The 72,089-nt window shown below is 33.4% G+C and overlaps 1 protein-coding gene and 1 pseudogene across 1 annotated transcript; both read right to left on the bottom strand.

The window, feature by feature from the left end:
• Positions 1–45,760: 45,760 nt before the first annotated feature.
• Positions 45,761–49,958, bottom strand: LOC149559529 (glutamate receptor 2.7-like; annotated as a pseudogene).
• An 827-nt stretch (positions 49,959–50,785) lies between these two features.
• Positions 50,786–55,669, bottom strand: LOC149559528 (glutamate receptor 2.1-like). Its single transcript, XM_089831485.1, has 6 exons — positions 55,420–55,669; positions 52,935–54,250; positions 52,329–52,612; positions 52,204–52,235; positions 51,418–51,806; positions 50,786–51,334 (listed from the first exon to the last, which is right to left on the bottom strand). Exons 1-6 carry the CDS (start codon positions 55,667–55,669, stop codon positions 50,786–50,788), a joined length of 2,820 nt encoding a protein of 939 aa, XP_089687611.1.
• Between the last annotated feature and the right edge of the window lie 16,420 nt (positions 55,670–72,089).

Raw genomic sequence — 72,089 nt, 5'->3', positions numbered from 1 at the left:
AAACCAACCTAAGTTCATAAAATTTTACCCTAACTGATACATTTTCTAGAGAGTAACAATAAGGTATTTTGACCTAACTACAGCTTACAACTTATCTTGCATATTTCAGATCACTTCTTTAGCTCATAACATTGCCTAGTTTTTAGTTTTTGCAACTCTTGACAACTTGCCCTCTTTTCAAGCTTGGTTTCCTTGAGTCTTCATGCTCAATGTACCAGTGCAATCTAACTTCTGACCACTTATCAAAGCAGAGTCTTTGTGCTCTGTACTTCCTTCTCCTTGATGTCTTCTCCTTGACACCCTTCAACCACTTCACAATTTTTTTGGCACTCCAACAACTCTTACTCTTACTTCTTGGTCTATGACTCCTTAAATATAAGTTTGGAATTCCTTTTCTTGCTCAATTCTTCCCAACTTTGATTTCTATTCAAATGGTTTAGGTAGGATTCATTGAATCTAACCCACATTTTGTTCCTTCTAGAAACATCATGAAGAATCCTCTTGAATTCGCTCAAAAATGGTTCACATAGAATTTTGTGCCACTAACTCATCATCCTTATCCTCCAACTGGTTCACAAAATTCAAAGTAAAAAACTAGTTGGCTCAAATTATGAAAATCTTTGACTTTTCAATAATGTAGTAGCTCGGCAATTGAAATTCTAGAGCTCAGCACATACTGTGTTACTTTGCATCAACTATGTTTTACTAATGCTCAGCACCTACTATGGATTCACTTAGAATTCGCTAAGTTTTTATGATGCTCAGCACCTGTTACTTTGCTTGGCATCTAAACATGCTTGACTCCTTTTATATCACTTAGCACACACTAGATTTTTTATTTTCTCAACACTAACTAAAAAATTTTCTTAGCTTGAACTAACTTTCTTGGCACTTACTAATGAACTTAGTTTAAGCTTTGCAATTAATCTTATTCCAAATTATTTCTTCAATGTTTCTAGGTGTGGCCAACCTCTATATCTTCAAGTACATTATCAATACATAATTTAACCATTGTCTTAACTGATCCTTACACTTCATTACAAAACCATAACTCAACCTTTTCCTTAGGTGCATTTGTTACATCTTGTTCATTAAATCCTCTTCATCAATCAACTAAGTGATAGTACTTGGATCTTATAAGGAATTTTCATTCCAACTAATAGCAAGTTTGACATCAATGAAAAAATAATGATTCAAAACATTCTTTAACAACAATCTCCATCTTTCACAATAATCCTTTTCAATCAATTTTACAACAATCTCCCTCTTTGGCATTGATGACAAACCAAATTGATCAACAAGGTTAATAGTGTAGGAGTTGAAGAATTTTTGAAGCCACAATTAGAAGACACAAACCCTAGTTTGTTTGTTCATTTTTCTTCAATTCGAGGGAAGAGCATTTTTTCAGAGTACTTTGGGCCCAAACAGATGTTGCAATTGGATGCAGAAGGTTCTTTTCAGCTAGGATCCATATAAAATTTTCCAATTTTGGTGACAGGGCTCCGAAAGGAAAAAATTTTTTTAGCTCAAGGGGCTTTTGTATGATCATATAGATGATCTATGCATTAAAAATAATAATAATAATAATTTACAGGTGTACCACTATGGCACTGCCCAGCAAACACCACGAGGCTACTCGCACACCACTCCCCAGGTGGCTCTCCCCACTCTGCTTCACCGAGGTGGCTCTATCTCTAGCCGCATCTCCTATCATTGGTGGCGACCCTGCTGATCTCAACTCCACCAACTTTTTTAGCTCTAATACCATGTAGGAGTTGATGAAATCCAACTTTGAAGATGCCTAAGATCACCTGCATGCAAATAACCTATCAAAGGGAAGCCAAGGAAGGAAGACTGTGGAGCTAGGGAAAAACCCTAAACAAACATGAGAGAGAAAATATGCAAACACAAGAAAATATGTATTTACAATATGCCGAAAGTGTTGTGAAAATACAATGAGGGAGCCCGAATATAAAGAGCTTAAGGAATCTTCCAAAATAATCTAGAAGATGCTAGGACATAAGTGTCACAACTAATCATACATCCACATGAGGTGGAAAGTCCTTGAACAAGGTGAGAGGATAAGTATGACTTAGGAAAGAAAAAACTCCCGTATTGTCAACAACTTATAACAAACTCCTAGGCTACAACTAATTAATGAATGCATTTACCTAAGTAAGCTTAAGTAAATAGAATAAATAATTAATAATTAATTGTTTACTCTAACAAATAGAATGCTAACTAGGTTAAAATAGTTAATCAAATGCCAAAAAGAAAACTTTATTCAAAAAATTTATTATCATTATATCAACATCATAAGTTAACTCATGACTTCCTCTGAATTCTTTTGCTGATAAGCTATGTTCCTCTGATTGATTCTTGTGCTATTTCCTTTTTCATAACTAGACATTATTTTGCTTTAATGACTCCCTCTTACATGCTTTATTGATTCCATATTACATTCTCTCCCTTTGTATGTATTGCTCATCTTCTTCTATTCTGGTATCTAACTACTTCTCTCTCTGTTCATAAATCTGATCAGTTTCTTCATTATTCTCCCCTAACTGTTGATCAGTTTTCTTCATTCTTCTCCCTCTTTGACAACAATGTCAAAGATGTACTATTTTTAGTATCTTTAGCATGTTAGCATATCATTTTGTAGGTACTTCCAATTTCTCCCTCTATCACCTTGCTTGTGTTTGATTTAAAACTTTAGCACTTTAATTTCTTCAAGAAAAATCTTAAAGTATCCTTTGCATCAATGTAATATTTCAGCAATCAACTCATTTGATGTAGGGAAATCTTGTTTTATCTTAAGTAGCCCTGGCTAGGGGTATCACCTCTAACTTACCTCTAAGATACTCAAAAGCATCTTTAGGTAGTGCTTTTGTGAAGATGTCAACAATCTATTCCTTTGAGCTAACATATTCCATCTTTACTTGCTTGTCTTCCACCAATTCTCTTACATAGTGATACTTAATTGCAATATGCTTTTTTTTGGCATGCATTACACGATTTTTTGATATGTTCATGGTACTTGTATTATCACAATAAAGTATCACAAGCTCATTTATCTCTTCTTTCATACCTTGCAATAGATGTTTGATCCATAAAATATTTGTGCAATTGATAGCAGCTACAACATATTCAGCTTTTGATATTGACTGTGAGGTACAACTTTGTTTTTTTCTTGTCCAAGTAATCAATCTTTTTCCCAAGAAAAGTACTCCTCCACTGGTGGTTTTTCTATAATCAATATTGCCTCCCTAATCTACATCAGTGTAGGCTCTCAACTCAAACTTTTCACACTTCTTATAGTATAAGCCAAAGTCCTTAGTTCCTTTTAGGTATCTCAGTATTCTCTTTACTACCATCAGATGATTTTCCCTTGGATTTGTAGAAAATTTTGCCATTATTCCAATAGCTAATGTAATGTTTGGTCTACTATGTATAACATACTACAATTTTTCAATCATTGATCTATAAATTGTCTGATTCACTTCAGCTAACTCATCATTTTTTGATAACTTATGTCCTATTACCATTGGTGTGCTGACTAGTTTTAAGTCTTCTAATCCAAATGTCTTGAGTATTTCCTTAGTGTATTTTGATTGGGTCACAAATAGTCCATGCTTCAATTGATATACTTTCAATCCAACAAAGAATTTGATTTCTCCAAACATTGACATTCAAACTCATGTTTCATTTGATTAGCAAACACTTTGCATATAATATCTTCTCCTCCAAATATTATATCATCAACAAAAAATTTAGATTTCAAAATGTCTTTACCTTTTTCTACTTTGATATACAAGTTGATGTTGTTATCTATTCTCTCAAATCCTATCCTCACAAGATATTTGTGCAATCTCTCATACCATGCTCTAGGTGTTTGCTTTAGACCATAGAGTGCTTTATGTAGTTTGCAAGCCATATCCTTATTTTTGTCATCAAAAAATCCCTCTAGTTGTTCTATGTAGACTTCCTCGTCCAATATATAATTCAAAAAAGTAGACTTTACATCCATTTGGTAGACCTTGAAACTTTTGTAAGCAGCATATGCAAATAGTGTTCTTACTCCTTCCATTCTTGCAATAGAGGAAAATGTTTTCCCATAGTCCAATCCTTCTTCTTGTGCATAACCTTTGTAGACTAGTCTAGTCTTGTTTCTTGTTATTTCACCATTCTCATAAAGTTTATTCTTGAATACCCATTTGGTACTAATTACATTTTTATCAGCTGGTCTAGGAACCAGGGTGTAGGTTTTGTTATTCTCAATTTGATCTATCTCTTCTTCAATAGCTTTATACTAGTTATCATCTTGTAGTACATCTTTCACTATTTTGGGCTCAACCTTACTTAGCAGACATGATTCATTCCTTAGTCTATTCTTTGTCATTGGTCTTGCATCTTTGTCACCAATGATTTTTTCTACAAGGTGATGTCTTCTCACATACTTAGCTAGTCTTGGTTTTGTCCTTCTTTCTATATTTGGTTCTTCAGCTTTAGAGTCATTTTGCTCTTCTCCATCTAGTATTTCATCATCTCTTTCATGTATACTATTTTTAGAGTTAGAATGTGTATTATCTTCATTCTGTAACCCAGCTTCTGAATGCAGCTCAACATTCACTAGTTGTGACTCGGCTAATACTAAAATTTGTTGATGATTTCCAACTTGATTGGCAGCATCATCTTCAATTGGTATTCCTTCATAGAAGTATAAAAAGGATCTATAATCTTCTAGTTACTTAGATTCATCAAATTGGACCTTTGTATGCTCATTAAAATTTACATTTGCACTCTCCATAATCTTATTAGTGTTAGTATCCAAACACTTATATGTTTTGCTTCTAGTGAAGTATTCAAAGAATATGCCTTCATCACTTTTTGCATCAAAATTTCCATTTCTAGTATCTTTAAGAATATAGAATTTGCAACCAAATATTTTGAAATGTTTTACATTAGGTGAGGGTATGTGTAGGATCATGGTGTACGAAACTATGGCCTTAAGTGGCAGTGAAAAATCAACAAATCAGGTTTATGTCAAATTGACACATAATTTTGAAGTAGTTATGGACTTTATATTAAAAAGTTGTAAGAAAATAATATGTAGGAAATTGAATGTTGTTTCTAAACTACTAGGCCTTATCAGGAGAAAAAAATAATTAATTGGTCAAAAGTTTGAATTTTAATGCAATACAAAAAAAATTTCAGGGCAAAAATAAAAAGTAGGTGTATGTCTTACCACCTTAATCAAAATCAAATCATAATATTTTTTTAATATAATTAAAGATATGAAAAGTAGATTCATGCCTGGATGTGACACATATTTTTTGGTATTTTTATTCCAAATAAATAATTAAATATGAATTTTCTACCAAAACTTTTTCAGAAAAAATAAAGTCCCATGTCTGACCACCCTAACTAATAGAAAATTTTACAAAATCTCATTTTTTTTTTCTTATACTAGGTGAAGTATAGAATGTAATGCAATTTTTAGATTAAAAAAATGTTATACCATTTGAAAGTTATAGCTATTTTTCAATCAGTATGTCAATCAGCACTTTACAATAATCTTGATTGATAATTAACTAATAAATACTTATCGAACTCAAAATTTGACAAAAAATATATTGATGGAATCTAGAGAGTGATATTAAACAACCTTTTTCATTTTATTCAATTTTGATCAAAATAACATTGTCAGATGGCTACCCAAAGTCTGACTATCACTAAAACCTTCTTCAAACATGTCTTTTGGGTTGACTGGGTAGGCTTGGTAAATACCAAGCCTAATCGAATATCTCATTTCAAATCGAATATCCGATTCCAAATCAGATATCTGATTTGAAATCGGATATCCAATATGCTGCAATTGAAAAATTTCAAATCCCAATCCATTTTGGAGAGAAAATTGGGTTTAAACATTATAGCTTATGATTTATAAATTATTTCACTTATATTACTATGTAAAGATGTATATATATATATAATAACATAATGTAAAGATATAAGATATAATCTAGTAATATATAATAATATATTATGTTAATCTTATTACAATCTATAAATATAATTTATATTATTATTATTTTTACTAAATATAATAACGTAATTTTTATATATATATATATATATATATATAATACGTATTATATATTATTATATTAATATGTATGTTATTAATATATATATAATAACAAAATATTTTCATTAAATATAATATGTATTATATATTATTATATTAATATATATAATAATATTATATATATACATATATATAATAACATAATAATTTCATTAAATATAATATGTATGTTATTAATATATATATATATAATAAAGTAATATTTTCATTAAATATAATAACGTAATACATATATATATACATATATATATGTATATATACATATATAAATATATATATATGTTATTAATATATATGTATATTATTAATATATATGAGTCAAAGGAGGTCATAGGTCAACCATTGACCTCCTTTGACGCATTAAATGATGACATATGTCCTTAGGGGTCCTAGGACCCTTAAGGACATATTACAATGGTTAATATGGGTCAAAAGGGGTCATAGGGTAACCTATGACCCTTTTTGAACTATTAAATGACGACATATGTCCCTACGGGTTCTAGGACCTCAAGGGACATATTTGAATCGTTCATATGGAACGACGACATATTTCTCTAGGGGTCTTAGGACCCCTAGGGACATATTCGAATAGGTAATATGGGTCAAAGGAAGTCATAGGTCCCTTTGACCAATTAAATGATGACATGTCCCTAGGGGTCCTAGGACCCCTAAGGACATATTCGAATGGGTAATATGGGTCAAAGGGGGTCATAGGTTGACCTATGACTCTCTTTGACCCATTAAACGATGAAATATGTCTCTAGGAATCCTAGAACCCCTAGTGACATATTCGAATGGGTAATATGGGTCAAAGGGGCTCATAGGGTGACCTATGACCCTCTTTGACCCATTAAATGACAACATATGTCCTTAAGGGTCCTAGGACCCCTAGGGACATATTCGAATGGGTCATATGGGTCAAAGGGGGTCATAGGGTGACCTACGACCCCCTTTGACCCATTAAACGACGACATCTCTCTCTAGGGGTCTTAGGACCCCTAGAGACATATTTGAATCGTTCATATGGGTCAAAGGGGGTCATAGCTGACCTATGACCCCCTTTGACCCATTAAATAATGACATATGTCTCTAAGGGTCTTAGAACCCCTAGGGACATATTTGAATCATTCATATGCGTCAAAGAGGGTCATAGTGTGACCTATGACTCCCTTTGACCCATTAAACGACGACATATGTCTCTAGGGGTCTTAGAACCCCTAGAGATATATTCGAATCGTTCATATGTGTCAGAAGGGATAATAGGGTGACCTATGACCCCCTTTGACCCATTAAATGATGGCATATGTCCCTAAGGGTCCTAGGACCCCTAGGAACATATTCAAATCATTCATATGGGTCAACTGGGGTCATAGATTGACCCATTAAATGATGACATATGTCTCTACGGGTCCTCGGACCCCTAGAGACATATTTGAATGGGTAATATGGGTCAAAACGGGTCATAAGGTGACTTATGATCCCCTTTGACCCATTAAATGGTGACATATGTACCTAGGGGTCCTAGGACCCCTAAGGACATTCGAATAGTTCATATGTGTCAAAGGGGGTCATAGGGTGACCTATGATCCCCTTTGACCCATTAAATGATGACATATGTCTCTACGGGTCCTAGGACCCTTAAGGACATATTCGAATGGGTAATATGGGTCAAAGGGGGTCATAGGGTGACCTATGACTCCCTTTAACCCATTAATTAACAACATATGTCCTTAGGGGTCCTAGGACCCCTAGGGACATATTAGAATCGTTCATATGGGTCAAAGGGGTTCATAGGTCACCCTATGACCCCATTTGACCTATTAAAAGATGTCATATGTCTCAAGGGGTCCTAGGACCCCTAGGGACATATTTGAATCATTCATATGGGTCAAAGGGGGTCATAGGTCACCCTATGACTCCCTTTGACCCATTAAACAATGATATATGTCCTTTGGGGTCCTACGACCCCTAAGGACATATTCGAATCATTCATATTGGTCAAAGGGTGTCATAGGGTGACTTATGACCTCCTTTGCCCCATTAAACGATGACATATGTCCCTAGGGGTCTTATAACCCCTAGAGACATATTCGAATCATTCATATGGTCAAAGGGGCTCATAGGGTGACCTATGACCCCCTTTGACCCATTAAATGACGACATATGTCTCTAGGGGTCTTAGGACCCTTAAGGACATATTTGAATGGGTAATATGGGTCAAAGGTGGTCATAGGTCACCCTATGACCCCCTTTGACCCATTAAATGATGACATATGTCCCTAGGGGTCCTAGGACCCTTAGGGACATATTCGAATCATTCATATGGCTCAAAGGGGGTCATAGGGTGACCTATGACACCCTTTGACCCATTAAATAGGATATATTCAAATCGTTCATATGGGTCAAAAGGGGTCATAGAGTGACTTATGACCCCTTTTGACCCATTAAACTACGACATATGTCCCCAAGGGTCTTAGGACCCCTAGAGATGTATTCAAATCGTTCATATGGGTCAAAGGGGGTCATAGGGTGACTTATAACCCCCTTTGACCCATTAAACGATGATATATGTCCCTAAGGGTCCTAGGACACTTAGAGACATATTCGAATGGGTAATATGGGTCAAAGGGCCCTATGACCCTCTTTGACCCATTAAACAATGACATATGTTCCTAGGGGTCCTAGGACCTCTAGGGATATATTTGAATAATTCATATGGATGAAAGGGGGTCATAGGGTGACCTATGACCCTCTTTGATCCATTAAATGCTGACATATGTTTCTAGGGGTCCTAAGACCCCTAGGGACATATTTGAATAAGTAATATGGGTCAAAGGGGGTCATAGCGTGACCTATGACCCCCTTTGACCCATTAAATGATGACATATATCCCTAGGGGTCCTAGGACCCCTAAGGACATATTTGAATCGTTCATATGGGTCAAAGGGGGTCATAGTGTGACCTATGACCCCCTTTGACCCATTAAATGATGACATATGTCCCTAGGGGTCCTAGGACCCCTAGGGACAAATTCGAATGGGCCATATGGGTCAAAGGGGGTCCCTTTGACCCATTAAATGATGACATATGTCCCTAGGGATACTAGGACCCCTAGGGACATATTCGAATCGTTCATATGGGTCAAAAGGGGTCATAGGGTGACTTATGACCCTCTTTGACCTATTAAATGATGACATATATCCCTATGGGTCCTATGACCCTTAGGGACATATTCAAATCGTTCATATGGGTCAAAGGGGGTCATAGGGTGACCTATGACCCCTTTTGACCCATTAAACAACGACATATTTTTCTAGGGGTCTTAGGACACCTAAGGATATATTCGAATGGGTGATATGGGTCAAAGGGCCCTATGACCCTCTTTGACCCATTAAATGATGACATATGTCCCTAGGGGTCCTAAGACCCCTAGGGACATATTCGAATTATTCATATGGGTCAAAGGGGGTCATCGAGTGACCTATGACCGTCTTTGACCCATAAAACGATGACATATGTCGCTAGGGGTCTTAGGACCCCTAGGGACATATTTAAATAGGTAATATGGGTCAAAGGGGGTCATAGGGTGACCTATGACCCTCTTTGACCTATTAAATGATGATATATGTCCCTAGGGGTCCTAGGACCCCTAAGGACATATTTGTATCTTTCATATGGGTCAAAGGGGGTCATAGGGTGACCCATGACCCCCTTTGACCCATTAAATGATAACATATGTCCCTAGGGGTCCTAGGACCCCTAAGGACATATTCGAATGGTTTATATGGGTCAAAGGGGTTCATAGGTCCCTTTCACCCATTAAATGATGACATATGTCCCTAGGGGTCCTAGGACCCCTAGGGACATATTTGAATGGGTAATATGGGTCAAAAGGGGTCATAGCGTGACCTATGACCCTCTTTGACCCATTAAACAACAACATATGTACCTAGGGGTCATAGGACCCTTCGGGACATATTCAAATCATTCATATGGGTCAAAGGGGGTCATAGGGTGACCTATGACACCTTTTGACCCATTAAATGATGACATATGTCTCTAGGGGTCTTAGGACCCCTAGGGACATATTTGAATGGGTAATATGGGTCAAACGGGGTCATAGGTCACCCTATGACCCCTTTTGACCTATTAAATGATGACATATGTCCCTAGGGGTCCTAGGACCCCTAGGGACATATTCAAATCGTTCATATGGTTAAAGGGGGTCATAGGGTGACCTATGACTCTATTTGACCCATTAAACGATGACATATGTCTCTAGGGGTCCTAAAACCCCTAGGGACATATTCAAATCATTCATATGGGTCAAAGAGAGTCATAGGGTGACCTATGACCCCCTTTAACTCATTAAACGAAGACATATGTCGCGAGGGGTCCTAATACCCCTAAGGACATATTCGAATCGTTCATATGTATATGGGTTAAAAAATGAAAGGATATACATATATATACTATTTATACTATTTTATGATAATAATAATAATAATACTATTATAGCTATAATAATAATATATATTAATACTATATTGTAGCATAATAATAATAATATTATAAATAAACACTAAATATTTACACTATTATATCTATAGTAATAATATTAATACTATTATGGGTATAATAATACTATTGATACTATAGCTGTATTAATACTATTATATATTAATACTATTATACTATTAGCTTAGTAATAAACCAAAGTCGGTTTCCCTCCAATGATTTTCATAATATTAGTATAGTTATGGCAAAGGAGGGAAATTATAGCAAGTTTCCCACCCAAAAATTCACTTTGCAAAATCAGATATCGGATTTTACTGGCACCAATTCCCAATATTTCCTTGTCCCTATAGACCCAACAACATCACTTTTTCACTTCTTTTTTCATGGGTTTTGCAAAAAGTCACGTTTTGGGGCCCAACCAATAGAATTTTTTTTGAAAATATAACGTTAGGTGTTCGAATTTGTCATCTAAATGGGGAGCAGCAGTCGTCGAAAGGATAAACACAAAAGGAAGATATTCGATGAAGACATTGTGGCATATAGGGAGAGGGACAAAATGGAACACTGAAAAAAAAGATGAGGTATGCTAAATATCAGTCAAGTTGACGATGAATTAATCGAAGGTGAAATCATAGAGTCAGATAATGAATATATACAGTTGGGGAATGAAAATGTACCTATTGAAAATGATAATGTCGAAACTAAAAATTTGGAGAATGAAAACTTTGAAGGAAAAATGACGCCAAGTCATAATCCAAATTGCATAATTGACCATGTCGAAGATGACAATGCACAGGAACCTAATGCACAAGAACCTTACATATCTCCTAATTATAATCGACATGAAGGTTCTAAAACACCAAAATGGATAATTGAAATTGTTGAAACAATTATTACTAGTTTGGAAGGAAAAAAATTAGAAAGAACCATTCTATTATGGGCTTCAAGACTATATCAGATGTTTTTCGGCAACAACACAGTGGTAGAGCAATGCCAGCTTTTCATGCACTTATTAAAGATGTAAAAGATGAGACCTATGATTTCCAAATTGAAGATTCATGTCAATAAAAAGTTGGAAAGAAATACCATTATTGTGAAAAATCTTTTCAGTGCTCTCAATAGCATTGGAAAAAATAGTAGAGAGAAGGATAATAGAGCTGCTTGAAGAGTTATTACAACCTCTTTGGTAAGTCATCATTTGAGAAAGGATAGATATATGAGACAAACTTTTATTGATTTGAATCTAAATCATACTACTTTGAGAAGAGCACTTAGTCGATAAGAGAAAATTGATGATCCTCTTCAAAATGAAACATGGGCATTTGGTGGGAGACTTCCACATTTTGATAAGAAGCTATCCAACGATGTGAAAGAAGAAATTACACAATTTTGGCACTCTAACTCATGAGTATCACCCAATGCTAAAGATGTCTTAAAGTTGAGAATTGGTATTAGAGACCGCACGCCACATCCTAAACACCATTTGGAGGTAAGTCAAACTATGTTGTTCAAACAATTTAGAGAGAGTCATCCAAGTCTTCATAAATCACAAAGGGCTTTCGAATCTTTGAACCCATTTTATTGTGTGCCACTCAAAATTCAAAATACATGTTGTTGCAAATATCATGTTGATTTTTCTATGCACCATGAACTATTATGCTCCATCCATTCTACTTTGAATATTAAAGAAATGTTGGAGGATTGTGGGGCTAGTGGGCTTCCAAAATCATCAAGAGACTTGCTAGATCAACTCTTATGTCATAGAGTTGATGGTTGCTCCTTTTATAGAAATGCTTGCTTAAATGAAAAGTGTTCAGAATGTGGTGGCTTATCCAAGTTTGACACATGTTTCCATGAGGGGTACGAACAAGATCTTGGAAAGAAAATACCGAAAAAAGGGTATATGAAACGGTGAAATATACATTTAAGAGTGGGAGTGAGAGCTCTAGATGTGAATTCGTTGGAAAAGATATCAGTGTGGCTAATTTTATTTCAAATTTCAAGGCAAATCTTTTTTACAAGTATGCAAGACATAGTCACAGGTCTCAGTGGTTGGATCACCAATTTAGAATGTGTAAGGAGACTTTTCCCATTGGCACTATTATATCAGTTGTTGATTTTGCTAAGAACTACACATTGCAACCTCAAAATGAGACATGATCTCAATATTACAACTCCATTCAGATTGCAATTTTTGTTCACATAACATATAGACATGCTCCTGATAGTGTGGAAGATAATCAAAAGATTATTAGAGAGTATCATTTTTTTATGAGTGATGATAGATCTCACTCTCACGAGTTTGTGCAACATTGTTTCAAGAATTTTTTTGATTTCTTACATGAGCATGCAATTTCTATGGATAGACATATCATTTGGTCAGATAATTGTATAGGTGAATTCAAGAATGCTCGCATGTTTTATTGGTTTTGTAGGATGCACATAGAGAGGGGTGCCATGGAAAAGGGGAACATGATGGAGCAGGTGCATGTGTCAACAGAGCTCTAGTTAAGGAGCAACTAAAGATTTCAACAACAGAGCTTCTTGATGCTCATAGCATTGTTGATTGGTGAAGTTTAGCATTATCATAGGGGGGTACTCTTGATTCAGTGGTACGCAGGTTCTTTTAGTTGGTTGAGGAAGGGTCCGGTCCATAGGTGATAGATTAGATTGTGCTACAGTGAGAGACTCATCAAAAATGCATTCATTTCAGAGCTCTGATTCTAGTACATGGACCATTTGGACATGAAAACTAGCTTGTTTTTGTCGTACGTGTTTTCAGTGTGATTGGGATCACTGTGAGTCAAGTGAGTGGGTGGACACATGGGCTTCACATTATATTACTCCATTTTCTATCATATCCTCTATAAAAAATGATGACATGGAAAGTTCACTTGAGCATAACCATCTATCAGATCTACTTCATTCAGAACATGTCTTTGCATTGGTTGCACCATAGGTGGATGATGAGAAATCTGATTATTGGTTAGCATGTTGTGTAAGAGGTAAACAAAAACTTGTACAACTAATTTTTTGATGATGATGGATTCACATATCCTACTAGTTCAATGGTTGTTGGTGGAACATGACTGTGGACATACACGCTTAGAAGGAATGAAATTCCTACATTTGAAGACTATCAGAAGCACAAAGTAATTCTCATATATTCGCATCTTATTATAGCAAAAAATGTAAAGTTATTGAAGCATCAAGGAAGACCAAAAGTAAAAGAACTTTTTACTATTGCTAATGCTGATCATGAAGCCCTATTGGAGACCCTAAAATAGAGAGAGGACCCTATTGGAATACTCGACTAGGTATATATACTTCTTATGTTATTTTCTTCATAATGATTTAATGAATTGATGATTATCTTGTTTAATACAATAAGTTACTAATTTTTTTATGATATTGGAATGTAGGTACATCATGAAGAGTTGGAGGGGGGTGGTATTGGGGAGAATTTCTAAAATTTATGATGTATTATGATGTAAAATGTGTACTTTTTTGTATATGGTTTTTGTATTTTTGTAGGTTCTTTGTAAGGAATTATAAGAGGAAGATATTGAATAAGTTCTTGCAAATCATATTTGCATGTGATACAAGACTGTAAGAACAATTTTAAGAGCATTTATAACTATATGAAAGATAATTGCTTGTGGATATCTGATTACAAATTTGGTTTTTTCCTTATTTGACATAAAGCTGACATTATGATTATTGAAACTATTTTATCAAACTAATCAAATAAGAAAAATCTAGAAAGTACAGATGAACAATTAGAATACTTGATTTCTTCCATTTTGCAACCAATCATGGCATTTGAAAGCATAAAGAGTCATAATATTGTATAATGTTTTGAAAGACTTTCATATTGAAAAGTTGTATGAAGCACATTTGGGATAAGCCATGAAATCCATGAAAGAAGATAGCATGTAGGATAAGCAATTAAAGCCAATAAGCAAGATAGCATATGCATAATGACATGATATGAAGTTGGATACGAAGGCTATGAGTGAATGAGAAAGTAAAATAGGGAATCTCATGGATAAGATAGCCAATACGTAAGGATAGCTCAAAATTGTCAAGATCAAAGAGGAAGAGGGAATAGATGGATGATGGAAGAATTACACATGATGCATGTTTACTAGGTTTTCGTCATGGTACTTATCCAAAGAGAAAAAAGAAGTAGTTTTCACCATAGAATGAATTTATTTCTCTTTACTTTTTCTACCAAGGTGCCACAAATAATGGTTTTCACCAAGGCACATTTTTTAATCTTATTTTCAATTTTTTTATTATTTTTTAGAAATACGTCAATTCTTTTCAAGTTAGATAGTGTTCCTATAGGAAGGATACGTTATGAGAAGCCAAGACCATAGATAAGTATGCTAAATTATGTTGATAGGGTGAAGGAAGTGAGATGATAGTAGGATAAGAGTTCATTCCTTGGAAGGATTGTATGAGTATGGATAGTAGGTAAGTGTAGCTTTGAAAACATTGCATAAGGGTAGGTGACAAAGTGGGGAAGATCAACATTTACACACACCTTGGAGGGTTTCCGAATGATGGAGGAATCATGGAGGAAATAGAGAAAGGTTTAGATGTATGAGCTGGTAGGACAATGTTAGAAGAAGATTGAGTGGAATATTTGTAGGCTTTTGAGAAAGATGTTTGGAAGAAAATGGAGTGGAAGCCTTTTGAATATTGAATGTCAACTTAGATTTATGTTCAATATTAAATTCTTTCAAGAGAGAATTTGGAATCCATATAGCTTTAGATTTTCCTTTGGATACTTTATAACACATTTCTTCAATAATGGGTTTAGGAACCCATATTTTCTTTGATTTCACTTTTTGAATAGTGAACCTTTGTGGTATCTTCAATATATTTTCATTATATCCATTCACATGTTGATTATATGAGACATAATGATCTCTATTTTTTAATGTATTATTTTATTTCTTGTGTTGAACATCCAAATTTCTTCCAAAAGATTTGGGACTTATGGATGAATAAGGCTGATATGACTAGTGTAGATGGTTGAGTGGACGGTTATTTTCTAGGATGAATGTCTTGTTGATCTTGAGGTACATTAGGAGAGCTAGAAGTAGAAATTGTAGGAGAAGGTCTGAAGACTTTAGATTAGATGGATAAGGACCAAGGATAGAATTAGGAAATGCAAATGGATGGTGACTAGGGATTTCAACATCTTTAGAGTGAGTAGCATGACCAAAGTCATCAATAGACTCATGAGTACCTTTTGTAGGAGAAAGACCTTTGATAGGTGTGTTTGAATCTTGAGCATAGTTTTGAAGTGGATATGGAGAAGTAGAACATGAGGGGACACTTTGATCTTGACATGTTTCTTTATATATCATAGAAAGATCACTTTTCCCATAAGTTTCACTAAGCTCAATGGAGGTAGTGGAAATGGTATCCTCATCATATGTAGAAGGTGGGTAACACACAGGATATAGAAAGGTGAAATTTTGGATGAGATGAAAAGGTGTTTGATCTTGATCTTTATTTATGTATTTTTCTTTTTAAGAGTCATCTTGATATGGAGCACCTTCTAAGGACAAGGGAAAATGTGAGGTGTGCATGATACAATCTTAAGGCAATAATGCAAGATTAGCTAAAGTGGGCATAGTAATCATAGTATTGCATGAATGTTGAGGATCTTTAGACTTAGTAGCATGGAAAAGGTTTGCAGACAAGTGAAGGTTGGCTTGATTTTCTTTTAGTTGTAGCCCTTAAGGGTACACATGGTCTATATGGAAAGAATTAGGTTCTTTGTTTAGTGGAGGAATTTTGGAAAGCTTTGACACTTTTGGAGGTTCATTAGTGTTATAAGAAGTGAAGGTGTCAAGGAAATCATCACTTGACATAGGTTCATCAGCATGATCTTGTGACGCATGAGTCATTAGAGGTATCAACAATCCCATTATAAATGAGATCTTGGATTTTATGTTTCAACACTATGGAATCTTTAGTTTTATGAAATTTTCTTCCATGGAAGTGGCAATAATGATAATTTCTCCACCATTGAGGTTTGATTTTGGGTTCATAAGGTCTAGAGTTGTCTAGTAATGTGATGGATTCATTATCAAGAAGTGTTTGCAAGATGTTATCATGAGAATCTTCCAATGGAGTAAAAGTTCTCTCAAAAATTTCTCCATCATAATTTTGTTTTTTCTTAAGTGAATAGAATGCATCCATGTCTTCATCACTATCTTGGTCAAAGATAGGTCCATAATGAAAGTTTGGTATAGGCTCAAAGGAGGTACCACTTTCTTGTTCTCTAAAGAGGTTTTTAGATCTAGAAGATGAAGATATTTGATGTCTTGGAGTAGAATATGTAGACCTTGAAGAAGATGACCCATGTGTATGTAAAGGTCTTAAGGGAGATTAATTTAAGAATGCAATATTCTCCTCTAACCTTTTCTCAAGTTTAAAATTGATTTCTATTATGTGCTTAGAGAGATGAAGGTAAGAAAAATTATTTGTCTCTTCTAGCTCTTTGTATTGAACATATATATCTTGAAACTCTTTAGTGGCATGGAGGATATCATGATCATCTAGATTTGGTTGAGGTTTGGAAGCACAAGGTTTGAATACCATAGTGCTAGATAGATAATAAAGCATGAAGGAGACTAGAGGAAGCTAATAAGGTGACACAAGATAACTTGATGTCCAAACTAGAGAGGTAGAGTGTTCACATGTCAAAGAGAGGTAGAAATCAATGAGTGACTTGCCAAACAAATTGTCCAAGTAGGTTACAACACTAGTGACTCAAGTCAAGAGCTACAAAAAAATCCCAAATAGCAATGTAGATAAATAAAGAGAGATGACAAGTGAACAAATTTAAGTGTAGTCAATAGATCAAGGAAACCATTTAGTGAAAGAAATTCTTAGTATGCATATCATAGACCATGAAGTTAGAAAATACCAATAGCTCTAAGACCAAAGAGCCATTTTAAGCATGTTCAAGCACTAGAGACATAGAAAATCAAAGTCAATTTATGAAACTCCCCTTAGCAAAAAATGCAAACAAATATTTGCACTTGATGTTTTGACTTGGTTGAAAAAGTTTGACAATAATTGATAATATTGCAAGCTTGATATTCAAAAGAAATTTTTTTTCCAAGAAATATAGTGACACATGGAGTAGTCTTCAAACAATCAAGCAAGGCACAGAGCAACCTTTCATGATACAAGTCAAAGGGGTCAACCTTTCTTGACAACTTTTCAAAATCTAACTCCTAACGACTACAAGTCAGTGCCATTAGCTCTGAGTAGGTGGGTGAACCCTAGTGACACCCTTGTTCCAACCACAATGACCCTCTATCGTCTATGGCCACCCTGTATCAAGGAGTCCCCAAGATTCTCTAAGTGCATTTTTAGGTTGATCTTCTGAGGGTCATAACTTGGAGCTCGTGAGGGCTATCGATAAACTATCAAATGCTACAGGATGCTGATATTGAGACCTAAAATAATCTATCTCATTTTTGAGAAATCACATTTTTTTTTGGATTCGGCACAACGATCTCGTTTGATGCCAAAACTCGCAGTGTGCCTCAGTTCATAGGTGTACCATAGTGTAACTATGAAATCGCTGATCTTGGCATCGAATAGTCAGTGCCATTAGCTCCAGATGGGTGGGTGAACCCTAGTCACACCCTTGTTCCAGCCACGAAGACCATCCATCATTTGCAGCCACCCTGTACCGAGGAGTCTCCAAGCTGTTCTAAGTGCATTTTGAGGTCAATATTTCAAGGGTCATAACTTAAAGCTCATGAGGTCTATTGATGAACTTTAAAATGTTACAGGATGGTGATACTAAGGCCTAAAATTACCTATCTCATTTTTGAGAGATCACATTCCATTTGGATTTAGCACAGCGATCTCACTCGATGCCAAAACTCATAGTGTGACTCAGTTCATAGGTGCACCACAGCATAACTTTGAAACCATTGATCTTGGCATCAAATCATCAGTGCCATTAGCTTTGGATGGGTGGGTGAACCCTAGTCACACCTTTTTTCTAGCCAGGGAGACCATCCATCATTTGCAGCCACCTTGTACCGAGGAGTCTCCAAGGTGCTCTAAGTGCATTTTGAGGTCGATCTTTTGAGGGTCATAACTCAGAGCTCGTGAGGGCTATCGATGAACTATCAAATGCTATAGGACAGTGATATTGAGGCCTAAAATAACCTATCTCATTTTTGAGAGATCATATTTTGTTTGGATTCGGCACAGTGATCTCGCTCAATGCCAAAACTCGCAGTGTGTCTTAGTTCATATGTGCACCATAGCGTAACTTTGAAACCACTGATCTTGGCATCGAATCATTAGTGCCATTAGCTCTAGATGGTTGGGTTAACCCTAGTCACACCCTTGTTCCAGCCATGGAGACCATCCATCATTTGCGACGACCCCATACTAAGGAGTCTCCAAGGTGCTCTAAGTGCATTTTAAGGTTGATCTTTTGAGGGTCATAACTCAGAGCTCGTGAGGAATATCGATGAACTATCAAATGCTACAGGATGGTGATGCTAAGCTCTAAAATAACCTATCTCATTTTTGAGATATCACATTCTTTTTGGATTCAACACAGTGATCTCGCTCAATGCCAAAACTCGCAGTGTGCCTCAGTTCATAGGTGCACCACAACGTAACTTTGAAACCGCTGGTCTCGACATTGAATCATCAGTGCCATTAGCTCTAGATGGGTGGTTGAACCCTAGTCACACCCTTGTTCTAGCCATGAAGACTATCCATCATTTGCAGCCACCCTGTACCGAGGAGTCTCCGAGGTGCTCTAAGTTCATTTTGAGGTCGATCTTTCATAGGTCATAACTTAGAGCTCATGAGGTCTATCAATGAACCACTAGAGGAGAAAAGTTTGTAAGAAGTAGTGGCTTAGTTTTTTTTCTAAAATAAGTTAATAGGAAGGCTTTATTAGAGGGTCTTGGCCAAACTAGTGGGGTGTCTTCCCACTCCCTAATTTTAGAGACAGTTAGGTTTTGGAGGGAGATTAGGGGAGCTCTACTACAACTATCCTTACCCTAGCTTGGACCAAGGTTGGTATCTCAAACTTGCTTCTTTTCCATTTCTTTCTTTTAGCATGGTTAAGCAAATATGCAAGTGTGGAGTTTATCAATGGAGTATGCAATGCATTGCATTGTGGAGTAGCATTCATGTGAGTGCTTGAATGGTGTTCATTCCATGTAGATTAGTGTGACACCATTGTGCATCTTGTTGTATTGTGTGGAGTATTGTGAGCATGAGGTTTGGATTTCCTCTATTTCCTTGTTGTATTATGGGTGTTGATATTGTGTTGTGAAAATGTGATGTGATCTTGAAAATTTCTTGTTTTATTTCTACTTGGTTTTGTTTTCTTGTTTTGTGCTTGAGTGTTGTTATGGGCATGGGACTTACACTCACCCTTGTGGGAAGGGAAGAGAAGTCCAAGGTGAAGGGCTTAAGTTGGGTTCAAAAAATATATTGAGAACCTTGGAGTATGGGCTCCATTATATGCCATAACCATTCATATCTTGCTGGGGGTGATAAGGAAAGTATGGTGTAGAAAGGAAGTTTGAGGAGTTATAGCTGATGGTAGTGGGTTTGAAGGAGGAAAGGTGGAGGCCCCGAGAGGGCATTAACTTGTTGATTTATGATAGCCTCGAGAGGGCATGAAATTTGCTGAATTATGATAGCCCCGAGAGGGCAGGAAAATTATTTATTGAAGATATGGTTTGGTATGGCAAGTCTCCATTTTAGAACACACCTTCACCCTATGTTTATGGTTCCATCTGTGAAGCCATTGTGAAATAGCCTTGGGGGGAAATTATTCAAGTTTGAAATGTAATGTTTACGCATTGAAAGATTGTATGTGTATCCCAGTTAGAACCTTGTTCCCTAGCATGGGGGTGGTCTCTTTGAGGCCTATGGTTGGGTGGAAAGCAGCCATGGTCCTTGTTATTTTGTTGTGTTGCATATGCAGATTTGTGTCCAAGGGAGCAATGGAAATGGCTTGGAATGATCATCTTGCAAATTGATGTTGGATGAGAAAATTTGACATTGTGCCCTCATTTGTGAAGGAGGATTCACCAGCTTGTTCATGTTCTCAACAATCATGTTGGACAATGTTCATGCTACTCATTGTCCATATCTTTCAATGTTCATGTTCCTTATGATTTTGAAAAGTCCCTTATGTTGCCCCATTGTGATGGAAGGAGATTGTATCATTGTTACCTAATGTACGTGTAGAGGAAATAATTGATAAGGTTGTATATGCATGTTTCATTTGGAGTTTATATTGTTATGAAAGCATTGGTATGAGTCACAAATTTGCTTTGACATCATTGTTATCATTTGAAAATGTGAAAGAAAGTTTTCTCCTTGTGGTATTGTAAATGACTAGTTGATAATAACTATCCATAGATGTTATGTGATACCATTGATTGTATAAATTTAAAACTTAGTAGATTGCTTACAATCTTGTTGTGCACTCAATAATTTGGAAGGAAAATTTTCTGTTCATATCACATGCATGGATAACATTGATTTTAACTACCAAGCTTAATGCAATTCTAAGCAAGGAAATCATCAAATTAATTTCATGATATAACAAAATGAAGTTTGTTGTAAGAGAAGACATAATAAAATCTATGAGATACATTGTTGTAGGCATGCATTTTCCTCTCTGGAAAATGTATGGTAAAGGAAAATAAATCCCTTCCTTAATATAGAGCAATAAGATATTAAAGAATATTCCCAGATTCTAGACTGCTATCCAATAAAAATAAAAATAATAATAGCATATAGAGACTAATGAGTGTCCTAGACTAATATATTTCCTAAGTGATAGAATGGTACACATTACAATCTTGTGACCTCTAAGTCACATCCAACACTCAAATAATAAATTAGTAATTAAATAAATAAAGGCATATTAGTGTGCATGTTAGAGAATATGATAAATTTAAATATTTAACTCAAAAATAAAATAAAAGCCAAGATTGATCTTGACCGCCCTTCTATAGTAGCCCCCAACATTTCCTAAGCCATCATAATGCAAAAAGTTTTCTCCACTCCCCAAGGCGTATTGTTAAATCTGACATTCATTCTAACATGTCATGTCAAAACTTTTATCCTTGAGCTTGCCTCCTTGAAAAGGGGTTTCATCCCCATTAATATACTTGGGTGCATAGGAGAAAGGGTTTATGTCACATCCTTGTCTTATGCACTAGTCGTCCCCTCCTTGCAGTAGTGGTCACGTGTTCCCAAGCATAGGTAGTCGACTTGAAATTAAGGGGGAGTGGGATAGAAATCCCAAGGGATTTGTACTTAGGAGAATGTCAAGTTGACATTTAATATGACTTGTTTACATTAGGATTTTTGATTGGAGGGATGGAAAAAAGATGTCCTAAGGCTTAGATTATAAAAATTCTGCACATGACCCACGTGGGACCTTGTGGGGACCACGTGTAGGAAGAAATGTGGCCTTGGTAAGATTTAGGGAATGATGAGGATTTAAGATGGATAGGAGATTCACCCTTTATATTTATTTTTATTTTTATCAAATAATTATTTAATCATTTCAAGTCTTGAATAGAGGATAATGACACTTAGTGTATTTGAGCTTAGTTTAAGGGTAATGTTTATATCAAGGGGTTCATTTAGAAACATATAAAAATTAAACCATATGGTAATGGAAAAGCTCAATATAGGAAAATAAATTAAATTAAATAAATAAGTTTACGAGAATGCATATATAATTGAACATGATGTTAAGTACGGAGGGTTTAATTAAATTAGTGTTAAGACAGTAAATTAGGATAGTTGGATGTAAATATAATAGGGTTAATATGAAGTAAGTTGTCAGGATGATGGGATTGAAGAATCAAGGATAAGGATGGATGGTGGATTAAAATAATAACTCAAATCTATTTTTATCTAGTCAATAAAGCACATTGATAGATAAGAGTTACTAGATAGAATTGAATGCATGACGAACCTGTGTAGATGTTGGATTTAATGTCAAGTGAATTTTATATTTGGCTTGAGGGAATGTTAGTTAGATAATGAATGTTGTGGATTCGATTGAAGATATTAGTAGAATATCAAAGTCAATAGAATATATATACCAATTTGAAAATGTAGTGTAGGAATAAAGCATTAGTTAGCTAGTATGTAATAAGGGTCAATAGGCATGTCATTAGAGGTAGCTCGTCAGCTCATGTACCCTATGTATAATTAATGATAATATGATTCACGTACACCACATTTTACTATGTTAGTTGCATGAAATGATGAATACATATATGTCAGAACGACAAGGTATGTTATATACAAACCTTATTTATATGCTTGCACCTAATCCTTGCATAAACAATTCATCTAACAAATTTAAATTGACACACTCAATACGATGGTGTAGTAGGATGTGTTTAAATACTGATCGTGAATTATTATTGAGTTAAGTACTTTGAATTGGCCCTTAGACTTACTAAGAGTTCCTCATTTTATGTGCTTACTAATTTGTACTATGAAACTACTTTGAATCTTAACATGCTTTGATAATAATAATATTGATAGTGAGAAAGTGAGCTTATGATGAATAATTTAGATGTAATAATGTAAAAAGTAAATGTAATAGTATATTAATTATAGTAATTAAAATAGTAAATGTAAAAGCATGGCAATGTAGCTAGATTAGTTAGTAGTTGATGAGCTAGATGGTTAGTAATTGTCTTTTGTTACAGTGAGTTAATTAATGTATTGAAATAGTATTTTTTGTGTTTAGGAAACTGTAGTGAGTGCTAGTTTGGTTAGGAAGCAACATTGATAGAATGCATAAGGATGACTAAATAGTAAAGAGGGAGAAAATGACTCAGTATTGGTCCAATCTTCGAGAGGACCTGTAACCAGTAAGATATGGATGCAAGCACATGATACACATTTGGCACATAAAACAAATTGTTTATTCCATAAGTTGTGTATAGTATGTGTTGAATGATGGATACTATCAATACAAGTGGCCCCTTCTCCATCAAGTAGACTTCGAAGATACCTTTGGGGAATATCTTTTCTAATTTTCAATGGTTAGATCCAATATAGTGTGGTAGATAAGTGCACATTTTCTTATTTGACTAAGGGTGCTCATGTGATGAGTACTAAATCTAAATTCTCTAGATACGTGTGTTTAATCGATTAAGATATACTACACTTCCACACCATATAATAATTGTCACATTAATATATATTGTAATGATTAATGAATGTGTGTACATTGGTAATGAGGATAATAAGTAATTATGATCCCCTTCCCTTACATGCTAGAATCATGACCTAGTCCATATGATACAACCGACAAAGCCTAATAGAATATTAGTATCAAAGGCTTGTTAGGATATGAATTACCTCACTAATTTATGAGTGTTGTATCTCGAACTTTCTCTTTTGACTCGTGATGCTAATTTGAACTCGAGTGTCATCCAATCTATTTGAAAACCACCTATGACTAAAATGTTACAACTGGATGACTCTATCCATATGAGTCTTGAACTCCTATTCAATGATAACCTTGTTTTACAATATGTAATTTTTTATGCAACTTCATAAGCTACAAAAAAAAAAAATTAAATTAAAAATAGTTGTGTTTTTACTAGTAAAATTTAGGGCATGACACATGATCCACGATAAATTGAACAATACTAGATACTAAATTAATATGTATATCATTGTGCACATAAATGACAAAAATATATATCAAAATACATGTATCCATAGACAAAATTTTACACAAATATATATCAAAGATCGTGTATCCATAGACAAAGTACTCAAATATATATCAAAATACATAGATCCATATACAAAATGTGTTTGATCATGCCATCAGAATGTGTATAATATCAATGTTTCTATATACAATGTGGCATATGCCATCTCAAAATGTCTCATGATGCATCGTACAAAAACTATACTATCCTAGGGCACTGATGGATGATCAAAATGCAGCCTCTTCACTACACTAGGTGGATCGGATGCCTCCTACATAAACAAAAAAGGAAAACCCAAAGTTAGACTACTAAATTTATATGATTCTACGTATCTAAAATTGAATTACTCAAATGCATAATGATCTTTTTTGTAATGAAGATTAAAACTATCAAAATTTCATAATAAATACCTCTCTCGTCGACCTCCTACACCGGTCAGGAATCCTCTTGTATGCCCTTGGCAATGCTGGGACCTCTCTAATTGTGGGTTGTATATGTTCAAATACCTTTGTTAGATGAATATACAATTTAAACTATAAAATTATAATTCATACAATGCTTAATTTATAACATATTTAATCATGAATTCAAACTACAACTTACTATTGTAGGCTCCTCCTCGGGAGCGAGTGGCCGTGTCATCAAATCTACATAACTGTCCCGTTGGACCTCATGTGCACTAGGAGTCTCCTATGAGATATAAAATAGTAGTTGTTAATATCATGGAAATCAGTTTTGAATTTATTTATGAAGATAAGGATAATAAAAAATAAATGATACTTATACATACAGTGGGGCTCTCAGTGCAAATGGAAATCTCTGATGGTCTACAACGCAAAATTTGTACAAGCTCATCACCAGTAGCGATGCCCTATATACAATAAAGAATGTAATTAAATGGGATTACCACAAACATTTTACAAGAATGCATCGATATTTAATCAAATAGAAAGCACCTAATTACCTATTCTTTGTCAGTGCGTGCTGGCTCACCCTTCGCACTTTGTCCCTTTGGGACAGGTGCTACCTGCAAGATAAAAGAAAGATTAGCAACCATATATGCTACAATATCAAATAGAAAAAAAAATGCAAACACAACATAATGTACCATAGATGTCTCAAGGCCAAATGAAATGGCCAAGAGCATGGCATCATCAATCTGTCTGAGCTCCTCCTCAGTCATTAACTAAATGTGAATGAAGATCACATACATATAAAAGTCAATATGGCTTAAAAATTAAAATTACGCTATTATAAAAATTAACTTTAAATCACATATTTCATAACAAAAAATATATACACATACCGACATCGAAGGAGTTCATGCCTCTACATTCCCCTCCTCTCTCGCATCAGGGTCTGTAGCCTTTGTGCGTGTGTCTGGTCTATCCTCGTCTAATACAAAATGATACTCAGGAAGATCACCTATGGGACCTAGGAAGATATTCTTACACATAATTAAAGTGTGAGGCACACAAACATGTGATGAGCTAGCCAATGATGAACTGGCACCAGCATCATCAACATGAGGAGGCAAGATTGACCTAGCCTGAGATATCATTCGGCTACTCAGCCTATGAATGGTTGTGATAGTCTAAGAGCTAGCCTCTTTCATAATATCTAGATGCTACACTCGAGGAGGAGGGGAGATATCAGGAGGGGGGAAAAAAGTGCCAGCTTTATTCCGCTGGGAAAAGGGTCTATCCTGAGGAGCTCCTAGTCCTAAGCCCATGTTGGGCTTCATGCTCCAATAGTTCACTTTAAGTTTCAACATGAATTCAGCATATAATTTTCTAAAGAATTAAAATGGTATGTCTAAATTTCCATGTGGAGGGATATCAAAGACCATCCACCAACGATCCCAAAAGTTTGCACGTATGACATCATTTGTGCACCATTTAATCAATAGTTTGGATTTTTTTGGGTCAACTAGTAAACTCATTTTTCAAGTTCGCAAAAAGGCTAGCCAAATTGTCTTTTCTTATGTTGAGGGCCACAACCTCATCATAATCCCAACCATCATCAAAAAAATTGTGCATTTGATCATGCCAACAAAGAGTGACATTTTATTCGTTTGTAAGGGTTTCAATGTTATCCACTATGGTGTTTAACGTGGATAACATAGGAGCCAATGCAGGTACATTATTATATGTTCTATGCAAACCTCTCAACTCGATGAGATTTTCATTTATCAAATCCTCGATTCGATGAGGGTTTTGAGGGGGTTGAGGATCGTTTGGTGGACAGTTTTGTGGGGGTACTAGATTGTTTGGTGAGGGGTTAAGAGGAATATTATTTCCTACCTCAGTGTCATCATTCTGATCAACCATTCCTATTGAATTGCAAAATGTAATACGTATTAAAAAAAAAACCTTAGTTTTAACCTTTTTTTTTCAAAAAACCCTAGATTCAACTAAAACAAACAAAATCATGCTAAAATCTATCAAATTTAGATTAAAAACTAGTTTAAAAAACAAAAAAAACTTACCTTAATATTCGATATTCTATTTTGTATCTGATATCCGATCGTGTGATAATACTGGCCCTCAAAAAGTGAGAAATAAGGGCCTGCAAGTCTGTTCTTTTTTTTAATGTATGCTACATGTATCGGATATCCGATACTATATCGAATATCTGATCACGCCCATATCTTATATTTTATATATAAGATATATAACATATTTTAGATTTTATATATGTTAGAATCTGAAAAGATTAATAACCCAGAAAACTAGTGCAAAGAGTAAATATCTAAACTATGAATGCAAATGATACAAAATCAAAATAGCATCATAGAGTTAGTCTCCAAGAGAGTAATGCAAATGCTGGAAGCAAAATAGCATTAAGAGGATGCAAAAATAAGAGATGCAAATACAAGCTAGGTAGCATGCTTATATAGGCTAGGAAGAGGGAGGAGGTGGTAACACCAACCAATGAGAAGCAACCATCTATTGGACTAAAGATAGCAAAGTATCTTCCCAAGATAGCTAATGGATGCTCACATGTAGGAAGGTGACACCTCACAACCATTCACCTAATAAGACATGCTTTATTAACCTAAGCAAGATTATTAAAAGTGTAGGAAAAACCTAGCAAAATAGGAAAAATAAAAAACTACACTAACAATATATAGCTTTGAAATATTATATCTTATATATATTATAATATAAAATATTATATTATATTATTATATTGTTATAATATAATATTATTATTATTATTATATTATATTATATTATATTATTATAGTTTATAATATATTATACTTTATTATTATTATATTATATTATAATATTAAATATTATATTATATTATATATTTAATAACAATATTATATAATAATAATATATTTAATAATATTATATTATAATGTATTATACTATTATAATATAATGTTTTTATATTATTATAATATTATAATAATAATGTAATATAATTATCGAATATTCGATATATAATCGTGTATCCGATAATATTCGATATCCGATATTAGATCGGATATCCGATATGGCTTGGACTTTCCTTCCAAGCTTGGTACCTAGATAGGTGAAAAAAAGTCAGAGCATATTTTGAAGCACTTTTAGACGTGTTCAAACTCTATTTTTTTCACATCGCCACTTTTTGGCACACCATGATCCTGCACATACCCATGAGTGACCATACCATAGTTCAAAAGGTGTTGCATTTGTTCCTTTCTTGACCTAGACTTTATTTAGGGTTTAAATAGCAATACTTATAGCTTCTCTCCAATACTTTAGAGCAACATTTTTCTCCATCATCAATGTTCTGGTATAGTCTATCACTCATCTATTCCTTCTTTCTACAATGTCATTCTATGGGTAAGTTCTTGGTGTTGATGTTTATCTTTTGATACCTTTATCATTGCAAAATATCTCAAATTCTTTTGATGTAAACTCTCCTCCTCTGTCTGATCTTAGGCACTTCAGAATTTTACCTATTTCCTTCTCAACCTTGGCCAAGTACAACTTAAACATTTGAAATGCATCAAATTTTTTCTTTAAGAACATGGCAGTCATTATCCTAGAATAGTCATCTACAAATAGCATTATGTATCTATTTCTTAGGTAGCTCTATACTTCTATTGGTCCATATAAGTCAGTATGGACTAGTTCTAGTAATTCTTTGGAAGTGTAGGTCTTGCTTTTGAAGCTTGATTTGGTCATCTTTCCTAGTTGACATTGTTTGCACATTATGTTTCCAGGCTTCTTTAGTTTGGGAAAACCTCTAACTTTCTTCTTTTTGCTGATGCAAATCAGATTGTCAAAGTTAACATGACACAACCTTTTATGCCATAACCACACATCATCAAATTTAACAACAAGACAACTTGCATCTTCCATATCTAGGTAAAATAGATTACTTCTAGTTTGTTCACCTTTTCTTATTAGATTTCCATCAGTGTAATAGATTTTGGTAGTTTTGTTGCCAAATTCTACTTTGCAACCTACATTGCCTAACTGTGATACACTGAAAAAATTGCAATTTAATCCTTCAACATAGTATGCATTATCACATGAAATTTTCTCTATAAGTTTAATTAATCATTTTCTTTTGATTTGACATGGAGCATCATTTCCAAATCTAACACTATTTCCATCATACTAAGTGAAGGTAATAAACTTACTTTGGTCTCCTATCATGTGATGTGAGCATCCACTTTCTATGATCCACTTGTCATTATTGTTTACATAGGTTGCCAATGTTGTTGCCTCATTTTCATCTAATTCTTCCTTCATGGCTACATAGACTACTTCATCATCATTCTCATCAGAATCTTCTTCAACAACGTAGCATCTTTTTCCTTTGTCCTTGTAATCTCTACCATCATCTTCTCTTGTGTTCTTGTACTTATTTCCTTCTTTGTAGTTCTTCTTCTTCTGTGTACACCTTGTAGAAATATGTCCTACTTCATTGCAATTGAAAAAAATGATAGGTAGCTTACCTTTGAATTTTCCTTTGCCTCTGTGGAATCTTTTTGTCAGTAATGCTTCCAATTGTTCCACATCTTCTTCATTTATATTGTTGTCACTAGATGCATGTTTTCCTTTTCTACTCTTCTTCTTTGATTTCACCTCCTTGGTATCTTTCAATGTTAACTTGGCCTTGAAAGTAGATTCAAGATTCTTAGGTCTGTAGTTTTCAAAGTAGGACAACTCAAATGCAATAAATCTTCCAACTATTCCTTCAAAGGTTAGTGTGTTCCCTTTTACACACCTTAGCTCTTGTATGGCTAATACTCTAATAGAATAAATGGGAAGAAAAGTTCTTAAATAGTTTCTATTAATAGTATAATCATCCAAATGACCACCTAGACTTCTTATTACACTTCTTATTACACTTACCACTTCTTTCATTCTAGAGGCATATTGAGCAGCATTCTCACCTTCCTCCATTTTCACGTCATCAAACTTTCCTCTAAGGCTTTCTCTCTTTACTCTCTGAACATTCTAATCCTCTCCATAGATATTTGACAGGGCTTTCCACATCTTGAATGCACTATCACAACCTTTGATATCATCAAATTCAGCATAACTGAGTGCAAAAGAAATCTCCAGCATTTCCTAATTGTACTCCTTCCTTTTGTTCAAATCATTTTCAAAGAGGGGTCCAACTAGATCTACATGTTTTACTCCAATTGAGATTTTTTCATAATCACCTATTGATCCAAGGTACAATTTCATCAGACTCTACCATGCAATGAAGTTATCTTTTTTGAGCTTGGGAACTTCTCTCTTGGACATCTTGATCTTTCTGCTTCTAGTACCTTGAAACTAAATCAGCAGATGGCTCTGATACCAACTATTAAAAATTCTTTACAATAACTAAGAGGGGGGTGAATTAGTTATTCAAGGTCTAAATGTCCAATTCAATTTTTTCTTCAAGTAAAGTGAGCCTAATAAATTGTTCATTCATCCAAGCCTAAACATTCCTATTCAACAAGTTACTATAAATCAACATGCAAGCATAACACATGAAAAGATCAACACATGGCACAGTGATTTATGTGGAAACCCAATTTGGGAAAAACCACCAATAACATGCTACTCAATTCTCACTCTTCTAAAGTGATGCATTGTTAAAGGCTACAACACACTATTAAATGTGACCTAGTTAAAGGATTTAACCACCCTATTAGAAGTGGTCCTAGTTAAAGGACTTTATAACATTCACTTTGAATGCCACCCTATTAAAGGATTTACAAATGGCTATTAAACCAACCTAAGTTCATAGGATTTTTACCCTAACTAATACAATTTCTAGAGAGTAACAATAAGGGGTTTTGACCTAATTACAACATACAACTTATCTTGCAAATTTCAAATCACTTCTTCAACTCATAACATTGCCTAGTTTTTAGTCTCTACAACTCTTGATAGCTTGCCCTCTTTTCAAGCTTGGTCTCGTTGAGTCTTTATGCTCAATGTACCTGTGCAATCTAACTTCTAACCACTTATCGAAGTAGTCTCTGTACTCTGTTCTTCCTTCTCCTTGATGTCTTCTCCTTGACACCCTTCAACCATTTCACAATTTTTTTTGGCACTCCAGCAACTCTTTCTTCTTGGTCTATGACTCCTTAAATAGAAGTCTAGAATTTCTTTTCCCACTCCATTCTTCCCTCCTTTGATTTCTATTCAAATGGTTAGGTAGGATTCATTGAATCTAACCCACATTTTGTTCCTTCTAAAAATATCATGAAGAATCCTCTTGAATTCACTCAAAAATGGTTTACATAGAATTTTGTGCCACTAGCTCATCATCCTTATCCTCCAACTGATTCACAAAATTCAAGGTAACAAACTTGTCAGCTCAGATTTGGTGAATATTTGACTTTTCAATAATGCGGTAGCTTGGTACTATTGAAATTTTGGAGCTTGGCACATATTATGTTACTCAGCATTGTAGACACCTAAATTCGATTACACCGCTTTGGTAATCCTATTTAGCTATCTCTAAAAGGCATCATTAATTAAATTCCTATTTATTTAATCCTTTTACATCCCCTAGTTGATTAATTTAATTAATCATCTATAGTCCTAATTGATAAATCAAATAACCCATTATTTATCAATTAATCCTATTCTCCTATCTATTTCCAAATCCCAAATTTATTAAAATCACTTTAATAAATAAAACCCTCAAATCTAATAACCCATAAAGCCTATCTTAAATCCTCCATTTAGCCTAATCCACCCCATCCACCCATACTAACTAAGCTTAGCCACTAACTCACCCACCTTCATCAATGCCATCCACTTGCACATCTCTAACATCCCTAATCTAATCCTAACCCAAGCCTAACCCATCTCCTAATCATTTTCACATTCTTAAGCAAGCTTAAAACTTTCCTAAACCAAGCCAAAGTCTCCCCTCAAAATATCCCAACCACCAAGCTATGAATTCTCTTACAAAGCCATAAATGGCTCTTAAATCCTCACTCATGACTCTTACATACCCAACCACCCTCATTGAGCCTTTGACCAACCCTTATCCTATCCTCTCACACCCATACTCCTTGTGACAAGTGTCCACTCCCTATTGGTGCTAAAAAAGCACAATCCATGTGCTCCCCTTTAAGTGCATCCTAGCCCTCCCTCACCATCTTGCCATCCTTGCATCTTACCCCTCCATCCCTCAAGCCCTTAGCCTATAAGGTGGATCCCCTCCCAAGCCATTTTAATCACAATCTTTAAGCTAAAGTTACCATGTCAATTTGAGAAGCCAAGTCCATACTTTTACATAAACCCACACCAAAAATTCCAAATCCACCTCCATTGAAGCATTTTGAAGCTTGAGCATACATCCCAAATCCATATCAAAGGACACCTCTACAAATTAAGCGATCATCCTCATTGAGAGAGCCTATCCATGGCTCATATTCTCATTTGAGGACCTCACTTTGTCTCATCTAAAGTTTATATTAGTTTTGTTAGTAAATGCTTTATTTTTAAAAATAGATTAGTGTTTCTTGCTAACATATTAGTGTATACAGGAATCAACTACATTTTACTGATGCTCGGTGCCTATTGTGGATTCACGCGACATTCACTAAGTTTGTCGGATGCTCAGCACCTGTTACTTTTCTTGGCATCTAAAAATGATCGGCTCCTTCTATATCACTTGGCACACATTAGATTTTTCATTTGCTCAACACTAACTGAAAAATTTACTTGGCTTAAACTAACTTGCTTGGCACTTACTAATGAACTTAGTTTAAGCTTTACAATCAATCTTGTTCCAACTTATTACTTCAATGTTTCTAGGTGTGGCCAACCTCTATATCTTCAAGTATGTTATCAATACATCATTTAACCATTGTCTTAACGAATCCTTGCACTTCATTACAAAACCATAACTAAATGTTTTCCTTAGGTACTTTTGTTACATCTTGTTGATTAAATCCTCTTCATCAATCAACTAAGTGATATTACTTGGATCTTATAAGAAATTGTCATTCTAGCTAATAGCAAGTTTAAAATCAATGACAAAAAAATGATTGAAAACATTCTTTAACAACAATCTCCCTCTTTGATAGTAATCCTTTTCAATCAGTTTTCCAATAGGTTCCCTAATCAATAGCATCAAAAAATTCTTTAATCTTATTAATTCTTCACTAGCACTACTAAACTTATTAGGTTTAGTCCTTACACCTCCTTAAATAGGTAATTCTAATCTTTTGTTGCTTAAAAATCACCGTAAATCTTAGGGTTAGGTTATATTCATCGAATCCTTCCATCATTTCATCTCCTCTTTTTTCTTCTAGAAACTTCTCCAAAATTCTACATAAATCCTTTTATAGAAACATGCAAACATGGATTCCCTTAAATTAAATGTTCTAGGTCATTCATCATTATCTTCCACACATTTTATATATTCCAAGAAATGAACTATGCTGGTTGAAAATCATGATTTTCACATTATTAATCAAATGTTGTCCCTTGGCCAACACTTTTTTCTAATACTCGGTCATCAATGTGTTACTTGGTGGCTACTAACATTCTTGTTTGGCACATTTAATTAGACTCAATCAATATTGATGCTCCTTTGACACTATTTTGACTTGGAATATAGTGGTGCATGATCAACACTAGCATCACTCAACATTCTTTTCAAGTTCCTTAATCTTCTACTCTATTTCTTGATCAAGCCTATACTTTTGGTCAATCTTTGATCACTTCTTCAAGGCTTTAGTACAATGGTCATCTTCATTTATAGCATGATTTAAATAATCATTTTATCTTGTCAAACTCTAACTAATCAAGTGTCCATTATAGTTTCATCTCCATAACTCAACATTTCCTCTAGGTGCTCTTGTTATGACCAAATTCTCAAATCCTCTTTCTCAATAATCTAGATATGACACTTAAATTAGATAGAAAACTATCTTACCGGTGAGGTTTGACATTAATAGAAACATAAAAATTGTCCCAATTGTAGTTTCCAATAATCTCCTTCTTTAGCATTGATGACAACCCCTCTAGTTACCATGCAATTCAAAACATGTACTATATCAAGAAAAATACCTTTATGTTTATGATTAGATATTTATTAATATCCTTAGTTTCATTTTGATTCTCATCTATATGTCCAACAATATTTTTCTTTTAGTTTCACTCTAATTCTCATTCACGCAACTATGCTATACAACACATAAGCTCCCTTTATCATATCATATCATGAACTCCATCAAATTCTTTTGTATTATTGATAATACCTTGCATTCCTTCTCTTCAAATATCTCTTGTTGAATATCATGCATACTTCCTCTTTATCATTCTCTTATTACTTAATGGTAACTATCAATCTTTATATATCTCCCTCTTTGACAACAATGCTAAAGGCACTTCATTTGTTTCTTTTACTTTGATCATGTAGATGTCTCCATGTACATAATAAATTCTTCATCTATCATATGTGTATGATAGATATATCATTTTTTCCTTCTTAATTCATTACTTTAGGAAACTCCTAAAGTAGGACTATTTGCATCAACTTGTAAGATATTATGACCAACACATTTGATGGAAAGCTCCATCTTTGTTTAAGCACCCTTGTCTAGGGGAATCACCCCTAATTTACCTCTTAGATATGCATGAGAATCCTTAGGTAAAGCTTTAGTGAAAATATCAACTATTTTCTCCTTGGTGTGTACATATTCCAATCTTACTTCTTTGTCTTGAACTAGCTCTCTCAAGTAGTGATACTTGATAGTAATATTCTTAGTCTTTGGGTACATCATTGAATTCTTTGTTATGTTTATAGCACTAGTGTTATCACAATACATAACAACTAGACCAGTAATCACTTCATTTATTTCTTTCAATAAATTCTTGATCCATACAATGTTTGAATAATTCAGTGATGTTGCCACATATTCAGCTTCAGTTTTTTATTGAGAAATGCAGTTCTATTTCTTGCTTGTCCAAAAAACTAGTCTCTTTCCTAAAAAGAAATCTCCTCTACTTGTACTTTTTTTGTCATCAACATTTCCTATCCAATCTAATTTAGTGAATACTTTTAGTTCAAACTTGTCATTCTTCTTGTAATATAAGCCATGGTCTTCTATTCATTTCAAATATCTCAGTATTCTTTTTACTGCCATCATGTGATTCTCCTTAAACTTGTCAAAAATATTGTAACTATTCCAACTACTAATGCAATATCAAGCCTACTATGAACAACATATGATATTTTTCCAATCATTTATCTATATAATGTCTGGTTCACATTAGTAGAATCATCATTCTTGGATAACTTATGTCCTATGGCCATAGGTCTGTTACTAGTCTTGAATCTTCCATTCCAAAAAAAATTAGTATCTCCTTGATGTATTTTTATTGATTAATGAAAATATCTTGCTTCATTTGATATATTTGTAAACTGACAAAGAATTTGATATCACCAAACATTGACATTTCAAATTCCTTCTTTATCTCCTCTGCAAATGATTTGCATAATGCTTCCTTTCCTCCAAATATGATATCATCAAAAAAATATTTTAGATAACAATATCTCATTGTTACTATTAGTCTTCAAATATAATTGTATATTATCATTAGTTCTTACAAATCATATCTTCACCAAATAGTGATGCAAACTCTCATACCATGCTCTAGGGGCTTGTTTCAAACCATATATAGCCTTCTACGGCTTACATACCATGATATTTTTGCTAGGGTCAACAAATCCTTCTAGTTGCTCAATGTAAACTTCTTCAAGAATTCCATTTAAAAATATAGATTTGACATCCATTTGATAGACCTTAAATCATTTATAAGAAGAATAATCAAGTAGTTTTATGACTCCTACTCTTGCAACTGGGGAAAATGTTTCCCCATAATCAACACCTTCTTCTTATGCATAACCTTTGCAAACCAATCTTGCTTTATTCATTATGACTTCATCTTTTTCATTTAGCTTGTTCTTGAATAACCACTTTGTTCCAATAATATTTTTCTGTGTTGGTCTAGGTACCAATATCCATGTTTGATTCTTCTCTATCTTCTCAATTTCTTCATTCATTGCATGAATCCAATCCTCATTCTCCAAAGAATCTTTCATTGATTAAGGCTCAAATTCACAAATTAAACATGTTTCATTTTTTAGTTTCTTCCTTGACATAACTATAGATTCTTTACCTCCAATGGTTTCTTAGGTGCATGATGTATTCTCATATATTTTTCTAGTACAATCTCTTTCCTTATTTCTACTTCAACAGGTTCATCTTGAAAAATAATTTCTAGTATAGAAGCACCTAAGGATTGCCAAGGAAATTGGGGTTTCATCTTTTTTTCTTTAAGTATGAGCCTTAGGTAATTTTGGATGTGAAGGATAACATCATGTTGACCATGGATGAGGTACATTGGAGAGTGTTGTTCATCAGTTCTTAGGCCTTTTTACTAAGTGCAATTAGGGGCTAGAAAGTTGCAAAGACCTCTAATTAGCACAATGTACGATGATAAAATTATCATGAGGGAATTAGGGTCTAGGAATAGTTAGGGTATGGTTTTGACCACAATTAATCTTTATGGTGGAGTTTGGAAATGTAGAAAGATCATTTGACCAATTTCCCAAAAGGATGCAAAAAGTTAGAAAAGTTGCGTTGAGGAATTTTGCAATTTTTAAAAGTTACTTGAGCAAGTTGCAATTCATTGTGAAGGAGTTAAAAGGAATATATTTCTACCCCATATAAGGTTGGAAAAGACCTATAAGAAGGGTTGGAAGTCCATTGTATGAATGGTTTGTTTTTGCAATCAGCAATCTAAAGCATTTTGTGAGTGATTACCTTATTTTTAATGACAATAGGCAGTTAGGTGTGTAAGATCCATACTGTAGCTTGTTCATCTTTGGTCTGCATTTTTTCTTCAATATGTACATTGGCATATAGGATTTATGATCAATATTATTACCTTTTTAAAAATTCTTTATGTTTTATAATATCACTAATTTTGTCTAGATAAACCTTGAAGATGGAGCTCTAACTCACTTTCCCACCATTCAATCTATAAAGAATCTTGGGGATAGTGATTAGAATCAATGTAATTCATTTTTATAGAATTAGGAGCCTTCAAATGTAGAGAAGCCATTTTGAAGGTCGTGTCCTAGTCAAGCCTGTGGCAAGTTCGACTAGGGAAGACCACATTTAGAAGTGTGATGTTTGAAAGGGAACAAAGCTAGAGTCCTAATTTATTTTGATCATTGGAGAAGAAGGACTTACCATCATCCCATGAAGGAGATATTTTTATACCAATCACATAACTATCCTAAAACAAACTTTCTTGTTGGACTAGTCAGTTAAGCCTAAACAACCCTATCTTCACCTAATTTGGGTTAGGCTAATGGATGGGAGAGTATAACCCCAAGACCCCAAAAATATTTAAGGGTATTCCAAATAGACCAATAAACCTACAAAAATTTTCAAAGTTTCTTTGGAAATCATAGGAGAAGAATCCTATTTTATTGCTTTAAGAGGCCTAATTGGGGCTCTTGGCCTATTAGGCCTATTTGTGAAAGAAGTAAGAGATCGAATGGGAAGATAAACTTTGTGGGGTGCCAAACATACCTAATTGTTTGACTAGAAGTGTTTTTCAGTACCTCCATACCTTTTCAAGGCTTAGTCCAAGATTTGGGGGTTGTGACCCATTAAGCTTGTTTAAGAGCTAGGGTGAAGGAAATGTGAAGCCATAAATTTTTAGCTTGGTAGAGTGATCTTCATTGATATTTGGGTTGGCTAGTGAGACCAAGGGAACCTTAGGAAAACTATGGTCCTATAGGTGGAAAGTGGTGAGGAAGGATCACCCTAGAAGTCATGTAATAAGACTAAGAGCATGATTGAGTAAGTGACTCATCCAACCTCCCTATCATAGTGGTATCAAAGCCACAAAATATTTGGCTTGTGGATAGATGTTTTAGACTGAAGAAGAATTAGTAGGTGAAACCATAATGGTGACCAATTCAAAACTAGAAAAGAAGATGCACGAGCAAGAGAAAGAAAACAAATCTCTTAGGGAGAGATTATCCCAACTAGAGGATAAGTTCAATCATGTGGAAGAAAAGACTAATGAATTCAAGGAAAAGGTGGATGGAAAACAACTAGAAGCTTCTTTTGAGGATGAATTCCTAGACCAGACCCTTTTCTCATAGAGGAGCCTTTCTTGAAGTCATTGAAGGCTATGAGTAGAAAGGCACTTGAGGGCATTCCATTGTTTAGTGGAAATATGGAGGCATGTCTAGTCATAGACTGGATAGAAGGGATAGAAAACCATTTTGAGTGTGATTGAATCACTAAAGCTCAGAAAGTCAAGGTGGAAAAATCAAGATTGAGAGGCTTTAATTTGACATGGTGGAAATTCATTCAAGTGGAGAGGGAAAAAGAAGGAAAGAAAACTATCACCTCATGGAAAGGAATGGTTTTGAAGGTGATAGAAGCATATGTACCAAAGGATTATGAGATTAGTTGCATCAAAAAAGATAGAATATGAAGCAAAGGGATCGTGATGTCATTTCCTACACTAAGGAGTTCCAAAAGCTTTGTATGAGATCACATGATGTAGAGGATGAAAACCTTAAGGTGGCTAGATACCTTAGTAGCCTAAGGTGGAACATCCAAGAAGAGATGACTCTTCTTAGCCCTAAAATAGTAAATCAATACTATTGGTTGGCCATAAAGATTGAAGAAAAGAATACAAGGAAACATAATCATTCCTCCAAAGGTAGAGGTAGAGGAAGAAATAAGAGAGGGCATAGAGGTGGTTACCAAGGTAGAGGAACTAAATCAAGAAGCCAAGGGGAGTCCAAAACTCCTAAGCATGGGAGTGAAGCTACTCCAAGAGGAGGCCATGGATGAGGTAGGGGATGTCAAGGAGGTTCTAATAGAGGAAGGGGTTTAGGAAGAATAAATTTTTATTTTTCTAGCATGAAATTCTATAGTTATGGATAGTTGGGTCATCCTACTTATAGGTGTCTAGAGAAGGCATCCTCTTCTAGCAGTGAGAAAAGGATTGGTTATGCTCAAGAAGACACATCAAGTGTCAGGTCACCTGAGATCAATCACATTGAGCTAGAAATGGGGGAAAACTTGATGTTTAGAAGGGTTTTTGTTAGACAACCTTTGAAGGAGGAGCTAAAGAAAACAAGAGCCTTGTTTAGAATAAGGTGCAAGATACTTGGTAAAGTGTGCAAGGTTATTATGGATTCAATGTCCATAGATGCATCATCTCTAAAGAGTTAGCAAAGAAGCTCAAACTTGAGAAGATACCCCACACCAATCCTTACAAGGTGACATGGTTGAACAAAGGAAAGAGTGTCCTAGTGAATGAATATGCATGGGTATAGTTCTCTATTGGTGATACAAGGATAAGCTGATTTTTAATGTCTTTCCTATGGATGCTTGCCATCTTCTATTGGGAAGACCATGACAAGATGATAGAGGTGTCTTCCTACATTACTATTTCTAATCTTCACAATATTATAAAAAAATTTATGACAAAATATTTTATTCCACAACCAATTTTTATCAATCTTAGCAACCAAACAAGTCAACTTTATAGCATTGAATTGAAATACATTACCTTTGGTTCTTATGCATGTTCCAATTAGTTTAAAATTCTTTCCTTTTATAATACATGTCTTCTTAGTGAATTGTAAAAGATATCCCTTGTCTACAAGTTGTCCAACATTCAAAAGGTTATGTTTCAATCCATCAACAAAATAGACATCCTCACTGTTAGTTTTACCATCAAGTGTAATAAATCATTTTCCCTTAACAAGAAATGGAGAATTATTTCCAACTCTAACTACTACACCATCATAGCTTTTGAATTCAAAAAAAAATATCTCTATCACATGTCATGATGTGAAGATCCATTATCTATTATCCAATCACACATTTTTCTTTTCCACATGTGATACAAGTATTTTTCTTCTTTAATAGGACTCTCTTAATTTTAAGAAACAAATCCTATTTAATTTTCATTATCATTTTCTAGAAAGTTTATCAATCAAACTCATTATATTCATCAACAAAGAAGTAATCTTTTGTAATCTTTGATTTATAAGGCTTTTTGAGTTTTGCCTTATTTTCTCTCTTAAGACATTGATACGATAAAGGACAAAATTCTTTACAAGTTCAACAAGAAAAATATTTCTTACTTATTGGTTACCTCTTTTAAATTAGTGATAGATATTCATCAATCTTCTTATCTACTTCACTAATGTCTAACAATATTCTTGTAACATCTCCACTATTGCTTGCACTTTTGGTTAGTACTCTTTTATCCTTTTGTACAGTATCTCTAGTCTTGAATCTAGGTAAGTTATGTTTCAATCTTGATTCATATGCTTTTAATTTCCTAATCATTATTTCTCTATTAAAGTTTGGCATAACTGGTATAATCTCTTTAATAGCTACTACACTATTTTCATAAGCATGCGTTCAAGATCTCAAAATTTTGTAACATACCTTAGTTTTAGTTTGAGAACCTCCATGACCTTTAATGCCTATGAACATCTCATTGATCCTCTATGTAAATACTCTAATTGATCCCTCTTCTTGTATTCTTGTATTCTCAAATATAGCTTTCCAAATTTGCAATATAGAATTATTTACATGTTTATGCCCTACATAAAATGCTTCTAACCTTTTCCCAATATCATGAGAAATATGTAGACCTTTTACCTCAAAATTTCCCAAATTTGAAAGTGCAAAACTTAATACTTCCCTAGCATACAAATTGTACATGAATGATTCCCTCTATTTAGTAGTACATGAGTATAGGTCTTTTTCTTCCACCACACTCTTTTGTGCTTTTATGATCATCTAGTAACCAATTCCCATGCATAGAAAGTGAGATTTTATTTCTTCCTTCCAATTGCCATAGTTCTCTTCATCAAACTTCAAACTTTCATTCCTAAATGTCATGGATCTCCTTAAGATATTAGACTCCTTGATCAAGGATGTGATGCTTTGATGCCAATTGTTAGAAAGAGAAGTCCACTAATACAACTAAGAGGGTGGCATGAATAAGTTTTATGCTTAATTCAAGTTAAACTTAATTTATCAAATACAACCTCACTAACCAATAAAGTGAATAATTCCAAGAGATAGACTATACACAATTACACAATGATTTTTTAATAAACCTTTGATCATAGGGAAAACCTTGGTTGAGATGGTACACAATAAATTATGTACTAATATAAAAGTTCCTTGTAAGAGGACATGATCCTATTAGGATCCAATTACATACAAGCAATACATTTGATTTCCTATTAGAAGACTTTGAATCACTATCAAAAGATTCTGCCCCTACTAGGAGCAATAAGGAAGACAACTAAACTCACTATCCAAATTGTGTAATGCCTAGCCCTAGTTGACTTTTTTGATTGTAGTGTCAGATTCTTTTAGGCATGTTTTATGTTTATGTTTATTTTTATCAATACTTGGTTACCAGATTAGATTAAATATATTTCATATTCAGTTGATATATATGTTGAGTTACTAAGTTATTTCATATATTTAGGATTATTTTTATGATGATATAGGTATCCTCATACATCAATTCTAGTTATTGCATGATGTTATTTAGATGAATGATTTATATGTAGTTTTATGGATAGTTACCCCATACTTGCATGTGTATGGTGTGTGTGTATGTTTCACTTTATGATTGATGAACCTAATGTGGTTGAGGGAGGGAGTCGTAGTCACCTACTAGTTAGGATCTACATGATGTACCACTTCCTGTCATTGCATATTTAGTTTAGACAATATGAGCATGTACATGCTCAAATATTATGCAGATTGTAAGTACCAGGTATCGACTTCCCTGAATTGCTAGGATGAGCATACCCTATTCCAATATCTCAATGGTATAAGTGGGGAGATAATTCTTGAGTTTGAATCCTAACCTAAGCCAATTGTCCTAGAAATTAGGACAAGTATCTAAGTTGTTTACCATCTAAATTTGTCGAGTGACATAAATTTGTAGTTTTGACCCTCGAGTTTGATTATATTCTTTGTCTTCAATTGAGTTGTTGTATTTAGGCTTCTGGGTCTGTTGTGATTTTCTGTTATAGTTAAATCAAATCAAAAGATCATTTAATGATTTCATTTAATAATAAAAATTATAAAGAAAATTCAATATTTAATTATATTTAATTAATTGAGAAATTAATTAAATAAAAGAATAAAATTTAAAGATTTAATTAAAGTTCTATTTTTGGCATAAGTATATTTAGTTAATTTAATAATTATTATTTCAGAGTTTCATTTTAATAATAAACTTTAAATAATAATATTAGTTGAATTAATAAATATTTAACTAAAATGTCTTGTGCTTTAATAAGGGAGAGAAAGGAATTAATTTAATAGAGATGTTTTAATTAAATTGCATAATGTTGGTGCATGAAAATTAAAATATAATAAAGTGATTCAAGAAAAAGTGTTTTGCATGATTGCACAATTGAAGCCATAATTTGGGGGAAAGCACTTTATTAGGAAATTAGAGCTCATTTCTGCATAGATAGGTTTGGAGGAGCCAATTTCTAGGATGAGGGTTTTCAAAAGAGAAGGAAAACTCTTGCATGTTTTGTGCATTCATTGTTTAGCAATAGATCCAAGTAGGATCTCATGACTTTTGTGTAGTATTTCTTGCTTTGAAAATATACGTCTTCTTCGTGTCTAGATAAAATTGTTTTAAGATTTCAATTGGGTTGAAACCCTTGTCTATGAATTTATCATTCTACATTTGAGAAACATTTGTATATATGAATTACAAATTAGAAACTCTTATTTTGTAAATTTAGAGATCGTATTTTGTTTTGGGTAGGGTTTGGTAAATTTTAGAGGTCCACGGTTTGATTGAATAAAATCGGGATAAGGGTTTGGAAAGTTTATGTTTTTATCAAGTTTCTATTTTTAGCAGGTTTCTTTTTTTTGGAAAATTTCTATTTTTACCAAATTTCACTTTTGAAAAGTTTCCATTTTTAGCAAGTTTCCATTTTTGGAAAGTTCTCATTTTCTAATTGGTTTCCATTTTTGGAAAGCTTTGATTTCTTAGAAAGTTTCCTTTTTGAAAATTTTCCATTTTTAGTAGATTTTTATTTCAAGGATATTTCCATTTGTAGCATGTTTCTATTTTGGGAAAGTTTCCATTTTTAGTAGGTTTCCATTTTGAGAAAGTTTTTCCAAAGTTTAATAAATATAAAATTATTTTGATAATAATTGATAATTATTATTACTAATAATTTTAATAATTATTATTAAAAATTTTAATTTAATTATTTGAAAATTTGATTTATTATTTTATTATTTAAATATAATTTTAAAGTAAATTGAAAATCAAAAAAATAATTCAAAGAATTAATGTTTTCTTTTATAAGGTTGGATGTGTTTATATGGTTATGATATATGAAAATGATTTGTAATACTAGGGAAATTTTATTATTCAAAAAAGTTTGGTAATTATGATATTTTGAGAAGATGAAAATGCAAACCTTGATTGTAATCAAAAACTCTATAAACTGTAATACTTGGAAACAAGAATTGAACCTTGTTTGTCTACTGAACTCTTATGTTTGAAGAAAACCTAATGAACTATGAAAACAAGTGTTTAAAAGACTCTGATGAGATGTGTGTGGTTTTACATTTGGGGTTTTATGTTTAAACAACTTTTTTATGATTTGTTGAGTGTTGAGATTTGTAGACTCAAGAACTTTAGTGAATTTGTAATACTTGAAAACAAAAATGAAAACCGGAAACCATAGTGAAAATTAAAATTTTGTGTTCTCAAAACCTAATGAATTATGAAAATTACTTTTGTATATATTGTATGCAATGTGTCGTTGACTGATATTGGGTTTGGGTTGACTTAGTGTTTGACCAATCATGATGTTTACCAGAGGCTTGAGGGTTTTTTTTTGTGATGCTATCATGGCTTATTTTGGTTACAATCTTTTATACTTGACCATGGTGATGTGGTGTGTGTGTTCTATGATGATTTGATTAGATGTTGTGTTGTGCTTTCCAATTTCTTGTTTAGGATTGAGGTGGTTATTGTGATTTATTTTTTGTGATGTCCTGATTTGGTATGTGTACTTGATTTTAGATTAGTCCTATTAGGATGATTGTATTGGTGAAATCTGTGATTTTAATCAATAATGTTTCAGTACTTTCTCATTGCTTATTTAAGAATTGATGTGTGGTTTATGGACATATGAGACCTTCTTCTTTTGTTGAGCTTGGGGTATGTTATATGTATGACATGTTGGGTAGTGCCTTGCAATGGATGTCAAAGTCCTAAAGAGGCTACCTAGGCAACCCATTGTAGGTTATTTTAATAAGTGATAATATTTCATTAAGTTAATAAGATAAGGTGCCACATAAAGTCACTAGGTGTCTGAAGTTCTATGGGACTGCCATGGTAACCTTAGAATTTACTTGTTAGTATGCCTTGTATGTACAAAAGGATACTGATGTTCCATAGAGACACTAGGGGGTCGAAGTCCATAGTGGTTTCCAGGGTAACCTTAGAGTTGGCTCATACGATCACACTTGCCCACTTGCATAGTAGATTTCCTACATGTCTTTTTGCCTCTGGGTTTAGTTGATTCTTGTGTCTTGGCACACTTTGAGATAGTTTTCTTTTAGGTGATTCCTTGAATCTAGATGTTTCTTTTGACTTGTGTCTTGATTTCTATTTGGGACTTGAGTTTATCTCCTCAGCGTGGTGGGAGTGGGTCATTTAGGTTCCACAAGGTTGGGTGGTAGTGCCATTTTCTTATGCCATTGAGATCTAACTATTGGATGTCCTTGTTGGAGGTGCTTATGTCGTTATACCTTTCTTTCTAATCTTGTATTTTTGTTGGATGATTATTCTACATTGTATTGTACTTCAAAGATCTTATGAGATGTTGTATATTATTAATGATGTGTATTCTTTGGGCTTATCAACCTTGTGACTTGTACAATGGATGATCATGCATTTTGTTTATGCCAAGTGGTATTCTGTAATTGTATATTATTTAAATGAATTGTACTTGTAGTTATGCTTTGATGGTGGATTTGTTATGTATCAAATTTAGTTTTAATTAAACTTAAATGTGATTCCACGAAACCCTAAGAGATGTAATTTGTTTATGATGGTTGTATGTATGTGAGTTATTGCTTTTGCTATTTTATCTCTTGTTATTATTGCTTCCACTACATTATATCTATTTTTGTTGTTTATTATCCTTTAAAAAAATGTTTGGAAAACTTAGTGAAACTTTAGCTCAATTTCTTTTGGGTTCCCTGGTGGGGCATTACAAATTACTTTAGAACTATTGCACAAAACATATTTCTAAGAAAACATATCCCAAGTAGAAAAATAACCAATACAATAACTTCTTTGCCAATATTGTTCCTTTAAAGTGCTCAAAATATTCTCAACATCATCCTCTTCTTTACTCTGATCAAATTCACATCCTCAACATACAATAAAAAAAAAGTCTTAAAGCACTTACGATGAAGGAAATAACCTTTCATTTATACCTTAGTCTAATAACTAATTAAGTTGGGTTGTGAGGGATTTCTGAATATAAAATGAGTAATATAGGACCCCAATAAGATATTACAATTAAGTTCCACATGCTACAATACACTTTACTTCTTCCAAAATAAATCCCATCAGAAAAGTTGGTTTCTAATGGACATATTATGCATTGCACTTTAGCAACCTCCACAAAATGAACTTTGATATCTTCTACCACAACATAGCATCATGAACATATCTTCAAGCACAATCTAAGATTGATTTATTTTATGTTCTAGGAACCACACCACTAGTCCAGTATATGTAAGAAACACCATCATTGTTGCCCATAGTGCTAGAGTAACTGGTTGTAGGAATGTCCAAGCATTATTAGCTTCCTCCTTGATGGTAGTGGGTGCCACCATCACTAAACCTGTTCTGTATATGGTTGTGTGAAATCCACAATTTTACTTCGATTTGCAATAATAGTAACATCACCCACAACTGCATCATATTTCTATCGAACCCAAGGGAAGAAAAATTATGTTCAAATAGTGATTGCTAATTCTCTAATGCTCTTCAAAATAACATTTAAAAGAGGAAAAGAATGTTAGAAGCTCAATTCTCAATTTAGTCATGATGAATAGTATAGGATCAATTCTTTATTTAAACTATATGTTGTATAATATAAGATCCATTACATATTGCAAAAGGTGCTATTAAAATCTCACCATATAACTAAGAACTAGAGTCTAAATCATGATTGTAATAGGCTAAATAGGATTACGTTTTGAATTACTAGAATCTCTTGTATTTCTGAAATATTTAAGATTGAAAGAAAAACACACCTTGAGGTACACTTGCGTGATGAGTTCTTCATAGGAGTAATTGTCTGAATAAGTATTGCTCTCAGGGTACAAAATGAAATCAAACATCAATTGAGGGTCAAAAATTTGCACAATTTCCTAAAACACTTTAATGGAGAACCTGGTGATGATAGGTGTTTTACTTGTTAGATCCAATGACACACTAACAAATTCTTTCCAACCAGATTTTCTAGGAATTGCAATCCTTAGTCTAGTTGGTATTGCCCAACCACGAGGGACTATGAAATACCCACCTAGCCAAATCATAGCTTGAAGCCCCTCTATCATGTCCCCTTTTCAAATAATTAAAAATAATAAACTTTGCTAAGGCAGGCAGGCTCCAAAAAGGTGAAGTTTTGGCAAAAGGGGCTAATCTTTGGAAAACAATGGACTAATAAATAAAAATTATTATTAAATTATATTTTATTAACCCCTCTTAGACGTGAGTTAGGGTTATGCCCTCTTTTAAGGGGGTTTGGAGGCATTTTGGGGGATTCCAGAACTTAATTTTTGCTCATTTCTTTGTTATTCTTCAGAGGCTGCCAAACCTGTGGAGAAGGAGACCCAAGAATGGGAGTTTGCAGGTTTCTAGGAAGGCTAAGGATGGGAGTTTGAAGCCATTCCATGTGCATTCTCATGCGGATTTTTCCTTTGTACTGAACAGTGCAGATTTGTGTTTTTTCGGGTGTGTTTTTTGTAAGAGTTTGGTGTTTCCGGTTGAGTATTTCATATCAGTTTGGGTTGCTGCTGTATTTAAGACTTTTAGATGTTAAATAGAGCTGAATATATGTATTTGGTCATGATTATACTTCTGTGATAGATTATTAGTGTTTTTGTGGTGTTTTCGGGCTATTCTATGTTGTTTTCGGGAGCCAGATGAACATTGTTTTTATCCTCTATTTGGGAGCTGTTGTGTAAATTTTATACAGATCTAAAAATGTCATTTTTTAGTCTGTTATGCTGCTGAAATTTCTATAAAAATTTTCACTTTCAGATTTACTAATAATATGTGAAGCTATGAAGTTTTTGGCACTATTTTCGGTATACCCGATTTGGGGTTTATTGAGAAATTGGTGGATCTTTGAAAGATTGGTTGTTTGATCCTAAAGATCTTATTAGAGGCTTGAAATATCATATAAAATTAGAAAAGGGACATTTCACCCTCATTACCAAAAGATGGAGATTTGAACAACTTTGATGAATTAAATGGCCAATACCCAACTATTTGATAGCTTTTTCCCACAACATTCACTATCTCGTAACCACACCCATGCATTTCCCCATCATGGAACTTAACACGTCCACTTAAACCATCAAAATCTTTTAAGATGATTTCTCGTAAAAAAATTCTTCCTTCTTGAAATACCTTGATTGTAGCATTTGCAATTGTTCCAAGACTAGTTGAAGGTGTCACAAAACCTAAACTTGCATTCATTTCCATCTTTCCAATTGCTTGAGCTATTGTAATCACTGTATCATAAGCTAATAAACCATATGAATTCAACTCAATATTTGTTGTGATGGGGTTGTCAAGTCTAAATTGTCCTTCCCACCTTTGAGTAAAATCCTTCAACTTTTCAGAATATGGGATATGGGTTTTAATCCCAAGGAGGCCTTGCATAGATGAGATTGTAGAAGAATTGAGTTCATAATCCCAAAGACTAGTAAATCCTTGGGTTGTGATCCACACATAACTAGAATCCATCATTCCCATCTCTTGGGCCTCCATGAATAAATTCATGGCTAGAGAAAAAGGTGTGTGAACAACATAAACTCTTGGTTCTATTTCCTTGAGTTTATGAAGCTTTTCCCTTATTTTTGGTCTCTGGGCATTTGAAGGAATAATTGAGGTATATGCAATTTCAGAGTCAAGATCTTGAAGAGCATCATGCAACGAGGGCATGGCTACTAAACCAAAGTAATTATCTGAGAAAAGAACTGCAATGCTTCTCGAACCATAATGCTTAATCAAGGTTGCAATGGCTTTCATTTGAATGGTATGAGTGTGTGACATGTGAACAAAATATGAAATTTTTTTATGGGAATAGATAGGGCTTGTGATGGAGAGTGAGATAACTGGAATGTTGGTTGCCTCTCTGAGATCTGATAAAAAAGGTTGGGTTTTGGATGCTTTTGCTTCTACCAATGCCACTACTTCATTGTTGGTACTATTGGTTAGAAGATCAATAGTTGCATTCACCCATAAAAACATGTCACATTTAATAGAACTAGATGTGTTTGAATGGAAATAAAATCAAACATATTGAAAAAAATTAGGAGCATATGAAATCATAACTTTAAATTGCATATAGAATCAATGTCAACTTCAACAATATTAGAAATAAAAATCAATAGGTGGCAACAATAGTAGGAGAATGGGAAGGGGTGAAGGGGGACCTAAACCCTAGTTTACCTTACACACTAGAGTACTTATGAGGGGATCCCACATCATCAATATTTTTATGATCTTCTTCTTCATCAAAATAAGTTAAAAACATTACAAGAACAATTAAGAAAATTTCAAAGTTTTAGAATTTTACATGAAGAATTATTTTATTGATTATATATGTACATAAAATTATTTTTGAAATACGTTTTTTTTAAATAAGTACATTTTGGACATTTTATGACTAGTGAATTGAAATGACTCATAAAAGAACATATTATTGAATTCTATGACTAAAATTTAGATAAATTAGTATTAACCTATTAGTCTTAAAATCTATAATTGAAAGATTAATAAAAATCTAATGACATATATCAAATATGAGCTCTCTTAAAAAGATTGAAAGAGCTTATTCAATGAAAAATTGCCATGAAGATCAAAGAAAACTCTTTCAATGAAAGATTTACTATTTGACTATTAATAATTCAGAACATTATTTAAACTATAATTCAATTAAATATTTCATCATTTTTCCATTAGTAATTATAGACAATACTTAAACTTGGGAATTTATAGGAATTTATACAAGTATTCAAATTGTGATATTGTTATAGGTCAATGAGTTTGTCTCTAAAACTACACACTTAAATCTTGATAGCAATATCACAATACTTAAACTACTAATAAGATGAAACAAAACTCTTTCAATAAGAGATTTCAACATTTCCTTATTAGCAATTATAAACATTATTTAAAATACAAAGGAGATCAAATAAATAAATAAAAATCAATCAAAGGTTTCATAGTTTCACTATTAGTGGTTAGTCTATATCTAACTGTAAAAAGAAAAATCAATAACTTGAAAAATAAAATATTTATATGAATCAAAGAGAAACGAAGAAACTTCTAAGATGTCATATATAAATTCTGATGTCATATATAAAGTCTAAATAACCATTCTTAAATCAAAGTACCTGCAGAAGTGCTTTCAAGTGGTGTTTTTGCCTCTTTCAAGAGAAGACACAATTCAGTGCCATTGAGTATTTGAGATTCATTCACATCATCTACCACTAACTTCATGGCAGTTTTTGCTATCTTTCCTAGCCATGAAGTTGAATCCACTATCACCCCTACATTCACACTCTCTTTCTGAACTGCAACTTCTAAACTTGCAGCCATTAAAATGCCCATAACTTGAAATATGTGCACTCTTTTCATCATCTCCAATCCCTTCCTTCTAACTCTACTCTGCACCATGCTCTTGGTCATCTCTCTCTCTCTCTCTCTCTCTCTCTCTCTCTCTCTCTCTATATATATATATATATATATATATATATATATATATATATATATATATATATATATATATATTCATGATTGTATCTATATAGATATATTCAAACTTGTTGGAAGTCTTTCTATACCTACTTTACCAAAGGCAGTTTTTGCTATCTTTCCTGGCCATGAAGTTAAATCCACTATCTGCCCGTATCCAAAAGGTCTTTTTGATCAATTCAAAATTATCATAGTTTAGATTGAAAATTAGTGTTTTTGACATGCTTTCTTGTCTTTAGTTATAATTATTTAGGAATAATTTGATGAGTATCACAAAATATCTATGAATCTTAGGAAGAAAATTAATTCAACTTTCATTATTATGCATGTTTTGGATCCCTCTATGTTGATGTGGTGGATATCAATTAAATAGATTTGTACTTTATGGTTAAAGTTATACTATTTAAATTTAAATTCATTCATTCATTGAAAATCTATATTAGGGAGTTGTACCTATACAAAATTCAGAGGAGAATCCTTCATGGTTCACCAAGTTATTGCTAATAAAAAATTACTCATTGTGGAAAATAAGAGTCCAAGTAATAATTAAACTAAGGGGACAAACTTGTTAGCCAAAAATAGAGAAATAACTTTATTAGTCACTAGTTGATTACAATATTTTAAATGAAACTATGAAAGACCTATTAAAAGATATGCCAAATAATTACATCATATCTTATTATATACAAATACAACTTTATTTGTTTTCTTCACTTTGTAATGGCTATGTCTAGAGAGCAACTCATGGTAGCTTTTTCTCCTCCATGGATTTGTCTAGATGAGATCTCATCTATTATCTCATGATTTGCAAATGAGGATGTTTGAGTCATCACATTTTGTCTTGTATCATTTAAAACACTCACATCTAATTTATAATGTTCACCTGAACCCTCCTTTGTATTTGAAGAGCTATTCTTCTGTGGTAGAATTTCCAATGAGAAAATCTGGGGTGAAACTTGCTCTTGGTATATATACTTCATAAAATATTTGATAGATTTCAACATCCTAATATTTTTCCTTGAGTAATAAGCCTGCGAAAAGAAAAAAATTAAAGACATAGATGATATTGTTCCTGTAATGAGATACAATCCCCAAAAGCTTCCAACATCCAACCTTCTCAAATCTTGTGATGGATCGGGACACTTTTTGAGTGTATCATTGAAATATGTAGATTTAAGCTCTTCAAACTTATCACTTTCTGAAAGGTTTAAAATCGCCTTAGAAAATTCTTTCGCCAAAGAAGACCCTTTGCGAAAAACCTTTCAAAAAAATCACAATAGTTAAGCACTAATTATACATCCAAAATAGAGAAATGTGCACACATATATTAAAGTAAACTTACAAATCCAAAGCCACCACTTTGATATGTGTTGCCCACCATCGAATAGCCACATTCAATAGAAAGGAAGGCCCGAACAAATGGGATTTCATCTAAAATGGCATCCACTCCTCCGTTCTTTGCACCTTTTGATAGAGCCTCCTTATATGCCTTTCGTGATGAATATGCTTCTAGATTTATATTGGTCATTCCTGAATCATGAGTTAGAAAGCTCCCAACATATGAACTACGATAGCCCAATTTATAGTTACCAAATACATCTACAATTGGTGTTATTTGTTGAGCAGTCAGTCTTGAAGCAAGATTAGCTGTATAGCTTGACGTTAAAACAAATGCTACAAATAGCCAAGCTACGAGAACTAGTCGACTCAAACTATTATGGATACTCTCTCCTGCAAAATGTAATATGTACACATTAATAAAATATAGCAAATGAATATTATAAAAATAAAGATATATCCAAAATCATTTTAGTTTTTTTGATATGATACATTGATTGGTAGGCTTGAATTATTTATATAAAAGGAAACCAATGGATGATTAATTTGTTTGAAACTAACAAGTTGGAGCTTAATATTTACTAATTTAGCTTACATTAAATAGAAAAGGAATGCTTAGTATGTGTTATTTACATGTAAAAATCTAATGTTTTTTCTTTAAGCTTGTTCAATCTTCAATACTAAATAGAAAATAAATGCTTAATGTGTACCATTTACAAGTTTAAAAAATAGTGAATGTTATTTAAGCAAGTGTCTAAATGTAAAATTTGAGGAGAAAGGAAATTCTTACTATGGGCATAAAACATAGCCGAGAACGCAAACCTAAAAGAATTAAAATGAAATTTAGTTATACTGAAAATTAAATATAAATATAGAGAAATAAAAGACATAAGGAAAAAATGATAGATGTGATACCAAAATAGAGTGACCACTTGGGTTGGGGGACTTCCCCTAAAGTCGGGATTTATTTTATGTTCTAGGAACCACACCACTAGTCCAGTATATATAAGAAACACAATTGTTGTTGCCCATAGTGCTGGAGTAAATGGTTGTAGGAATGTCCAAGCATTGTTGGCTTCCTCCTTTATGGTAGTGGGAGCCACCATCACTAAACCCGTTTCTGTATATGGTTGTGTGAAATCCACAATTTTACTTCGATTTGTAGTAATAGTAACATCACCCACAACTGCATCATATTTCTATCAAAGCCAAGAAAAGAAAAATTGTGTTCAAATAGTGATTGGTAATTTTCTAATTCTCTTCAAAATGACATCTAAAAGAGGAAAAAAAGGTTAGAAGCTCAATTCTCAAGATGAATAGTATAGGATCAATTCTTAATTTAAACAATATGTTGTATACTATAAGATCCATTACATATTGCAAAAGATGCTATTAAAATCTCACCATATAACTAGGAACTAAACTCTAAATCATGATTTTAGTAGTCTAAATAGGATTAAGTTTTGAATTACTAGAATCTCTTGTATTTTTGAAATATTTAAGATTGAAAGAAAAACACACCTTGAGATACACTTGCCTGATGAGTTCTTCATAGGAGTAATTGTCTGAATAAGTATTGCTCTCAGGGTATGGAATAAAATCATACATCAATTGAGTGTCAACAATTTTTGCAACTGCTTGAAATACGCTAATGGAGAACCCAGTGATGATAGGTGCATGACTTGTTGGATCCAATGACACACTAACAAATTCCTCCCAACCAGCTTTTCTAGGAACTGCAATCTTTAGTCTATTTGGTATTGCCCAACCACGAGGGACTATGGAAGACCCACCTGGCCAAATCACATCTCGAAGCCCTTCATCACCAAAAGATGGAGTTTTGAACAACTTTGATGAATTAAATGGCCAATACCCAACTATTTGATAGCTTTTCCCCACAACATTCACTATCTCATAACCACATCCATGCATTTCTCCATCATGGAACTTAACACGTCCACTTAAACCATCAAAATCTGTTAAGATGATATCTTGTAAAAGTTTTCTTCCTTCTTGAAATACCTTGATTGTAGCATTTGCAATTGTTCCAAGACTAGTTGAAGGTGTCACAAAACTTAAACTTGCATTCATTTCCATCTTTCCAATTGCTTGAGCTATCATAAGCACTGTATCATAAGCCAATAAACCATATGAATTCAGCTCAATATTTGTTGTGTTGGGGTTGTCAAGTCTAAATTGTCGTTCCCACCTTTGAGTGAAATCCTTCAACTTTTTAGAATTTGGGATATGGGTTTTAATCCCAAGGAGGCCTTGCATAGATGATATTGTAGAAGAATTTAGTGCATAATCCCAAAGACTAGTAAACCCTTGGGTTGTGATCCACACATAACTAGAATCCATCATTCCCATCTCCTGGGCCTGCATGAATATATTCATGGCTAGAGAAAAAGGTGTGTGAACAACATAAACTCTTGGTTCTATTTCCTTGAGTTTATGAAGCTCTTCCCTTATTTTTGGTCTATGTGTAGTTGAAGGAATAATTGAGGTATATGCAATTTCAAAGTCAAGATCTCGAAGAGCATCAAGCAATGAGGGCATGGCTACTAAACCAAAGTAATCATCTGAGTAAAGAATTGCAATGTTTCTCCAACCATAATGTGTAATCAAGGTTGCAATGGCTTTCATTTGAACGGTATGAGTGTTTTCCATGTGAACAAAATATGGAAATTTATGATGGGAGTGGGTAGGGCCTGTGATGGAGAGTGAGAGAACTGGAATGTTGGTTGCCTCTCCGAGATCTGATAAAAAAGGTTGGGTTTTGGATGCTTCTGCTTCTATCAATGCCACTACTTCATTGTTGGTTAGAAGATCAATAGCTGCATTCAACCATAAAAATATGCAACATTTATAGAACTAGACATGTGTTTGAATGGAAATAAAATCAGACATATTGAAAAAAAAAAAAAAAACATATGAAATCATAACTTTAAATTTCATATATAATCAATGTCCACTTCAACAATATTAGAAATAAAAATCAATAGGTGGCAACAATAGTAGAAGAATGGGAAGGGGTGATTACACTAGAGTATGTATGAGAGGACCCTAACCCAAACCTGCATCATCAATATTTTTATGATTCACCAAAATAAGTTAAAAATATTACAAGAACAATTAAGAAAAATTCAGAGTTTTAAAATTTTACATGAAAATTTATTTTATTTATTATATATGTACATAAAATTATTTTTGTAATACATTTTTTCAAAATAACTATGTTTTGGACATTTTATGACTAAAGAATTGAAATGACTCATAAAATACATATCATTGAATTCTATGACTAAAATTTAGATAAAGAAGTATTAACCCACTAGTCTTAAAATCTATAATAGAAAGATTAATAAAAATCTAATGGCATATCAAATATGACCTCTCTTTAAAAATTTGCAAGGTCTTTTTTAGTGAAAAACTACCACAAAGTTCAAAGAAAACTCTCTCAATTAAAGATTTATTGTTTGACTATTAATAATTCTGAACATTATTTAAACTATAATTCAATTAAAGATTTTGTCATTTTGCCATTAGTAATTATATAGAATACTTAAACTAATGACTAGGAGATAATTAATTTCCACAACTCAAATTGTAATATCGCTATAGGTCAATGAGTTTGACTCTAAAACTACACTATTAAAGCATGATAGCAATATCACAATACTTAAACTACTAATAAGATGAAACAAAACTCTTTCAATAAAAGATTTTATCATTTTCTTATTAGCAATTATGAACATTATTTAAAATACAAAGGAGATCAAATTAAATAAAAATCAATCAAAAGGTTTCATTGTTTCACTGTTAGTGGTTAGTCTATATCTAACTGTAAAAAAGAAAAAGCAATAACTTAAAAAATAAAATATTTATATGAATCAAAGAGAAACGAAGAAACTTCTAAGATGTCATATATAAATTATGATGCATGAAAATAATTTATGCATTAATACATCCAAAGCTCTGAATAACCATTCTTAAATGAAAATACCTGCAGAAGTGCTTTCAAGTGGTGTTTTTGCTTCTTTCAAGGCAAGACGCAATTCAGTGCCATTGAGTATTTGAGATTCATTCACATCATCTACCGCTAACTTCATGGCAGTTTTTGCTATCTTTCCTGGCCATGAAGTTGAATCCACTATCACCCCTACATTCACAGTGCCCTTTTCAGCTGCAATCTCTAAACTTGCAGCCATGAGAAGGCAAGCAACTGCAACTGCAAATATTTGCACTCTTTTCATCTCCAATCCCTCCCTCTTTTTTAAGAGAATTCTATTGATTTGGATTGCACTCTTGTTGATCATATCCATCTATATATTTCCATTCAAACTCCTTGAGAATCTTATCTTTGGTGAAAGGAAATGGAAATATCTTGGAAATTACGTAAAGTTGACTCTAATGATAAAGAATTGGTATTATTTTCAGCAGCCAGAATAATTTATCTACAATGAAAACGAAGTAGAAATTGTGTGGAAGTAACCAAATGTTGCAGCCAATGGCTTTCCTTGTTTACTTTTCCTTTGGGACACGTAGTCGTAATGCACAATTTCTCTTTGCTTTCCTACTTCAGTTTAAAAATCTCTAAAGACACATCTGAAAGGGATTTTGAGAAAGTTTTACAATATGAGATGCTGCCATGGGTAACACAACAAAATGGGTTGCAGTAAAATAAGAAGAAAATAAGAAGAAGTAAACGGCTGATTGTTTTTCCTTTTGTTCCGTATGTGTGGCACTAGTAAAGTTTGCAAACTGCCCATACGCTTGGAGAAGTCCTACTGTATGCTGACATGACATATTTCTATTTTAAGACTTTTGTATATAAAATATTTGTTTCTCATGTTTGCTTGTAACTCCATGCTATTCCATTACTTTTAAATATGTTGACATTTAGAATTGATATATCTTGACTCGTATTAAACCCAATTTTTTTAACATTGTAATTTCAATTGGTCAATTATTCAAATATTAATTTAATTGATTGGTTAGTCCAAATATGAATTTAATTGTATGTCAATTTAATTTACTCAAATATTTGTAGTGTTATAGGATTTCCTTTTCTATTATAATATTTTGAGTTCATATATGAATCTACATTTACTATTCATTTTATTTTTATTAATTTCAATGGATACTTGTATGTAAGCTTTTTGAGTGTGTGTTGATGTTTGTATTTTTAAATTAATTTCTTGTTTAATTATGATATCAATCATTTACACAACTAACTTAAAATGTTTTTAAGAACATCATTCAAGTTTCAATTTGATTTTATTTTTCAACTTCTTTGTTTCTCAATAGCTATTTAAATATATAAAGATATTTGTTTAATTGCACATGCTTACGTTAGTGTAGACAATTTTATTTTTAGTCATATAATGGATCTTTGTCTTTTGAATGTTTATCCTTCTCGTTTACTTGATGCAAGGTTTTTGAAAACTATTAAAAAATATTTTGGTAGAGTTTGAAGAAAAGAATCCAAAGGCTACTATCCTATCACTTGGTTTCACAATTTTCATTTTTTATAGATGACTTATCCCTCTTTATCTAATACACTTGTATTTACTAATCCTTGTTTTGATGGTTAGTTCTAAGAGAGCAGTGTTAATTGAAAAATATAGTAGTGCTTCCCATTAATAGAAAGGTGAAGATAGGTCAAGATCACTCTCCTTTCTCATGAAAATCAATTAATAAAATACAAAAATTCAAACCTTTCTATAGTTTATGTTTCTAGGTTATGACTATACGAGATAACTCAATGATTTATACATAGTTCTTCATTTTTGGCCAATGGTTGTATATGCCATGGTTAGAAATTTCAAAACAAGATCTAATTTATGAAGAGACTTGTCAAACAAATATACTACATGCATAAAAATTAATTATTCTCAATCTAAATCTAAAATTGATTTTTTTCTCTTTTATCAAACCAAGATGATTTACGTAGTGCCTCCTGTGTTAGCATTTTATACTATGGATTATTCTGATTCAAGAGATATTTTGATATTCATGTATATGTGCATTTGAGATGCTTCGATGACTTTACACTATTTTGATTATTAGTATCATAGTCAATAGATGTTAGATGTTATACTATTTAGTTTGATCATATATGAATCATGTTGCTTGTGTTGTGGCATGATGCATTATGATGATATTTTGTTGTTTTGTATTCGAACATGGATCATATTTATAATTATATGATGGATAATCTTCGATCCATTGTTGATGTGCTTGTGTTGTGAATATTTATCTCACTCTTGCAATCGACTCATATTGTGATGCAAATGAATGATTTAAATGGATTATTCTAATGAAATTAATTAAATGTTATTTGCATGATTTCATGCACTTTTTACTTTAGATGTATACTAATATATTGTGCATCTACACCTGATCTGGTTTGTTTATTATACAGAACCTTTATCCCTGACATTGGCACATGGAGTTAGTGATTTGGTCATTCATATAAGCCAATGTAGTCCTTGTATGGATGAAGTATATGTTTTAATTAAATTAATCAACCCTCTTAATTGGTAAAATTTAAATTCATTATGAAAATGTATTTAGCCATGTGTGTGTGCCTATGCATTTAGGAATCTCCAGCTGTTGCTGAAAATATTAATGTAATATGATTTAATAGTTTTAAGGAAAAAATTATATTGATTTAAGATTATTTTAAATTACTATCTAATTTTTCATAATTGAATTCGAAGCAATTGGAATTGCTTGATTTATTTGGGAAAATGGGTAATTAAGTTATTAAGTCCTTTAATGTTTTATTTCATGAGCCACTTTCAAAAAAGTGCTTATAATGAAATGTTTGAACTTTAAAGTTCATTATTCACTTTGCCTTTTATGTTTTTCAAGAGAAATTTCTCAAACCCTCTTGTGATCATTTCTTGATTTGTTTGTTGTGGGAGCTTGGCTAGGTATTGATGTGAGAGTGGTCTTATTAGATCTGTAGCGAGAAGATCTTCACTTGTTGAATGTTTCAGTAGATTTGCCACTTGTTTATTTTATTGTGGCCTTTTACATTTTGTCTTCTTGGCTGTGAGGTATGGCTTTTCCATTTTGATTATTTTAGCTCAGTTTAAGTTCTATTTTTTGTTTCTAAATGCTGGGAGGATGAAAATTAGTGTTCCCCTCCATTTGCATGCTTTAATTTGACCCAGTTGGGTGAGTATGAGCATTCATAGGCTTTTAGAATTTAAATTATAAGTTTTTGTGGTTTTTTTTTGCTCAATTTTTTTGTACGAGCTTGTAGCTCAAATTTTATTGAAGGTTTAGGAGTTTGATTCCATTTGGAAAATAGATTTTCAATTTTGTCTTTTTTGATAACTTTTAATTTTGAGCACTTTTACATCGCCTCATTTTGCATACAACCTAATTTTTGCATGTGTTTCTAGGAACATATAGGATCTTTGTCATGGATTTGGAATGTATGCTAGATTTCCAATCTAACCATGGTTTTACTTTATTTTTATTGAGATTTGTGTCAAATCCATACTTCTAGCAATATGCTCAGTTGAGTGCTTTCATGTTTTTCCTTCTTTTCATTTCTCATCCAACCCTTGCATTAGTTTTATGGTTATATTTGTGTTATTAGATGTTCCCACACACAAGCATGTGTGTATGTGCATATGATGGGATCTTGTGAGACCTGAACTAGCAAAAATAGGTCAATTGAGGTATTGTTCATTTGGAGGTTGGGTTGGGAATTTGCATTCCCTATAGGAACTCATCATGTGATGAGCATGGATATGTAGGATAGACATGTGAAGTGGCTTCTCTCATGTAATTGGCCTAGAAGTGGCTGACAAGGTAGCGTGAAGAGGTTCTGATAAGTTATGATTTCATAATTAACTAATTGGTGATAAAACTTGTTGATAGGATGAGTAACCACCTATATGTCTTCAAGTGTCTTGAAAGAGTTAACACTACAAGGGTGAAGAGTATCATACATCTACAGTCTTTTGTGGAAGCTATAGCAAGGGCATGGTATGTGGCCTCCTAAGGGATTTGAGCCATACTATTGTTGGACACAATTGTTCAATTGTGTGTTTTCGTTTATGTTACACAAATGTCATATTAGTTATTAGACGGTTTCTACCAAGCTCACTTGGGCATTGAAGGTTTTTGTGGCAAAAGTCAGTTTCTACTAAGCTCACAAGGTCAGCAAAGGAAATTCAGTGTTTACCGAGTTCACTTAGTCTCCAAAGAATTTTGCAGAGTTTACAATGTTCACCAAGCTTAGTTGGTTAACATTGGAAAACATTTCTGGAGTAGTGTTTATCGAGCAAGGTCGGCCAATGAAGGATTTCATTTTTTTGGGAAATAAAGTTTAATTGTTTCATGTAATGAATGGAGCCAACTAATTTAATGATTATTGATAATTGTAACTTGTAAATGAGCCAACTTGACAATTTGTAATGTATAAATAAGAGGTCAAGTTGGGAATTCTAAAGTATGGAAAATGAATAAGCGAGCATGCAAATATGTTGATTGTGTGAAGAAGAAAGTGTGAGAAAATTTTGAAAGAGGATCAGATATCCTTGAGGAGCAGTAAAGATTTATTTGATTAGTGAGGATCCAATGAAGCAGAATAGAGATCTGTATCAACAAATTTGCTTGCATCTCATTTAGATCAACTCATTGTTACTTTCTCACAATTCTAGCAGTGATTTCCAAATCTCTTAATAGAGTTGGTTTAACAACCATTTTGTAAATCCTCTAATAAGGTGGACAGTTCTATTGAATTGTTCTAAAGTCCTCTAGCAAGCCACTCCTAGTAGGGTGATTAAATCCTTTAACAAGGTAACACCTAATAGTGTGTTTTGTAACCTTTAACAGGGTTGGCTCATAATAGGGCTCACTTTAGAAGAGTGAAAATTGGTAGCTAGTTACTTGGTGGTTTTTCCCATATTGGGTTTCCATGTTAAATCTAGTGTCTCTTGTGTTCATGTTATTTCTTTTATGCATGCATGTTAAATCTTTGTGAATGCTTAAAGATCAGTAATAAGTTTACTTACAGTACATCTACTGAGTTACAACATTTTTCTGTGTGGCTATCGAGTGACAGCAATGACTAGTTTTTAAGACATCTAAGGGATCTATGGATTTGATTTTGTGGTAACTGATTCACCCAGGGCCCTTCAATTACTCCATCTATATTTCCAAAAATTGGTATCAGAGTTTTTGGTGCTTGCAGGAAGGATTTCAAGGATCTAAGCTAAAGATCAGGATGTCTTACAAGAAAGAAATTCCAAGGCTTAACAAGGATAACTTTTCAGTATGGTAAGGTCTCATGAGACTGCATCTGGCTTCTATTAGAGATATAGGATTGAAATATCTTGATGAAGAATATATAACTCCTTCTAGTACACTATCTATCAATGACATTGCTGAGAAAAAGACTCATAACACCATGATGATAGACATTGCATCAACCCTAAGCTATGAAGAATTTGATGATATCAAGAACTACAAAACTACCTTTGCTATGTGGAACAAGCTGAAAGATATCTATGGAGGTGATGATAATGTGAGAAGAGCCAAAAAAAAATTTCTAAGAGGACAATTTGGTCAGATGAGAATGAGAGAAGATGAAAACATTGCCATGTATGTTGAAAGAGTCAAAGCAAGCATCAATGAAATCAAAGCTTCTAGAGGATATATCAAAGAAGAAACAGTTGTAAGTAAAGTTCTTAAAACATTACTTTCCATTTATTCAATTAGAGTTTTTACAATTTAAGAAAGAAGATGCAAAGAAAATCATAAGATAAATGTAGAGGCCATAGTAGGAAGATTGACTACATTTGAGCTACATAACTATACAACTTTGTTCTAGATTCCAAGAACATTGAATCAGCATTTGAAGCCAAGCTTTCACTCAAAGAAAAGGGCAAGGAGATAAAGGATTCTCAGTCAAAAAGTGAAGAAGAATCAAAACCAAGTTTTGACAATGATCTTGAGGTGGTTGAAGCTCTACTTGCAAGAAAATATTCTCGAGGCAAAGGAAAATACAAAGGTAAAGTTCCTCTAATCCATTTTTCATGTGAGGAAATTGGTCATATTGCTGCTAGGTGCCCAAAAAAGAAAAATAAGGATGAGAAGAAAGGTCACAAGTGCAATGGAAAAAAAATACTTCAAATCATTCAAGGACAAAGGTAAGAAAACATTTTTCATGGCTAAGGATTCTAAGGATTCTGACAATATTGAAGATGAGATTGTTTACATTGCTGTGAAAGATGAATCTAATAATGATGAGGAAGATAATATGGCACTTATCTCTCTTTCTCTCATCATATGATTGGTGACAAAACAAAGTTTGAAAATTTTGAAGACTATGATGGTGGTAGTGTGAGGTTTGGTAATAATGAACCTTGTTGTATAAAAGGAAGAGGAAGAATCTCACTAACCAAAAAGCTTGTATGTGATAATGCCTATTGGGTTGAAGGACTGAAACACAATTTGTTGAGTGTGGCACAACTAATCAATATTGGATTCTAAGTGAAATTCATGCATGGAAAAGCAAGACTATTGGATGACAAAGGAAAGTTGATTGGATCAGGCATACAAAAAAAAGATAAGTTGTTCTATCTTGAACTTGGTGAATGTTCATGTTTTATTGCTCAAATTGAAGAAATTTGGTTATGGCATAGAAGGTTATGTCATGTGAACTTTGATAACCTAGTGAAAATAAGAAAATTCAAAAAAGTAAGAGGCATTCCTAGTATAAAGAAACTTGATGCTAGTTTATGCAAGAATTGTCAGATTGGTAAGATGGGAAAGACTAGCTTTAAAAGTAAAAATTATCAGTCTAAAGAAATTTTGGAAATTGTGCATACTAATTTGTGTGGACCTATTGGAATTAAGAGCTATACTAGAGAAAAGTTCTTCATTATTTTTGTTGATGACTACTCTAGAATGACAACTATTATGTATTTGAGAGAGAAATTAGAAGCATTTGAGAAGTTCAAATGGTATTTGGCTAGAGTAGAAAAGGAAATAGGTAAAAGACTAAAATATTTGAGGTTAGACAGAGGTGGTGAATTCATTTTCCATGAATTCAATAACTTTTGCATTGAAAGAGGTACTCTCAAATAGAATGGAATTGCTAAAAGAAGGAATATATCTATCATGGATTGGGCAAGGACTCTAATGATTGAAAAGAACATTGCTATCAAACATTGGAAGGAAGCTATTAGCACTACAGTTCATACCTTGAATTGAGTACAATTGAAGAAGGACTCATTCAAAACCCCCTATGAGTTATGGTATGACTATGAACCCAATATAAGTTACCTAAAAGTATTTATAAGTAAATATTACATTTTTGAGAAAATCTAGAAAAGGAAAATTTGATGTGTAGGGTGATGAAGGTATATTTTTGAGATATTCTTGCAAGAGTAAGGCATATAGATGTTTGAATTTATCTACTCACAAAGTCATAGAAAGTGCACATGTGAAGGTTGATGAGTTTGCAGAAAGGACTAAAGAAGAAAGCAAAAAGCAACCGGAAGAATAGAGGAGATTTTTTTTCATTGGACCTGATACAGTGCTAGATACATCTGTCAATCAGGAAACTTCTAATCCCAAGTCTTTAGTCACCAAGTTGCAAGAAGTTCAAACTGAGTTGTAGGAACCTGAGTCACATTCAAATGCTACTGAGCCAATGTCTATAGGTATGAAGGACCCAAGTAGCAGTCAGATCAACCAAAACCTAAAATTGAAACTCAAAATGAATTCAGTGGAACTCAATCAAAAGGCAAGGAACTTGTATTAGCCAAGTATGTCAGGAGACATTATGCACAGATCAGATTATCGAAGACAAATTTGAAGGTACTATGACAATAAGTAAGCTAAAAGGTATTTGTTTACTTTCTAATTTTGAACCTAGAAATGTCAAAGATGCATTAGAAAATGAAAGTTGGATTGAGGCTATGAATGAAGAGATAGAGCAGATAAAGAAGAACAAAACTTGGACTCTTGTACCCAGGCCTAAAGATAAAAATGTGATTGGAACTAAGTGGGTATTCAGAAATAAGTTGAATGAAGATGGTAAAGTATAAAGAAATAAGGCTAGACTAGTATGTAAAGGCTACTCTCAAGAAGAAGGAATAGACTATGGAGAGACTTTTTCTCCTGTTGCAAGACTAGAAGGTGTCAAGACCTTACTTACATGTGCTGCGTACAAAGGATTTTAGGTATATCAGATGGATGTCAAATCTACATTTCTTAATGGTATTCTTGATGAAGAAGTCTACATTGAGAAGCCTGAAGGTTTTTTTGATCTAAACAAGGACATGGTCTACAAGTTACACAAAGCATTGTATGATCTGAAACAAGCCCCTAGAGCGTGGTACAAAATATTGCATAACTATCTTATTCAGATTGGTTTTTAGAGAACTAATGATAACAGTAGCTTGTATATCAAGGAAGGACCAGATAACAAGATTACTTTGGCATAAATATTTGTGCATGATACTTTGTTTATAGGAAATGATGATCTATGCAAAGAATTTTTAGAGAAAATGAACAAGGAATTTGAGATGTCTATGTTTGGTGAGATAAAATTCTTTGTTGGTTTTCAAATTCAAAAAAACAAGAATGGTATCTACATTACTCAATCTAAATACATCAAGGAGATACTCAAAAATTTTGGTATGGAAGATTGTAAACTAGTTGGGACTCCCATGTGTACTAGACTAAAGCTTACCAAGGATGATGAATCAAAAGAGGTAGCTCAGACCTTATATAGATCAATGATTGGAAAGTTGCAGTGTGTAATTCATACAAGGCATGATATTGCTCTTGTAGTTGGTATTGTAGCAAGATTTTCAGCAAAACCAAGAGAAAATCACATGATGGCAATCAAGAGGATCTTGAGATACTTGAAAGGCACTGAAGATTATCGATTGTGGTATAAATTTGGAGGTAATCTGGACTTGAAAGTGTTCACTAATGCTAATTGGGCAAGAAGCATTGATGAAAGAAAAAGCACAAGTGGAGGAGCATTCTTTCTTGGAAAGAGGTTGGTTTCTTGGACAAATAAAAAGAAAAATTTTACATCCCAATCTACAGAAAAAGTAGAGTATGTTGTAGCAGCAGTGAACTATTCTAGTATTGTTTGGTTTAAATAGTTATTGGAAGGCATGAAGGTTGAAATAAAGGAACCAGTTGTTATGTTTTGTGACAATACAAGTGCTATCAACATATCTAAAAAACTAATGATGCATTCAAAAACCAAGCACATTGCAATAAAGTGTCACTTTGTCAGAGAATTGGTACAAGACAAGGAGATAAGATTGGAATATGTCCATACAAAGGAACAAATTACTAACATATTCACCAAGCCATTACCTAAGGATGCATTCTTGTATCTAAGAGGTAAGTTAGGGGTCATTCACTTATCTAAAGTTCACTAAAATTAAGTTTTAGTGATACATCAATAGCAACCAAGTTGGAGATCTATCAGTTGATGTAGCATAGTCATGGAAACATTGCATATGAATCAGTACTTAAGGTACATTGTTACTCATTTGGTATGTGTTGTCTTTGGCATGTGTTGTCAAAGAGGGGGAGTATACTATCGTATCTTTCTGAAATTTGAATTTGATTATGGAGAATTTTCTATTTAGAAAAGAATCTATGTAATTCCTTTACAAAGGGAGATTACAGCATTAGAGAAGATTGTGGCATAAAACCTAAGAGGGAGAAATGTTCTATCAGAAAAAGACTTGTTTTCAAATTTAATCTTCTATGACATGTGTTTCCATCAATGCCAAAGAGGGAGATTGTGGGAAACAATTGTTCAATTGTGTGTTGTCTTTGATGTTACACAAATGTCATATCATTTATTAGATAGTTTCTACTAAGTTCACTCGAGTGTCGAAGGTTTCTGTGGAAGAAGTCAGTTTCTATTGAGCTCACAAGGTTAGAAAAGGAAAGTTAGTGTTTACCAAATTCATTCATTCTCCAAAGGATCTTGAAGAGTTTACAGTTTTCACCGAGCTTCAGTTGGTTAACACTAGAAATCATTCATTATTGATAATTGTAACCTGTAAATGAGATGACTTGACAATTTTTAAGGTATAAATAAGAGGTCAAGTTGTGAATTCTGAAGTATGAAAAATGAATGAGTGAGCATGCAAATATACTAATTGTGTGAAGAAGAAAGTGTGAGTGAATTTTGAAAGAGGATCAGATATCCTTGAGGAGCAGCAAAGATTTATTCAATTAGTGAGGATCTAGTGAAGAAAAATAGAGATATGTATCAGCAAATTTGGTTGCATCTCATTCAGGTTAACTCATTGTTACTTTCTTACAATTGAAGTAGTGATTTTCAAATCTCTTAACAGAGTTGGTTTAACAACCATTTTGTAAATCCTCTAACAAGGTGGACAGTTCTATTGATTTTTTCTAAAGTCCTCTAGCAAGGCTACTCCTAGCAGGGTGATTAAATCCTTTAACAAGATCACACCTAATAGTGTGTTTTGTAACCTTTAACAAGGTTAGCTCCTAACAAGGCTCACTTCAGAAGAGTGAAAATTGGTAGCTAGTTACTTGGTGGTTTTTCCCATATTGGGTTTCCACATTAAATCTGGTGTCTCTTGTGTTCGTGTTATTTCTTCTATGCATGCATGTTAAATCTTTGTGAATTCTTAAAGATCAATAATAATTTAACTTACAATACATCTACTAAGTTACAACATTTTTCTATGTGGTGACTGGGTGACAGCAGTAACTAGTTTTTAAGACATCTAAGGGATCTATGGATTTGTTCTTGTGGTAACTAATTCACCCCCCTTCTTAGTTACTCCATCTATATTTTCAAAAACTACATTATCAACTTAGGCTCCCTAATTCCAAGTGACTTATACTCCACTAGAGTCCCTACATAGTTATCTCGTAGAGTGCCTAACTAGGACCTGTTGTACTACATTGTTCTCATGATCATGGTGTTTGTTTCATGTCTTGATTGGCATGAGTGTTAGTCTTTGATTATTGTAAAAAAATTTAGTAGTTGGATCCCTGTCAAAATTAGTATGGGGGGAGTGCTAAGCCTATGGGTACCACATGGTTGGGATGTGTAGCTATCTATACCATTGTTAGGGACAAGTGTATAAAGTTGGTCTACTTCCAATTCAAGAACAAAGCTTGATGCTTCACTTGGATTCTCCAAGTTTTTAGATTATGTTTCCTTGTGATTTTCATTATTGTTTTATACTATGTTCTTATGATGTATCATTTGAATTTATGTCCCTCACTATGATGTTGCTTAAGTTTACTTTATTGCATTGATGGTTAGTGTAGTTTGGATCTTAATGGTCAATATGTTAGCTCTATTTAGGTCTTTTGATTCATTTCTCTTCTATTGACTAATCTCTCCTTAATTTAGATGGATATGGTACTCCCCAGTGTGGATATTTCACCTTTCAATTTTTCTTTTTATGCATTTTTGGAAATGTTGTTAGCTTGATGTTATTTGGTAGGGCTTTCTCTTGTATGACTCAAAAACGTGTTGTACAAGACATGCATTTTCTCACTCAAAAGTGAAAAGGCTCATATGAGACTTTTTTTTTCTCGTACAAGCCTGAAAGGGTAACTTGCCTGGTTTGTTGGGAAAGCTCACACAGAAGCTAAACCTGACTCTCCTAACCTTGGTGTTATTTTTTCATACAAAAAATAGAGTGCATCTACACCTTCTAGAGATTCAAATTAAAATGTTGAATACCCTTTTGGGCCCTGTATATTCCTAAATCAAAATAAATTGGTTTGGGTGCATATTGTGGGAATCTACCCCTATAGATTTATTATGATAAACAAAAATTAACCTATATGATTAATCATATAGGAACTTTCATTTGGGTTTAAAATGTACTCCATGATAATATTAACATATAACTTGGAATGAATATTGTATGCTTAATTCATGTAGTTGGTAAATGAATGCATTTTTAAGTAGTGATGCTTGGGGCTCTTTGGCTGTTGGTTTTGTGTAGTCTTCCATTGCAATTTTGTGTGGATGTTCCTTGTTGCACCTTATCACTTTAAAAAAATTATCTTTATTTATTCTAATTTCCAATGATCTCTAGGAAGGGCATTACATCTGGTATTAGAGCCCAAGTCTCAATGTGTGAATATTTGTGTTATGCTCAGACTATAATATTTCATATTGAGTTTCTTATGTATTGATAATTTACTTAATAGTTTGTAGATTGATATGTCTTGTATGCTCTTGTGTGATTTTAGCTCATGTCTTTTTGTCCCTCAAAGGATGCCTCTTGCATGTAGACCCAGTGGTTATGGTCAAAAGAATACCCAATAGAATAACCAAAGAGAAGAACACAATGAAGAGCACTACTAGGAGGAATGGCAAGAAGAAGGGGAGGGATAGGGAGAGAATCCTAGTGAATTTGAGGCATTGTCACCTTTTCCACATGATCTTATAGCTCCGTTGGGACCTCGAGTTGAGGGTTGTCAACATGGTGGGTCACGAGAAGAGGGATCACATTCTAGAGACTCCCACATGTCAAAGCATGGGGAAGAGAGGGAGGAATGTTTTTGTGAACATAAGCATTCCCACACACCACCCAATAGAAGAGGCAGATACCATTAGGGTGAGGATTCATTTGGATAGACATGACAGGAGACCTTTAGTGGTAAACCCTCCATACTTTAATGGTAAGAGAGGTAGAAATAAGATTAAGACTAGGTTATTGGACATGGGAAATTGCTTTTCTATGCATCCTTATGAAAGAAACCTGATAGTACATTGTGTAGTAATGCATCTAAGAGACCACACCTCTATTTGGTGGAACATTGAGGAGAAGAAGCTTCAGAATAGTGTGGTGGACCTCACTTATAGGAGATATTTGAGGAGAGGTTCAGAGAGAAGCTCTTATCCCCTACATATAAAGTAGCTCAAGTTGATGAGTTTGATGAGATTAAATAGTGGAATATGTCAATGGACTAGTACAATATAAGGTTCTTTGAGATGAGGCAGTTCTTGAGCTACATCAATGATGAGGTACTTATCACTCAACATTTCATTTAAGGCCTTAAGGACTCCATTATTGGAGATGCCTTCTTACATCACCTAGAACACTTGCATTAGCCATTGAGAATGAAAGCATTGTCAAGACTAATATCACCAGAGGTTTTAGTATCAGAGTGGGTAATCAGACTCATAGTGCTCTGACCTATAGAATTGGGTGCACCTTCTTTATAGACATAGCTCTTGAGAAAAACTTGTACCCAATCAACACTTTTGAGGGGTAGATATTATTATCATAATAGACCACACTACTTTCACAATCAACACAATGGTCAAGGATTAGGCACCACTAATGGAAAGGGGCAAGAACATTATAAGGGTAGATAGTCACAACAAATCCACCTAGCTTAGAGTGGCCAAAAAGATTCTAGTAAAGGAAGCACCAAGAAGTGTAGTGTCCCTTAGGGAGGATGTAGTTATGGTTATATCTATGGTATTAGGGCATGCTTCTCTTGTGGCCATCTAAGTCAAATGTTGATAGGATGTCTTCTGAAGAAGTCCTTAGGACTGAGATGAGGTATGACCATGTGAGAATCTTCAGTGGGGTTTGTAGGTAGATCTTGTAGAATGTTTTTAGTGGTTGAAAATTGTCGAGCTAAGAATAAAAGTACTATAGACAAGACTAAAGGTATGTTAAATGGTTTCTCTACTACTGTGTTATTTTATTCTAGGGCTTTTGATTATTTTATTTCACCATTCCTTTATTTAGAAATGTGGGCTAGTGGTAACACAAAAAGTAGATAGGTGGTAGGTAGAGTTAACCATGGGATCCAAAGTGGTTTTGGATTCCTTAGTCAATGGTTGTGTGTTGGACTTGGGAAACTTCACCATCATAGTGGATCTTTGTATCCTACCCTTAGGATCTTATGGAATCATTTTGGGTATAGATTGGTTAGCTTCCCATTAGGTGAGTATTGATTTCCAACATGAATTGGTATAATTTATAGATGATACATGTGGGCAAGTTGAACTTTTAGGGGTCCAAAGAAAATTTTCACTTTGGATGGTCTCAACAAAGTCATTGAAGTGGAGTGTGTGACATGGTTTATAGATGTTTGCAATCTCTATAAATTATCTTGAAGAGATCAAGAGTCAAGAGGTGTCACTTAAGGATCACCCACTCCTTTGTGAGTATGCAGATGTGCTTCACGATGAGATATCAAGCATGCCATCATAGCACGACATTAATTTTCATGTTGAGCTCATTTTGGGAGAAAACCCTATTTCTCAGGCACCTTATTGTATAAATTTTCATGATTTGAGTGAGTTCTGATTTAAAGGAATTATACTTGGTCAAGGGCCATAAGTATATGTGTGGGGTGCACTAGAAATCTTCATAAAGAAGAAGGACAAATCTTTGCATTTGTTCATTGACTACTAGTAGTTGAATAAGGTAACAAAAGAGAACTAATATCCCTTTCCAAGGATTGATGACTTTTTAAATTAGATTAAGGAAGTAAGGGTGTTCTCAAAGATTTATCATAAGTTGGGATACCATCAATTTAGAATCCATGAGGCTCATATTTATCAAATAAATTTTCATGCATGTTATGGGCATTATGAGTTCATGCTTTTACTCTTTGGGTTGAGTAATGTGTCATTGGTGTTCATGAGTTTTATGAATGGGTTGTTCCAAAGAACTTGATCAGTGTGTCCTTGTATTTATTGATGACATATTGATCTATTTTAAGACTACAATGGAACATGAGGTCCATTTACACCAGGTTTTGTAGTGCTTACAAGATCATCAGTTGTATGGAAATGTAACGTCCTACCAAGGGATTCAAAAGAATTAACCTAAAGTTTTACTAAGTTTGCCAAACATTTATTTTTTTAAGCAATAAATAATAATGTACACATGAAAAATAAAGTAGCAAAAGCAATAACATACAATCATATAGAAGCAAACATAATAGATTACATTCCTTAAGGATCACAAGACGTTGAGTCACATTTGATTTTAATTAATACTAAGTCTAATAAATACCACATCCACATGAAAGAATAACTCAAATCAAATATCAATTTAAATAAAATAATTTTTTTATGAATGCCACCTAGAAATAAAATTTAGAATGCCCAATCATCCACTGTACATGTCACAAGGTATGAAAGGCTGAAAGAATATACATTTATAAAAACATATTACATCATCCTTTTTGAATTCATGAAACAAAATACAATACAATAAGTGATATCATCTATCACAAAGGTCTAAAAATGCATCATAAAGATCTAACAATCCATCATAATACACAAGAATAGAATGAAAGGAAATTAAGACAAGGAAACTCCAGCCATGGTAGCAACAGACAGATCTCAATGATAATGGTAAAAAGTACTACCACCCAACCACATGGTAACACAAAAAGACCCACTCCCACTGCACTAAGGAGATAGTCTCAAGTCTAGAACATGATATGAATCCAAATACCAAAAATACTCTCTATGCTAACGAAATGCTAAAAGTATTCTAACTCAAAGGTTCCAAGATAAATTGACATCTAAACCTAGAGGCACACTGATGTGGGAGCATCTTGACCCTTTATACATTATGATGAATTTCATAATATTGTAATATTTAAGTCATTTATATTTTACTATAACCATGTTGAAGAAATAGTTAAAATTCTTAACTTTGCATTGTGATGTATTAAAAAATAGAAAAAAATACATTTGCATTGTAATGGGAGTGCTTAAAGAAGCATTGAAAAATGTACAAGGGTTAAAAGAATGTATTGGGTCAGTTTAAAAGGTGATTGGGAATTTTTAGACCACCAAAACAACTTTGAAATCATTGTATTTTTAATTAAAAATAGAGAGGAGTGAATGAGAAGAAGAATAGATCATTTTGAAATAATTGGTTTTCAAGAACTTGTCATTTTTTTATTGGTTTTAACTATTTTAGTGTTGGTTCTAGGTCTTGTACGGCCATGTACAGCCTAGAACCCTTGTATTTTCTATACTTTTGAAGATTATGATGAATAATATTCTTTCTCTTTTTTCTTTGGAACAATTTTATTAAGTTTTGAAGAAGTTATGCTAGTTTTAGTAAAAGTGGTTATTTGCAGATTTGAGGATACCCAGCTATAGTCGAATTTAAATGTTTGGTATGGACATATTTCGATGAAAAAGAAACTCTAGTTATATTTATTGGAAAGATAAATGAACTAGATTTTATTTACAATTAGCTTGAGTCATTTTTATTCAGATATATGTTAGTTGTGTTCATTTTAATGTAGACTAGTTTTTAAGGATTTGTGTTGAAGTTGCAGGCAATAGTTTGTGCTTATAGAATGATTTATGAATTGAAAAATTTAATGGCTTATATCTTCAGAAAATAGACTCATATTGGGTTGATTGAAATTTTTTTAAGTTTTATTTGGAGTCATTTTGAGAAAGTTATTAGGTTCCCAAGGAAGGGTTATTGGTTTTACTTCTGATTTATGATAGAGAAAATGGGTCTACATGAAGAGACTATAACATGTAATGGATTGATTATTTTTGGCTCATATTTGGATATGTTTTAGTATTTATAATTTGGAACAAATTGTACAAAGGGTTTTGAAAGAAAATTTCAAGAATGAAAGTTATGATTAATGTAC

This window comes from Cupressus sempervirens, chromosome 5 (assembly GCF_028749045.1).
Source record: "Cupressus sempervirens isolate cs-2001-9-10 chromosome 5, ASM2874904v1, whole genome shotgun sequence".
NCBI lineage: Eukaryota > Viridiplantae > Streptophyta > Pinopsida > Cupressales > Cupressaceae > Cupressus > Cupressus sempervirens.
This window is presented reverse-complemented; position numbering and strand designations above follow the sequence as displayed.

Bases quoted from the DNA above. Each gene is read 5' to 3' on its own strand.
- LOC149559528 (XM_089831485.1), bottom strand. From the start codon at position 55,669: ATGAAAAGAGTGCAAATATTTGCAGTTGCAGTTGCTTGCCTTCTCATG. The intron at 52,613-52,934 runs GTGTGTTTTTCT...TGGCTTTGATAG, and splicing joins TCAGGCAAGTGTATCTCAAG to AAATATGATGCAGTTGTGGG. The intron at 52,236-52,328 runs GTATCACATCTA...TAATTCTTTTAG, and splicing joins CAAGTGGTCACTCTATTTTG to GTTTGCGTTCTCGGCTATGT.